Source organism: Tursiops truncatus, chromosome 2, assembly GCF_011762595.2.
Source record: "Tursiops truncatus isolate mTurTru1 chromosome 2, mTurTru1.mat.Y, whole genome shotgun sequence".
NCBI classification, from domain to species: Eukaryota; Metazoa; Chordata; class Mammalia; order Artiodactyla; family Delphinidae; genus Tursiops; species Tursiops truncatus.
The window spans coordinates 64,421,575-64,493,663 of NC_047035.1; the positions used below are offsets into that span (position 1 = coordinate 64,421,575).

A 72,089-nucleotide genomic window follows, 5' to 3' on the forward strand; every position below is an offset into this window, starting at 1 on the left:
TGCAAAACCTAGCGAGTGGGAGCATTGGAAAACTGCCCTGGCTTAAAGGGAGGTGGTAGAGTGTGATGATTAGAGCTGGGATTCAGGAGTCTAGCTACCTGGATTCAAGTTCTGGCTCTGCCTCTTGCTAGCTGTATAACCTTCTTCAGCTTCTCTATGATTCTGTTTTCTCATCAGTAAAATGGGGGTGCTAGGACATACTACGTGCAGCTTTTATGAAGGCTCAGTGAGCTCTTAGCACATACTGGAGGAAACCACAGGGTGAAGTGGTTTAAGAGCACCAGCTCTGAAGCCAGATGGCCAGGGTTGGATCCTGACTCCACCACTGGCAATATGCATGATGCAGATTATGTAATTTCTCTGTCTCAGTGTCCTCTTTTATGGGGGATTAGCTGTACCTCCTTCATTTGGTTGTCACGAGGACTAATGAGGTAATCTGTATGAAGGGTTTAGAGTGGGCGGCAGCTCTCCTGTAGCTGCAATGAGCACGATACCTGCTCCATCCTGCGTGTTTGGCACATAGTGACCTCGCAATAGTATTTTCTTTCTGCTGGAAGCACGGGTTAGAGGGAGAAACCCACACGCTCAGTTCAGATTCAACAGGAGCTCCCCGGACTGCCCTGCCTCCGGGGTGATGGCTCTGAGTGTAGTTGAATGGTCTGTTCCCACAGATGTGGTCACACTGGGTTTTGTTTTGTTCTGTTTGTTTTTCTTGCTCTGCTCCAGTCACATCTTAGCTTCTGGGCTGCCCACCAAGGACATTTTCCCGCTGCCCCGTGGTGCTCTCAGACCCAGCCGGGCAGAACGGGGCTGCCACCACCAGTGTGGGGTGACTGATGGCTCATCGGGAGCTGGGCTTCCCTTGTGCCCTGGGGCCTGGTTTTGAAGGAAAGCAAATGAAAAATGGTGGCAATAAAGAAGGCTGCTCCTGGTAGACAGCACCTCTTTGTTTCCAGGTAAATGATAGGGCTTGGGCCTAAGATTGCAGAATCTGGAATCGGAGCCACCTGGTTCTCTTGCCAGCTTCCGGAACCCACTTGTGACACGGCACTTCCCTGTGCCTCAAAGTGTGCCCTTCCTTAAGATCTTGCTCTTCAGAGGTCTCGCCACGGTTTGCTGGTTGAGAGTGGTTTGCTCTGATAGAGTGCGGGGCGGAGGTGACTGAGACCACGGGCTGCAGGTAAATATCAAAGCATCATAACCCGGCGGGTGAGAAAACTCCAGGCTTGGCCTGCGCTGGCAGGCTGGGTGACGTCACATTTGTCCTTAACCTCGTGGGGCCTCTTTTTGCAAAATGAAGGCAACCTGAGCTGACTTTGGGGACTCTCCTGAGACTAATAAAATCCTTGGAGAAGAACGAGCTAAGGAAAATGAGGTGCGGGCATTTATCGTGTTGACAGAACAGTTATGCTCGTCAGGTCCCCTGACTTGAGGGCCTGGGGCGTCATCCTCAGGTGGAGAGTTTTCCTTCCTGCCTCTCTTCCTCCACGCTCCCTCCCGTCCCTGCCCTTGCCCACAGACCAGGACGATTCTCAGGAATGGCTGCCCCTAGCACCAGCGGAGGAGCGGGAACTCTGGGAAGAATGCTGTTCAAGCCTGGCCTGCTCCGGGAATGCAGTGGCTTCTCCTTCAGGGCTGAGTCCTCTGAGAGCCCAAGGAAGTGCTCCCTTCATCCTCCCCACCCAGGCTGATCTGGAAAAGCTGCCCCCACAAGGAGGCCTTGTGTCTTAGCTCTGCCCTTTCTATAAGGTGCCAGTCCTTCAGAGAGGGCAGAGCCACGGTTCCAGCCATGTATCGTGTGATGAAAGAGGTGGTACAAAGTACAGTGCATAAACTCACAATGTCCACCATCCAGCCACAGAGCCTGACTGCCAAATAAAGCCTTCCCAGTTCAACTATAATTTTTGCAGGTAAAATTTTCGGTCAGCCACCAGAGGGTGCCCACAGAGCTCTCTGAAAATGACCCAAACCTGCAGAATTAGAAAAAGAAAATTTCCAGTGCATATAAGCCCAAGACCAGCTACAGCTCCCTCACACATGAATGGGACCGATGCACAGGCCAGCTAAGGAGCTGCGAGTTTGCAGGGGAAGAAGGGCCAGAGTAGGAGTGACAGAAATTACCTGAATTTTAGCTAAACAAGTTGCATCTTGATTTTAAGTTGGCAATTGCAATAGCACTTTGAGGATGGGCCCAGGGTGCATTTTCATTCCCTGGCAAAACTCCCTTCCCCACCCTTTCTTTCCCCTTCCGTGTGTACAAAGGAATTGCAAATACATGTAAATATTAACCAAAGCCACAGGCTTCTCGGAAGGCAAGGCTGGTGCTGCTATTTAAAAAAAAAATCCTATAATGCAAGTGACAAGACAGAGATTTTCTGAGCTGCTGCTCCTGCACGAGGGTGAGGCCTCAGGAGGAAGAAATGGAGAAGCCGTGGTTCTCTGAAGAGCTGGCCTGGTGTGGAGCGTGCCCCGAATGAGAGGAACAGAGGGACGGCTCCCTCCCTGTCCCCAGCAGGGCTGAGAAGCAGGCTGTGTCTGGCCTCCCTGTCTCTCCAGGGCCTGGCACATTGACTGACACACAGTGGGTGCCTGTTAACATTTGCTGAATGAGTGAGTGAATGGGAAGTGAGCTAGGGTGGGTGGGACACTGCCTGTGAGCTTTCACCAGGGTGAGGGGAGAATTGGGAAAGGGGTGGGTGTGGTGGAAGGGTAATTTTCCAGTGAGAAGAGATCCCAGGTTCAGTGTTGGCTGCCTCTGGCTAGACCATTTCTGTGGATGTACAAGACTCCAGATGAGGTGCTTTGTCTTTGTCTTAATGCTGGTCAAACTGCCCAGTGGCCCCATTTGTTCATAAGGTCCACTCATTCACAGTTATTGGGTACCTGATGGGGACCCTGGCAGTTGTTCCCACGCCGGGGACACCAGCGTCCCTCAGCTTTGACTTTCTGGAAATCCAGTCGCCATGGAATTGGGTGCTGGTTGCAGGGTAATTGGGCCATTCATCTCTCTGGACAGCTGCAAGCATTTTGTGTGTGTGTGTGTGTGAATATGTGAGCATGAGTATGAGTGCCATATGCCTTGCGTGTGTGGGGTCTACCATGTACACATCCTTTTTTTTTTTTTTTTTTTTTTTTGTGGTACGCTGGCCTCTCACTGTTGTGGCCTCTCCCGTTGCGGAGCACAGGCTCCGGACACGCAGGCCCAGCGGCCATGGCTCACAGGCCCAGCTGCTCCGCGGCATGTAGGATCTTCCCGGACCGGGGCACGAACCCGTGTCCCCTGCATCGGCAGGCGGACTCTCAACCACTGCACCACCAGGGAAGCCCCTACACAGCCTTTTAAAAAAAAATTTTAATTTATTTATTTTTTATAGGGCAGGTTCTTATTAGTTATCTATTTTATACATATTAGTGTATATATGTCAATCCCAATCTCACAATTCATCCCACCACCTCTATCCCCCTGCCCCCCGCTTTCCCCCCTTGGTGTCCATTCGTTTGTTCTCTACATCTGTCTCTCTATTTCTGCCTTGCACACCGGTTCATCTGTACCATTTTTCTAGATTGCACATATATGCGTTAATATATGATATTTGTTTTTCTCTTTCTGACTTAACTTCACTCTGTGTGACAGTCTCTAGGTCCATCCACGGCTCTACAAATGACCCAATTTTGTTCCTTTTTATGGCTGAGTAATATTCCATTGTATATATGTACCACATCTTCTTTATCCATTCGTCTGTTGATGGGCATTTAGGTTGCTTCTGTGACCTTGCTATTGTAAATAGTGCTGCAATGAACATTGGGGTGCATGTGTCATTTTGAATTATGGTTTTCTCTGGGTATCTGCCCAGTAGTGGGATTGCTGGGTCATATGGTAATTCTATTTTCAGTTTTTTAAGGAATCTTCATACTGTTCTCCACAGTGGCTGTATCAATTTACATTCCCACCAACAGTGCAAAAGGGTTCCCTCTGTTTATAGATTTTCTGATGATGTCCATTCTAACTGGTGTGAGGTAATACCTCATTGTAGTTTTGATTTACATTTCTCTAATAATTAGTGATCTTGAGCAGCTTTTCATGTGCCTCTTGGCCATCTGCATGTCTTCTTTGGAGAAATGTCTATTTAGGTCTTCCACCCATTTTTTGATTGAGTTGTTTGTTTTTTTGCTGTTGAGTTGCATGAGCTGTTTATATATTTTGGAGATTAATCCTTTGTCTGTTGATTCGTTTGCAAATATTTTCTTCCATTCTGAGGGTTGTCTTTTCGTCTTGTTTATAGTTTCCTTTGCTGTGCAAAAGCTTTTAAGTTTCATTGAGTCCCATTTGTTTATTTTTGTTTTTATTTCTGTTACTCTAGTAGGTGGGTCAAAAAAGATCGTGCTGTGATTTATGTCAAAGAGTGTTCTTCCTATATTTTCCTCTGAGAGTTTTATAGTGTCTGTCTGGTCTTACATTTAGGTCTCTAATCCATTTTGAGTTTATTTTTGGTATGGTGTTAGGCAGTGTTCTAATTTCATTTTTTTACATGTAGCTGTCCAGTTTTCCCAGCACCGCTTATTGAAGAGACTGTCTTTTCTCCATTGTATATCCTTGCCTCCCTTGTCATAGATTAGTTGACTATAGGTGCCTGGGTTTATCTGTGGGCTTTCTATCCTGTTCCACTGATCTATATTTCTGTTTATGTGCCAGTACCATATTGTCTTGATTACTGAAGCTTTGTAGTATAGTCTGAAGTCAGGGAGTCTGATTCCTCCAGCTCCATTTTTTCCCCTCAAGATTGCTTTGGCTATTCGGGGTCTTTTGTGTCTCCGTACAAATTTTAAGATTTTTTGCTCTAGTTTTGTAAAAAATGCCATTGGTAATTTGATAGGGGTTGCATTGAATCTGTATCTTGCTTTGGGTAGTATAGTCATTTTCACAATAGTGATTCTTCCAATCCAAGAACATGGTATATCTCTCCATCTGTTTGGGTCATCTTTGATTTCTTTCATCGATGTCTTATAGTTTTCTGAGTATAGGTGTATTACCTCCTTAGATAGGTTTATTCCTAGGTATTTTATTCTTTCTGTTGCAGTGGTGAATGGGATTGTTTCCTTAATTTCTCTTTCTGATCTTTCGTTGTTAGTGTATAGGAATGCAAGAGGTTTCTGTGCATTAATTTTGTATCCTGCAACTTTACCAAATTCATCGATTAGCTCTAGTAGTTTTCTGGTGGCATCTTTAGGATCATATATGCATAGTATCATGTCATCTGCAAACAGTGACAGCTTTAGTTCTTCTTTTCCAATTTGGATTCTTTTTATTTCTTTTTCTTCTCTGATTGCCGTGGCTAGGACTGCCAAACCTATGTTGAATAATAGTGTCGAGAGTAGACATCCCTGTCTTGTTCCTGATCTTAGTGGAAATGCTTTCAGTTTTTCACTGTTGAGAATGATGTTTGCTGTGGGTTTGTTGTATATGGCCTTTATTATTTTGAGGTAGGTTCCCTCTATGCCCACTTTCTAGAGAGTTTTTATCATAAATGGGTGTTGAATTTTGTCAAAAGCTTTTTCTGACACGCGAGCCCGTGGCAAATGCGGCAAGGGCTGCGTGACTCAGCCCGGCTCCCCGCCCGCCTGCCCGAGCCCCTGCGACCCCGGCTGGGATCCCGCCTGCCAGCTGGCTGGCCCCCTCACAGGGCTCGTGCTGCTGACCCGCGCCTGCCACCAGGAGGATGTGCAGCCATGGGCTGCCTGGCCGGGAGTGTGGCTGCGCTGCTGCTTGGGCTGCCCGTGGACTGCACAGAGGCCCAAAAGCATTGCTGGTATTTTGAAGGACTCTATCCAACATATTATATGTCTTTGATCATCCGGTTACAGGGCCTCCCCAGAAGGAAACCACTGTAATTCTGCCCACAGGATGTGTAGCAAACAGATGCCGCCCTCACGAGGACTGCTGTGGCTCCAGGTGCTGTGTGCAGGCCCTCTCCATACAGAGGCTGTGGTGCTTTGGGTTCCTCCTGATGATGGGCGTGCTCTTCTGCTGTGGTGCCGGCTTCTTCATCCGGAGGTGCATGTACCCCGCGCCGCTGATCGAGGAGCTGGCATTCAACGTGTCTTACACCAGGCAGCCCCCGAACCCCACTCCAGGAGCCCAGAAGCTGGGGCTGCCGTTTTACACTGACCCTGGAGGGCCAGGGATGAATCCTGCTGGGAACCCTGTGGCGATGGCTTTCCAGGTCCAGCCCAACTCACCCCAGGGAAGCACAGCCTACCCACCGCCCCCTTCCTACTTCGACACGCCCTGCCCGCATATGAACAGGTGGTGAAGGCCAAGTGGCCGGGAGCTGCCTGGCACCTGCCTGTGCAACTGGCCGGGGAGGCCGGAGAGGCTGTCACTCGCCCTCCCTGGCCCCATCACTGTTCACTTCCAGGAATGGTCTTATGAGCCACTAAAGGGCAAATTCCTTTTTGACATCTTCAAAGCAAGCACAGCTTCCTTTCAGGTTTCCCTTGGAGGACCAGGATTTGAATTCACCCCGTGTCTCCTCTGTTGCTTCTGTTTCCAATGTAATCTGTGCTCTGGCTGAGTGGAGAGTCCCAAGGGTTGACCCCCTAGGGTGGTGTGCCCAGACCCTCAGGGGAGAGACCCCGGCGGAAGGTGAGGCAGGGCACGTGCAGGTGAGTACGCGTGAACGCGAGGAGGGGCCTGCGCCACCCGGAAGGCCACCACATGGCAGGTGGCCCATCGGAAGCAAGGCCCCACAGGGCCAGCTGTGTGAGCCCCATGCTGGACAGTCTTCCTCTTCAAAAAGCTGTCAGAGAAACAGGCGTTGGTGGCACATCCTCTGAGCCCTCTCTTCTCCATCCCCTTCCTGAAGACCAGAGCTGCCCTCTGCACAGCCAGGGCTGGGAGAGCCCTGGGTATGGCTTGCACCTCAAGGAGATGGGGATCCGGAATGAGGCTACATTGATGTCTATAGTTATCTGAAAATCACTAAAGAAAGTTATTTAAATTCATGGGAAATTGCCCCCTGCCTCAAACTGGACATTGCATTTGATGAGCACTTGGTCTGACTTGGGGAAAAAAATGTTCGAGCCCTTTTTATTGTGTCCTGTGGAAGGTGCTGTGGAGTCCTGTCCTGAGGTCAGACTCAGAGTCCTTCCTGGACGTCAGCAGCTCTCTGGCCTGTGATCACGGCCAGGCACCTCTGCGCCCTCCCCTGAGGTAGCTCTGATGGTGGGTTGTGATGGACACTTTCAAAGCAGAGAGGCACATCCGGCTGGGAAGCCACATCAGCCCCTGGAGAGAGGTGTCCCAGCAGGGCGCAGTCCGTGGCTTAAGCCTGGGTTGGGCAGGCCTGGGCCCTGGCTGACTGATCTCAGCAGGTGTACACCAGGCTCTGAAGAGGAAGAGCTTGCTAAGAAAAAGACGGGAACGCAAAACCCCAGGACTGCAGAGAGATCTCTTCAAAAAGGACTGAATAGATTTCACTGAGGAGTTAATCAAAATTAGAATAAGGAAGATCTGGTTGGAAATGCAAACCCTGGCTCAGAAACCTCTCTGGCCCTGGGATCACAGGTAGTCCTGGAGTTGTTAGGGGGCCTGAGTCCTGCTCTTCTGCATAGTGAGTAATGCCCACGATCATGTATTTAAACCCAGATTGAGACCTGACAGGTCATGTATAGGAAGGGCAAAGCCACGTAGCCAAGACATGTAGGTCCCTGTATGCGTAGTGGTGGGGGGTGGGGGTAGGGTGCTTATTTTTGAAATGAACTAAACAGAGCCTCTTGAGAAGTTGTCACTCATTGAACTTGAGCATCAGGGCACCTCACTGGAGTGGATACTGAGGGTTTTCATTCCCTAGCCCTAGTCACCCTGTCCCTGCTCTACTGGGACATGTCTATGGAGTAGGAGTGAGGAATCAGGATGGGGCCACGGTGACTTACCTTTTCTAAGGATGGAAAGTCTGGAGGCCTCCCCAGGAATTCCACGGGATGCTCTCGGAGCCAGACGAACACCATGGAAACAGTCTGTGAACACGGGTGCTGCTGCTGGTGTCTTTGACCACCGAGTGTGACCTCTGAACTCCTGTCCCCAACTTCAGTACCTCCCGCACTCAAGTCCTTGATTCGAATGAGATAACAAACTGCAACATTTGCTGTTTACAACCCAGGACAACTACATGGGTCCAAAAGTTCCTCTTCCTCCAGGTCATTCGTTTTGCATTTTCAGGCCCAGTTTCTCCCTTTACTGTTCTGATGAGGAAGCACCCGAGAGCTGCCCCTGGAGTTGGATTGGGTGCAGCTGAGTAGACACCCAAATGTCCATGATGAAATTTTGTTTATCTTTTTGATAGCAAATGATCTTGAGACTGAATGATTTAGGTAGCACTCAAAGATTTTATATTCATGTCTGTGTGAGATGAATTTTGTTTTCCCTTGAACCTGAGTGAGAATCCACTACTGTGGGCAGTGACACTGTGTGTGGAAATTCCACTCTCAGTGACATTTCCTGCCCACTCTGTTTCCCGCCGTGCTGTCAGTGGACAGTGCCCACCGCTTGGAGCCAGTCCAGCTCCTGGTGTGTGAAGTTCCATAGAGTTCCGTTGAGTGTGTGGCTAGGAGTGAACTGGGAGCAGATTGGTGCATGCTTTTCCTCTTGTAACACTTGGCTCATTTCTCTTTTTTGGTCTTTTCATAGGGTCATGTTTCCTATGTATGCAAAATAAAAATAAATTTGGGTGTGAAAAAAAGAGAAGCTTTTTCTGCATCTATTGAGACGGTCATATAGTTTTTATTCTTCAATTTATTGATATGGTGTATCTCTTTGATTGATTTGCGTATATTGAAGAATCCTTGCATCCCCGGGATAAATCCCACTTGATCATGGTGTATGATCCTTTTAATGTGTTCTTGGATTCTGTTTGCTAGTATTTTGTTGAGGATTTTTGCATCTATACTCTTCAGTGATATTGGTCTGTAATTTTCTTTTTTTGTAGTATCCTTTTCTGGTTATGGTATCTGGGTGATGGTGGCCTTGTAGAATGAGTATGGGAGTGTTCCTTCCTCTGCAATTTTTTGGAAGAGTTTGAGAAGGATGGATATTAGCTCTTCTTTAAATGTTTGATAGAATTCACCTGTGAAGCTATCTGGTCCTGGACTTTTGTTTCTTGGAAGATTTTTAATCACAGTTTCAATTTCATTACTTGTGATTGGTCTGTTCATATATTCTATTTCTTCCTGGTTCAGTCTTGGAAGGTTATACCTTTCTAAGAATTTGTTCATTTCTTCCAGGTTGTCCATTTTATTGGCATAGAGTTGCTTGTAGTAGTCTCTTAGGATGGTTTGTATTTCTGCGGTGTCCGTTGTAACTTCTTCTTTTTCATGTCTAATTTTATTGATTTGAGTCCTATGCCTTTTTTTCTTGATGAGTCTGGCTAAAGGTTTATCAATTTTGTTTATCTTCTCAAAGAACCAGCTTTTAGTTTTATTGATCTTTGCTATTGTGTTCTTTGTTTCTATTTCATTTATTTCTGCTCTGATCTTTATGATCTCTTTCCTTCTACTAACTTTGGGTTTTGTTTGTTCTTCTTTCTCTAGTTCCTTTAGGTATAAGGTTAGATTGTTTATTTGAAATTTTTCTTGTTTCTTGAGGTAGGATTGTATTGCTATAAACTTCCCTCTTAGAACTGCTTTTGCTGCATCCCACAGGTTTCGGGTCGTTGTTGTTTCATTGTCATTTGTCTCTAGGTATTGTTTGATTTCCTCTTTGATTTCTTCTGTGATCGCTTGGTTATTTAGTAACGTATTGTTTAGCCTCATTGTGTTTGTGTTTTTTACGTTTTTTTCCCTGTAATTGATTTCTAAGCTCATAGTGTTGTGGTCAGAAAAGATGCTTGATATGATTTCAGTTTTCTTAAATTTAATGAGGCTTGATTTGTGACCCAAGATGTGATCTCTCCTGGAGAATGTTCCATGTGCACTTGAGAAGACAGTGTAATCTGCTGTTTTGGGGTGGAATGTCCTATAAATATCAATTAAATCTATCTGATCTTTTGTGTCATTTAAAGCTTGTGTTTCCTTATTAATTTTCTGTCTGGATGATCTGTCCATTGGTGTAAGTGAGGTGTTAAAGTTCCCCACTATCATTGTGTTACTGTCGATTTCCTCTTTTATAGCTGTTAGCATTTGCCTTATGTATTGAGATGCTCCTAAGTTGGGTGCATATATATTTAAAATTGTTATATCTTCTTCTTGGATTGATCCCTTGATCATTATGCATTGTCATTCCTTGTCTCGTAACATTCTTTATTTTAAAATCTAGTTTATCTAATATGAGTATTGCTACTCCAGCTTTCTTTTGATTTCCATTTGCATAGAATATCTTTTTCCATCCCCTCACTTTCAGTCTGTATGTGTCCCTAGGTCTGAAGTGGGTCTCTTGTAGACAGCATATATACAGATCTTGTTTTTGTATCCATTCAGTGAGCCTGTGTCTTTTGGTTGGAGCATTTAATCCATTCACAATTAAGGTAATTATTGATATGTATGTTCCTATTACGATTTTCTTAATTGGTTTGGGTTTGTTTTTGTAGGTCCTTTTCTTCTCTTGTGTTTCCCACTTAGAGAAGTTCCTGTAGCATTTGTTGTAGAGCTGGCTTAGTGGTACTGAATTCTCTTAGCTTTTGCTTGTCTGTAAAGCTTTTGATTTCTCTATCAAATCTGATTGAGATCCTTGCTGGGTAGAGTAATCTTGATTGTAGGTTCTTCCCTTTCATCACTTTAAATATATCATGCCACTCCCTTCTGGCCTGTAGAGTTTCTGCTGAGAAATCAGCTGTTAACCTTATGGGAGTTCCCTTGTATGTTATTTGTTGTTTTTCCCTTGTTGCTTTTAATAATTTTTCTTTGTCTTTAATTCTTGTCAGTTTGATTACTATGTGTCTCAGCCTGTTTCTCCTTGGGTTTATCCTGCCTGGGACTCTCTGTGCTCCTGGACTTGGGTGGCTATTTTCTTTCCCATGTTAGGGAAGTTTTTGACTGTAATCTCTTCAGATATCTTCTCTGGTCCTTTCTCTCTCTTTTCTCCTTCTGGGACCCCTATAATGCGAATGTTGGTGTGTTTAATGTTGTCCCAGAGGTCTCTTAGGCTGTCTTCATTTCTTTTCATTCTTTTTTCTTTATTCTGTTCCGCAACAGTGAATTCCACCATTCTGCCTTCCAGGTCACTTATCCGTTCTGCCTCAGTTATTCTGCTATTGATCCCTTCTAGTGTATTTTTCATTTCAGTTATTGTATTGTTCATCTCTGTTTGTTTGTTCTTTAATTCTTCTAGGTCTTTGTTAAACATTTCTTGCATCTTCTTGATCTTTGCCTCCATTCTTTTTCCAAGGTCCTGGATCATTTTCACTATCATTATTCTAAATTCCTTTTCTGGTAGGTTGCATATCTCCACTTTGTTCAGTTTCTTTTTCTGGGGTTTTATCTTGTTCCTTCATTTGCTACATAGTCCTCTGCCTTTCCATTTTGTCTGTCTTTCTGCGAATGTGGTTTTCATTCCACAGGCTACAGGATGGTAGTTCTTCTTGCTTCTTCTATGTGCCCTCTGGTGAGTGAGGCAAGAGGCTGTCTAAGAGGCTTGTGCAAGCTTTCTGATGGGAGGGACTGGTGGTGGGTAGAGCTGGGTGTTGCTCTGGTGGGCAGAGCTCAGTAAAACTTTAATCTGCTTGTCTGCTGATGGATGGGGCTGAGTTCATCCCTTTTGGTTGTTTGGCCTGAGGCAACCCAGCACTGGAGCCTACAGGCCCTTTGGTGGGGCTAATGGACTCTGGGAGGGCTCACACCAAGGAGTACTTCCCAGAACCTCTGCTGCCAGTGTACTTATCCCGCAAGTGAGCCACAGCCACCCCCCACCTCTGCAGGAGACCCTCCAACACTAGCAGGTAGGTCTGATTTAGTCTCCTATGGGGTCACTGCTCCTTCCCCCGGGTCCTGATGCACACACTACTTTGTGTGTGCCCTCCAAGAGTGGAGTCTCTGTTTCCCCTAGACCTGTTGAAGTCCTACAGTCAAAATCCTGCTAGCCTTCAAAGTCTGATTCTCTGGGAATTCCTCCTCCTGTTGCCAGACCCCCAGGTTGGGAAACCTGACATGGAGTTCAGAACCTTCATTCCAGTGGGTGGACTTTTGTGGTATAATTGTTTTCTAGCTTGTGAGTCACCCACCCAGTGGTTGTGGTTAGTTGTGATTCTGGTGCTCTCGCAAGAGGGAGTGAGCGCATGTCCTTCTACTTTGCCATGTTGAACCAATCTCTGCGCAGTCTTTTGACAGCACCCATGGCTGCCTCTTGCTGGTACATACATGGAAGAGAAGAGATGATTGACATTTAAATTTAGAAACGGCTCCAGTTTGGGAACAAAATATTTTACTTAGTTTTCTGTACTTCTGATTCATCACAGAAGGAATCATGATGTCAATGCCTTGCAGGGTTTTAAAAGGTCCCTACATATGCTCCCTTTCCAATATTTCTCCTTTGGGGCAGCTTTAATGACAATTTGGGGGGCCTTCAGTTGAGCCAGGAGGGCTGCTGGACTTGGAAGAAAGAGAATGGTTGCAGGAATTATCCCCTTTCTCTCCTTCCCTGCCTCAGCTAAACCTGTCCATCTGATTAGCACAAGAATGATCAGCTTTTCCCCACCTGACTGAGAAGTATGGGTTCCAGGATGATGATCCTTTTGGTTTGCAAATCTCATGCAGATGACGCCCCTGAGGATTCCTGCGCCCTCTCTGGATTGGCCCAGCTGGGTGCCCCATGCTTTGCGAGATCTGCAGTGACTGAGGTTATGTCTTCTTCTGGTCCTTTTTTATTTCTGATCTCCACCAGACCCTGGCCCAGCACTGTGTACTTGGGGAAGTTTAGACCCGAGGGAGAGGCTATTAGCAAAAGGGTCTCAACAAACTAGCTGTAGCTAAAGCAAAGGAAGAGTTTCTAGAAACTAAGCAGTCTCTTGAAAGAATGTTACACCAGATTGTGTTGTCAAAATAAGATCTCTCTGTCTCTCTGTCTCTTTGTCTCTCTGTCTCTCTCTGTCTGTCTGTCTCTCTCTCTCTCTCTCTCTCTCTATATATATATATATATTTTTTTTTGCTGACTCACTTTGCTGTAAACTTCAAACGAATACAACATTGTAAATCACTATACTTAAATTTTTAAAAATTTGGGAAAAAAGATCTCTGTGGGGAAAAATCCATTTTTTTAAAAGGGAAGAAAAGAAAAGGAAAAACAGGCAAAGGATGGCTCAAACAACCTCTTTCCCTGAGCTCTCTGTCAAGAAGGATCATAGCACCAGCCAAAAGATTAGGGAGTTTGGACACCAATGGAGAGAGAGAAAGAGGTGAGGGAACTGTTGACCTTAGATCCGCTGATCAGGGACCGCAGTGAGGTTGTGTGGCTTTGTGAGTGCCCTTTTATCAAATATCCAGAGATAGTCTCTTTGCTATTTCTGAGAATGAGGTAAGGAAAGGAAGTCAGCTTTAAAATGACCACTTTGTCAAGAAAGAACAGAGAAAGCGATATAAACATTTACCTTTTTCTTGCAGTTCTACAAAGCTCAACTAATTCCTTTGCATTTAACCGACTCCCCTTGAAAATCTACCATGTCCCAGGCACTGCGACCTCTATTCTTGCCCTCTAGGGGTTCATAGTCTAGCGAGGGAGGGAGAAAAATGACCAGATTGCACCAGAGGGGCCAAGTTTTGCCTGCACCACTGTGACCTCTGCAGTGGGAGTTCTGCCCAAAGGCTGGAAGGCACAGCACGCATGCCACGGGGCTCCACCTCTCATGTGCTATAACTGGGCCAGCGATGGGCACCGGATGGCTCGTCGGGGGTCTAGCCCTTAGGTAAGTCTAAGTTGAGCCAACCCAGTTTCTCACATGACAAAATCAGTTAGATGTGGGGAACAAACTTGAAATTTACAGAGACTGGGGCTGAAGTCACCTGGAAGAGCCACACGCACCCAGAGAGTGATGAAGCAAAGGAAGACAGCCAGGGGTCAGCATGGGATGACTCCCAGAGGGAGCAATACGAGAGAGTTTATTAGATGACTTTGAGTGATGGACAGTCACTTTCCTTCCCCGCCCTGGTTCCCAGCTCCAAAAGCAGGAGGCTTAGTTTCTCATCTCTGTGTCCTGTGAGATTGCAGTTCTTTAAAATAAATTCCTCTCTTCCTGAGTTTCTTATAATCAAAAGTTACCTGATTTTAATTCAGATTGTTACGGAGTAATGTATTAGTTGCCTAGGACTGCCGTAACAAATTACTACAACTGAGTGACTTAAAGCAACATACATTTATTCTCTCACAGTTCTGGAGGCCAGGAGTCTCAGATCAAGGTGTCAGCATGGTTGGTTCCTTCTGGAGGCTCTGAGGGAGAATCTGTTCCATGTTTCTCTCCTAGCTTTGGGGGTTTCAGTAATTCTTGGCATTCCTTGGCTGGTAGATGCATTGCTCCAGTCTCTGTCTTCATCTTCATGTGGTGTTCTCCCCACATGTCTCTGTGATTCTCTGTTTCTTTCTCTTAAATCCAAATCATTGGATTTACGGCCCACCCTAATCCAGGATCATCTGTCTAGAGATCTGCACCTTAATTACATCTGCAAAGGCCCTTATTCCAAATAAGGTCACATTCTGAGGTTCTGGGTGAATATATCTTTTGGGGGGGACGTCATTTAACCTACTACAAACAAGGTATGAATATCTTTATTGCTGGATTACTCAGCTGGTGGGCATATGCTTAAATAAGCAACAAAGCAGGGGTCCAGAGAAAGATTTTTTTTGAAAGAATATGATTTATTTAAAAAAATGAAGCCCTTATGGAAAAAATTATGATTTAGGATTGCTTTTAATTTTATACTGCAGTGGGAGAAAGAATTCATACTTTCAGTGCCCGGGGTCTCTAAATGTATTAACCAGTGTAATTTGTGAATTATAAATAGTTCATGTGATTGGAAGGGTTTATTGTTGTTGTTGTTGTTGGTTTTATTCTATTTTGTGTCTCACAGTTTATTGAGGCCTCTGGTGACCTTAGCAGGAACAGCCATCATATTGCTAACCTCAGTGGGTTGAGGTTAAGGAATGAATGGAGGTGAGAAGAATGCTAGTATGGATATCGTTTGCAAGAAGCTTGATTGTGAAGTGAAAGAAAGATTTAGGGGTCTCTGAGAGGTGGTCTGTCCCCTCAGAAAGTTGATTAATAATCTGCTCTTTGTGTTTGAATGCTGCAATTAGCTTTAACCTCTCTCAGAACTTCTTAGGGATGGTATCCACTGATGATGTCTCTTAAACAGTAAAAACCAAAGTTGCAAACCAGGCCTCTAAACTCCCCCCAGGCACCTTCATTCTTTGGGTAAAACGGTGCCTCACTGCCATGTTCACTTAGTAGCTTGACATAAAGACACATATAGTAACCTGAGCATGCCAGGCCCATGCCTTCTTGGTCCTTGGTACTAGCTAATTTCCCTGCCTGAATGTTCTTCTTCCTTGATTACCTGCTTCTCTTTCAAAGCTCAGCTGGAATATTCCATTTGTTTTACCATGAAGTTCCCCGTGAAGTTACTCATTCTTTAGAACTCCCATAGCACCCTTACGTTATGTATCAATACGTAGCACCTATCACTGTACTAAGGAATTAAGGAATTCCTTACTTTTCTGCCTCTCCCATGACATCATTGAGATCAGAATCCCTGTCTTTCCTTCTTCTAGTCCTCAGCTCCTCACACATTTTGGGCGTATAGTATGAGTTCAATGAGTGTTTATTGAATTCTTCAGTTTGCAGTTAATACATGACCAAACACTAAGTGTGTGTGAAGGGGGACATTGTTGGATGTCTTGCAAAGGAAACCAGTCAGGAGAGAGAAAGAGAGAGAGGGATGAGGCAGACTCATTATCAGCAACCATTACCCACTTCCATTACTATGAGAATCCAGATGTTCACCCTCTTCAAGCAGCCATGTGCCTTGGAGGGAACTCACCCTTGGCCAGCCCAGGGGTGGGTCTAATTGGCCTTAAGCTAATCACATTCCTGTTGTCAGTGATTGATTTGGGAATGGGAATGTCACCCAATTCTGACCAATCACACATGGGAGACTTCAGGGAAATGTTCCCTTGCTCCTAAGAAAGAGAACAAAACGAGCTGCTGTCTCTTTCTCAGGGTGTTTTCATGTCTGGAGAGGATACCTGGAAATGCCAAAGCCATCTTGCCATCGGCCTGAGAATGGACCCAATGACTGAGGATGGAGGAACACAAAATGGTAAGAGGCTGGATCTGTAATGACATGGCCAGGCTACTGACACTGCCTGTCCAACCCCCTACTCCTTGAGAACTAGTTACCGCAGTTCATGCATTTCCTTATTGTGAAAGGCTGTTTGAATCTGTTTCTATGACTTGAAGCCAAAAGCATCCTCACCGAAGCAACTTGCCTTATAGTAAATATTCATTAAGTATACAACTTTATTTTAAAGCGATGACCACAGGAATAAAAGAGCCTGTTCCTTGTGACCCTGTTATGCACCAGGATTTGGAAAAGTAAAATATGCTATTCCTATGGTCATCTCATAAGCCCAAGGTTATGCCATTCATTTGACTATGCCACTCAGATGGTAGAGGCTAAATTTCATTTCCTGGAAGATTAAGAAAAATCTAGTCCTGAGCTATCTGAGGGAAAGTAAACAATGTTGTAAGACACGGACAGGAAACCTTGTTTCCATGGATCACTGACCCAAAGGAAGAGTTACTTTAAGGAGATACATAAAGTTTAAGAAATTGAAGTACAATTCCTTTTAGTTACGTTCTTAAAAATCAAACTGGGATGCCACTGGTACGTGAATAGAGAGATAAAACAGAATAGAAAATCAAGAAGTAGACCCCAAAACAAATAGGGATTTAGCATATGCTAAAGGTCTCATTACAAATCACTGGGAACACTGGATTTTTATCAATGATGTTTGGACAACAGGGTAGTTAGCTGTAACAATAAATACATAATTAAAATGGGAGCCGTACCTCAAATTTTACCAAATAAATTCCAGATGGGTTACAGATTTTAAATAGAAAAATATAAAACCATGAAAATAGGAAAAAAACATAAAAGATTTTCTTGTTGTAATTTATGACTGAAGAAAACCTTTAAATATATGACACAAATTATAGCACTCATAAAAGAAAAGATTGAAAAACTCAATCATGATTTTAAAAATGTATCCATGCAAAAACAATCATAGCTGAGTCAAAAGTCAATGGACAAATTAGGAAACATAGTTGAAGTCATTGCTACACAATCAATAAGAAAAAACCCAATAATGCAATAGAAAAATGGGCAAAGGATGTTGCATCAGGTGACATGTATTTGCAATTTGGTAATATCTATCAAAATTACAAATACATAATCTTTGATTTAGCAGTTCTATTTACAGGAATTATTTATAATAATTCTGTTAGTAGCAATTCTATTAAATTACAGACATACTCCTATATGTGGAAATCACTTATTGACAGGTTAATCATTACAGCACTGTTTGTAGTATCAAAAAATTGGAAATAATGGAAATGATCATTAATGGGAGAGTGGTTAGACAAATGAAGATACGTTAACATAATGGATTACTATTTATTATAAAAAAGATTGAAGAGGTCTTTGTGTACTGGTGTGGAATGATCTCTAAGATATATTATGTGAGAAAAGCATAGTACAGAACAGAATAGTGAGTTATCATGTGTGTAAATAAAAGGTGGTGAGAGGATGCCTTATACAAATTTGCTTATATATTTCTGCAAGGAGAAGTAGGAAGTTGATGATGCTGGTGCCTCTGAAAGGAGAGCTGTGTGGCTGGAGCATGTAGGTGGGAGGGAGTCTTCACTGTATATTACTGAATGCTTTTTGAATTGTGAACTATGTGAATGTATTACCTATTCCCGTTCCAAAATAAATACATTACACTTAAAAAGATATTTGAAAAGAGAGAGAAATAGAAAACCCTTAATGCTTTAAAAAATGAAAACTAAAAATGAATAACTGTAAATTGGATTCAATAAATGCAGTACACCCACATCCGGCATGAGTAGAGCCTAGCATCTCCGCCACCACCTTCAGCCCTCTACCAACCTCAGGTAGACTGGGCCTTGATTTGCCAACCTCAGCCCCATCTCCACCACTTCCCACTCCTCCCACCCCAGGTCAAGCTGTCTGCCTGGGATTTGCCTCTAGGCTTCTGTCTTCTTCGCACCCAGGGCAGAGCACTAAGCCGAGGGCATCCTGCATTTCTCTGATGGGAGACCACTGATGGGAGCAGTTGTTTGTCTGAAGGGTGGAAGAGTAGTTGAGACTCTTAAATTTGGCAAATTAGACTAAGGCAGAAGAAAACAAAGCAAGGGAGGAGGTTTTCACCTGTAGAGTAGTCTAATAGGGTGGGTGAGAGGAAATGGTAATAAATAAATCACAGGAAGGAGGAGAACCACGTACTTGTCACACTTCAGCTGAATTTTTCTCTTCCCAGAGCTCCATAGTTGATGCCTTATTAACATCAGAGGGGATTTGATGTCTTGTCATAGTCAGTCCTGACTACTGAAATGAAAAGGAGAGAAAATGAAAAATATGGAAAATGAAAACCAATTGCATTCTTTAATTTTAGTCATCCCATTCCTGGAGCATATTGAATACTACTTTGGGTTCTTTCATTGTTCATGTCATAAATAACAAAGAGTGGAAGTATTTCACATTCCTAAAGAGTCTTTCATCTCAAAGGAACTAAGGTAATTCACTAATTCAGTTACCTGAACTACATTTGGTAATTATTTGAGGATCACTTCACCCAGGGGTGAATATCAACGAGTTGTGTGACACAGCCAACAGTCACTTCATTCTCCAGTCAGTGAGGAAGAAAAATGAATAGCTAATGGGGATGTCCTCCTGAAGGATTTGCCCAGTGAAAACTTCAGGGAGATGGATGCTAAAAGAATGTAATTAACTGCCCGAAATTAATACCTCCAACCTTACTCAAGGTTTCCTGACCTCTTTACTAGAGTCAGGGTGGAGAGCTCTCTAGTAGCTGAGAGACCTGTGAATAGCAGTCACTCCATTGCTGTATTTTTTGAGTGATAATAAATGGTTTTGTGTTTTTAATTTGTTCCCGTGTATTCACTGTTAGGATATAGAAATACAATTAATTTTTCCATTGTTGCAATTGATTTTTTATGTTGATCTTGTTATCAGTGAACTTGCTGAATGCACTTATTAGTTCAAGGAATTTTTTTTTAAGATTCCTTGGGATTTCTATGCAGACCATAATGGCATCTGCAAATACAGGCAGTTTTAGTTCTTCCTTTTGTATCTGTGTGCCTTTTATTTCTTTTTCTTGCCTTATTGAGTTGGCTAGATCATGGCTGAATAGTAGTGGAGGGAGCAGACATCTTTGCAGACATCCTTACCTTGGACCTGAGCTTAGGAGGAAAGCATTCAGTCCTTTACAATTAAATATAATGTTAGCTGTAAGTTTTTTGTAAATGTTCTTTATCAAATTGAGAAAGTTTACTGCTATCTTACTTTTCTGGGAGTTTTTATCATGAATGGGCATTGAATTTTGATCAAATGCTTTTTCTATATCAGTTGATACAAACAGATGACTTTTCCTCTCGAGTTTATTAGTATGATGGGTTACATTGATTGATTTGCGAACAGCAGTCATTCTAATACAATCTCATTTTAAAGTTTATTTATAAGAAATAGTGTCTCAATCATGTGACCCTATTTTTGGGGGGAGAAAATGTGGGGGTAAGAAGCTGGAGCTCTTCCAGCCAAGGGCGTGCAACTCAGTCCACCTCACTGAATGCAGTGCCTTTCTTCTCTCTTCTGTCTACTCTCTCCTATCACCCAGAGGTCAGGAAAATGCTGCCAGCATGACAGCTGCCCAATACCCATTAGGTTGGTCATCAGACAGTGTAATGTGGAGGGTGGCCACTGCAAAAGCTTGTGTTTGTGGGAGCATGCTCACCGGTCACCACTGCCCAGAGAGAATGACCCTACTTCTTTTCTGCACATGAGTGCATTTTATCAGCAGAAGCTAAATCTCATCTAGAACCCTAGCAGAAAGGGAATTGGGAAAATAGGGTTTTATGCCTTTCCAGTCCCTGTGATCCAGGGGGGAGCATAGAAAAAGGTGGAAGTAGAAGCTGAGGACCAAGGGGCAGTATCTAGCCCTCCTCTCTGCCTCACTGAATCTGATAGAAGCCAGAGACCTTCCATCGTCTCTTCACAATTACTCACTCTCAATTTCTCTTAATTTTTTTTTTTTTTTTTGCGGTACGCAGGCCTCTCACTGTTGTGGCCTCTCCCGTTGCGGAGCACAGGCTCCGGACGCACAGGCTCAGCAGCCATGGCTCACAGGCCCAGCCGCTCCACGGCATGTGGCATCTTCCCGGACCGGGGCACGAACCCGTGTCCCCTGCATCAGCAGGCGGACTCTCAACCACTGCGCCACCAGGGAAGCCCTGCTCTTGCCCTATTGATCGTGTGATTCGTGTCTGGCTGTTCGTAGGAAAACCAGACAAAATCAAAATTGTCATAGGGTAAAGAACTTTTCCAAAGGAAAATACAGGATCCAGATTGCTCATTGTCTATTTGTGAGTTCACTAATTAGCTCATCCATTCAATCAAAAAACCTGGGGGCCTGTTATGTGCAAGTCACCTCATGGAAGAAGTGGGCTCCCACGCTGACCTGATCTATGTGGCCAATAAAAGTGCCCCCATGTGCTAGGCCCTGTCCCATATGCATCATATTCTTGTCTGATCTTCACAACAACCATATGGTGTAGGCATTTATCATGCGATTCTAATGCTTTCGTCTGCCCCCTCTTTTGACTGAAGAGGTTGCACAATACGCCCTCCCCAATCATTTATTTACCTAATTTGGGGGACACCTATTATGTGCTAGGCCCTAGGGTTATGGCCAAACAAAACAGAAAGGATTTATCTGACAGACCCGTCAATCTATTAATCATAGTGCCCTGCTTACTCCCAAGCACATGACCTAAGCCTGGCCCATCGAGAAACTTCGTGTCTTTTTTGACAGTGATTGGGCTGGAGGGTTGGGAGCATGACCCAAGTAGGGCCAATTAGCATCATTCTATGCCACGTGATCCAATTCTGGTTGCTGAAAAAGAGAGAGCTTCTCTTTATTCATCTGAGCTTTAGATTCAGATGTGTGTGCTACCTATTCCACTGTTATAGTTGCCAGCTGCATAAGCCAATAAAATCGTTTTTAGCTTAAGCTGTTAGTTTGAACCACAATAAAATTGCCATTTTTGCAGATTGGATGTCAACAGTTTCATCTGGTTTAATTTAATGACTTGATTTTCTGCTGCCTGCAATTGAAGGAGTCCTGACAAATATGGTGGTATTGTTACCTCCAACTTAGATGATGAAAGTGAGGCTTGGGGTATTCATTAGCCCAAGGTCATTCAGCTACTCAGGTTAGTGAGAACTGAAACCCAGTAGCTTCAAAGTCTGTGTTCTTTTTTAAAAGCTTTTTTAAAAAAATTAATTTGATTTTATTTTATTTATTTTTGGCTGTGTTGGGTCTTTGTTGCTGTGTGCAGGCTTTCTCTAGTTGCGGCAAGCGGGGCTACTCTTTGCTGTGGTGCGCAGGCTTCTCATTGCAGTAGCTTCTCATGTTGCAGAGCACAGGCTCTAGGCGCACGGGCTTCAGTAGTTGTGGCTTGTAGGCTCAGTAGTTGTGGCTCACGGGCTCTAGAACGCAGGCTCAGTAGTTGTATCGCATGGGCTTAGTTGCTTCATGGCATGTGGGATCTTCCTGGGCCAGGGCTCAAACCCATGTCCCCTGCATTGGCAGGTGGATTCTTAACCACTGCACCACCAGGGAAGCCCAAAGTCTATGTTCTTGATTGCTCTGGTATGAGTCCCATAAAGTCAGGCAAGGGCTGACGAGAAGAGACTGCTATTCAAGGGTGGTCCACAAATTGTTCACTACTGGTCCATGAGGAGGTGAGACATGCTGCACCAGGACATAACCCAGCTTTGTCACTAGCACACTGTTTAGTTCAGCTGATGATTTTTTGATAGCAAGATTTTCTCAATCAAGTAAGCAATGTGTTGATTTCGATTCTGGGGCCTGCTCCTTGTACAGTACCCTCCTGGGTTGACCAGCACTTTGGGGACCAGCACATGGAGGAGCACTGGTATAGAGGACCCTTTGGTTTGCTGCCCATTTGACAACTATCCTCCAAGTCTCTGGGGACTTGCACAGAAGCCATGTCTATGCCATGTGACCCTGACCCCCCCTCTTTGTTAGTCATAACTGATTTGTTCAGGTCATTTGTTTGAGCGCAGCTGGACCAACCAGATTTTCTTGTCTAAGGACACGGAATCTTAAAAAAGAAACAAAGGAACCAGGAGATGTTAGTCTCAGAGCTACAAAAATAGCAGAATAAGCCCAGAAGCTCTTGTTTTCACGTCTCCGGAATTGCTGTTGTTCTTGCGCTTCTGAGGCACAGCTATTCAAGTCATCCTTGCCTTTTATAAATTTGCTAATATCCTTTCAAGTAAATTCCCTTTTGTCTTAAGCTAGTCCAGAATTGGTTTCAAGAGAACCTTAAGTAATACTGTTGAAAAATATAGGGAAGACCACATGTTCATGACTCAGGGTTCTGTTTATAATATCAATTATTTGCTAGATTATATGAGAGTGTCCCTAACAATTCTAGGTCTCAGTATTAGCTGAAAACGTTGGTACCTGAGTTGGGGCCCACTGTGACGTGGAGACAAAGATGTATATCGTCAATTACCCCTGGTAACTAAAGACTCTGATGCAGACTGAACATCTAAATTAAAGCACATAAATAATCAACCTTTGTTGGTTTAACTGTAGATGAATAGAACTCAGATGAATGAATCGACTCATTGCTAACATTAGAAACATTACTACTCTAGGGCTACAGCACTGTCTGCCATCTAGTTGGCTTTAAAAGAAGAAAGACCATTTGCTCTGGGAAAACAAGCATCATCTCAACCAGCTAAATTCAAACAACAGGTTCTTGAATTCAACTTGGTTTCAGGGAAAAAAGTATGATGGAGACACAAGCTGAATCCTCTTATGACTTGGCCGTAACTTTTTAGATATAGTATTTGATTTTTTAAAAGAAATAATGTTTGGTTGTCTTCTGAGACCATCTCACTATTTGAAATTGCAAGTCCTGATAGAGGCAGCTCCTTCAAGCTTGGTGAAGGAAGCAGTGAAAATGCAAGTTTGAAGATGCATCTTTAGAAGCTGGAAGAGGTCTGCCTGGAGTGATGGCAGAAGGAGAAAGGGAGCAGGCACAACACGCCTGCTGCTTTTACCTCAGTTGAGGAAAACCAGTGCTGGATGCTGTTGGGAGAGGCTTCACAAGCTTGATACTTCCGGTATTTTTTTCGGCATCCAGACAGCTGTCTGCTACATGTTTACCTAGACCCTCTGTGATCTCGGTTCTGAATGGCTTAATCTATTTTTAAAGGGTATCCAAATGTGATGAAGATAATTCTTGCATTCTTTTGCTCTTTCTATTTAAAAATTAAAGTGCTTATAGTAATAGATATCTCTGCCCGTATAGCCAAGAGGATCATCTACAAATGCTTTCTGAATAGAAAAAAAACTTGAACCTGAGATTCAAATATCTAATTCTTCAGATTTAAAACCTCTTCTTAGACAGTCTCTGTTTAAAATCTAGTGATTTATGTGCAGAGTTCTTTTTTCTTAATTGTATTGCTGTACATATATTAGATATAATCTGTAAGACTCTCAACATGATATCATATATCCAGTATTTTTTATTGTACTAAATTTCAGGGCTAATTTAAGTCTAAACTCTTTATTTTAGAAAAGCAGTAACAGCAACTAATTAGCACATCTCATTCTGGATGTATTTGCCAACCAATTTCAGAGACTCATTTGCCTGTTAAGGGATTTTATTGAACACCAGCACCACAGACTCTCCTTTTTTTGTCGTAAACAGCTCATGCTTATTATCTTATTACAGGAATGCCACTGGTTAAATCAAGCTCTGAATATAAATAGCCATATTACTGCCATCAGGCATCAATGTTTATTTAGTGCCTGTGAGTCATGCATACCTCTTTGATCGGGTTTGGAATGAGCCGTTGCAGTTTTTGTTCAAAGAGGTTATTTGCAAAGGCTACAGAAGTATCAGTTAGATTAAACATGAAATTAATCAGGGTGGAATTTTATCAGCCATTTCTGCCACCAAACACCAGGTGTCAAGAGCATGTGCAAATGAGGGCTGAACATAATGAAGCTGGGGGACAGCTTGGTAGGGAGATCAGAAAGGATTCCAAGACGTCTACCATGCTCAGGGAGGAAAGATGGAGGGAGGCTGGAAGGAAGGAAGGAAGGAAGGGAGGGAGGGAACATCGAAGGCTTAGTGTATCACCTGGAACTCCTTGGTAGTTTCGCATGGCATATCATATATCCCAGTATATGGAATGCAAGTCAGGTGACCTGAGTTAGCCTGAGCTCTGCCCTGCCCTTCCTAGTGATCTTTGGAAAACCACTGAATGCATACATGCATTACACAGCAAACATGCATTACAAAGCATACATATATAACATATAACAAACTTGCACAAAAGCAGAGGAAAGCGCATTTTCCATCTCAACATGTCTTTAGACTAAAAATATCAGAGAGAGATAGACCCAAGATAGCTTTCTAATGGCTTTAGTTGATGAAACTCTGTTGGTGGAGGAGATGTGGCCCTTCAGTTGGAGGGCTCACTTAAACTGGGTCCATTCATTTATTCAACATTTAGTGGATACGCCAGGTTGTCAGGCACATGTGCTGAGAGAGGCCTGTGAATAATTATAACATACCATGTTTAGTACTATGATGATTGCCACTATAAATTCCTGGTGACTGCATTCTCAACCTGGACTTCATCACTGCTCAACAATTCTATGGCATTCCACTGGGTGGTTCTCCCAGCCACTGTCCCCACTGCCTATTTCTAACATTCCCCACTGTCTTCAAGCTTCTGACTCTCAGCTTCCAGTTCCTCTTACTCTCAGTAGATGATCTAACCTTCCCTACAGTGAAAATAAATTTTACCTACATTCACACTCATTCTCTCCTTCTCCCTCATTCTCATCACAGGGAATGTCTTTCCTCTTATAACAGACAATTGTTCTACCTGTGATTTGGATTCCATTTCTTCTCAAGGTCTTTTTATCATCCAGAATCTTCCATTCTTCCCTCTCAACTAGCTCTTTCTCATCAGCATATAAAAATGCTTAGTCTTTCCAAATTTAGAAAATCTTCCTTTGAAGAACTACAGAATCAATTGGAAAACAAGGTGAGGGGACTGAAAGTGAGGGGATGGAAAAAGATATTTCACACAAATGGAAACAACAAGAAAGTGGAGGTAGCAATACTCATATAATAAAATAGGCTTTAAAACAAAGGCCATAAAGAAAGATAATGAAAACCATAATTCAAAAAGAGTCATGTACCACAATGTTAATTGCAGCTCTATTTACAATAGCCAGGACATGGAAGCAACCTAAGTGTCCACTGACAGATGAATAGATAAAGAAGATGTGGCACATATATACAGTGGAATATTACTCAGCCATAAAAAGCAACAAAATTGAGTTATTTGTAGTGAGGTGGATGGACCTAGAGACAGTCATACAGAGTGAAGTAAGTCAGAAAGAAAAACAAATACTGTATGCTAACACATATATATGGAACCTAAAAAAAATTAAAAATAAAGAAATAAAAATGGTTCTGAAGAACCTAGTGGCAGGACAGGAATAAAGATGCAGATGTAGAGAATGGACTTGAGGACATGGGGAGGGGGAAGGGTAAGCTGGGAAGAAGTGAGAGAGTGGCATGGACTTATGTATACTAACCAATGTAAAGTAGATAGTTATTGGGAAGCAGCCGCATAGCACAGGGAGATCAGCTCGGTGCTTTGTGACCACCTAGAGGGATGGGAGGGAGATGCAAGAGGAAGGAGATATGGGGACATATGTATATGTATAGCTGATTCAATTTGTTATAAAGCAGAAACTAAAACAGCATTGTAAAGCAATTATACTTCAATAAAGATGTTAAAAAGAAAAAATATAATGAAGGACAGGTTATAAGGTAAAGAAAGACAGTATATAATGATAAATGGGTCAATACAAGAAGAGGATATTAGACTTGTTAACATCTATGCACCCAATATAGGAGCACCTACATATATAAAACAAATACTAACAGACATAAAGGGACAAATTGATAGGAATACAATAATAGTGGGAGCCTTTAACGCCTCACTGACATCAATGGACAGATCTTCCAGACAGAAAATCAATAAGGCAAAAGAGCTTCTAAATGACACAATAGAACAGACTTAATTGATATCTACAAGACACTACATCCAAAAAAACTCAGAATACACATTCTTTTCAAGTGTGCATGGAATGTTCTCTAGGATAGACCACATATTAGGTTACAAAACAAGTCTCAACAAATTTAAGAGGATAGAAATTATTTCAAGCATCTTTTCTGACCACAATGGTATGAAACTAGAAATCAACCACAGAAAGAAAAACGGGAAAAGAACAAACACATGAAGACTAAGCCACATGCTACTAAAAATCCAATGGGTCAACAATAAAATAAAAGAAGAAATCAGAGAATACCTTGAGCGAAATGAAAACACAACCTTACAAAATCTGTGGGATGAGGTTCGGTGAGCAAATGCAGACCCGTTGAAGTAATACTGCATGGTACCCATTCCATGGGTCCCAACTCTCCAGCAAAAGAAGTTCTAAGAGGGAAGTTCATAGCGATACAGGCCTTCCTCAAGAAACAAGAAAAACATCAAGTAAACTGCCTAACCTACTACCTACAAGAATTAGAAAAATAAGAACAAACAAGACCCAAAGTCAGCAGAAGGAAGAAAATACTGAAGATCAGAGAGGAAAAAAATAAAATAGAGGACCCCCCCTCAATAAAAAGACAATAGGAAAGATCAAGAAAACCAAGAGCTGGTGTTTTGAAAAGTTAAACAAAATTGACAAACCTCTAGCCAGCCTCACCAATAAGAACAGAGAGAGGACCCAAATAAACAAAATAAGAAACAAAAGAGGAGAAATAACAACTGATACTGAAGAAGTACAAAAAATCATAAGAGAACACTATCAACAGTTACATGCCAACAAATTGGACAACCTAGAAGAAATGGACAAGTTCCTGGAAACATAGAACCTGCCAAAACTGAGTCAAGAAGAAACAGATAATTTGAATAGACCAGTCACTAGGAGTGAAATCTGCTGTAATAAAAAACTCCCTGCAGACAAAAGTCTAGGACCGAATGGCTTTACTGGGGAATTTTACCAAACATACAAAGAAGAACTTACACCTATCCTTCTCAAATTCTTCCAAAAAATTGAAGAAGGGGAAACACTCCCAAATTCATTCTATGAAGCCACCACCCCCACCCTGATACCAAAACCAGACAAAGACACTACCAAAAAAGAAGATTATAGGCCAATATCTTTGATGAGTATAGATGCAGAAATCCTCAACAGAATATTAAGAAACCAAGTCCAACAATGCATAAAAAGGATAATACAATATGATCAAGTTGGATTCATTCTAGGATCACAAGGATGGTTCAACATATGCAAATCAGGGACTTCCCTGGTGGTGCAGTGGTTAAGAATCTGCCTGCCAATGCAGGGGACATGGTTTCAATCCCTGCTCTGGGAAAATCCCACATGCCACGGAACAACTAAATCTGTGTGCCACAATTGCTGAGCCCACGTGCTACAACTCCTGAAGCCCACACGTCTAGAGCCTGTGTTCCACAACAAGAGAAGCCATCACAATGAGAAGGCCGTGCACCACAATGAAAAGTAGCCCCCGCTTGCCGCAACTAGAGAAAGCCCACACACACCAGCAAAGACCCAATGCAGCCAAAAATAAATAAATAAATTTATTTAAAAAATACATATGCAAATCAATCAATGTGATACACCACATTAACAAAAGGAAAGACAAAAAACACATGATCCTCTCAATAGATGCAGAAAAAGCATCTGACAAAATTCAACATCCATTCACAATAAAATCTCTCACCAAAAGGGGTATAGAGAGAACATATCTCAACATAATAAAAGTCATTTATGACATACCCACAGCCAACTGAATACTCAACAGTGAAAAGCTGAAAGCCTTCCTGCTAAATTCAGGAACAAGACAAAGATACCCACTCCCACCACTTCTATTCAACAAAGTAATGGACGTCCTAGCCACAGCAATCAGATAAGAAGAAGAAAAGGTATCCAAATTGGAAGAGAAGAGGTAAAACAGTCACTATTTGCAGATGACCTGATACTCTATATAGAGAACCTTAAAGTTTCAACCCAAAAATGATTAGAACTAATTAATGAATTCAGCAAGGTAGCAGGATACAAGATTAATATACAGAAATTGGTTGCATTTCTTTACACTAACGATGAAATATCAGAAAGAGAAAGTAAGAAAAAGCAGGCCCATTTAAAATCACATCAAAAAAAGAAAATATCTAGGAATAAAGGAGGTGACAGACCTATATGCTGAAAACTCTAAAACAGATAAAGGAAATTGAAGATGATTCAAAGAAATGGAAAGATAATCCCATACTCTTTTTAACCATTGTTAAAATGGTTACACTACCCAAAGCAATCTACAGATTTAATGCAATCCCTATCAAAATACCCATGACATTTTTCACAGAACTAGAACAAATAATCCTAAAATTTATATGGAACACAAAAGACCCAGAATTGCCAAAGCTTTCCCAAAGAAAAAGCACAAAGCTGGAAGCATAACCCTTCCAGACCTCAGACTATACCACAAAGCTACAGTAATCAAAATAGCATGGTATTGGCACAAAAACAGACATACAGATCAATGAAACAGAATAAAGAGCTCAGAAATAAACCCACACACTTATGGTCAATTAATCTCTGACAAAGGAGGCAAGAATATACAATAGAGAAAAGATAGTCTCTTCAACAACTGGTGTTGGGAAAGCTGAACAGCTACATGTAAATCAATGAGATTAGAATACTCCCTCACACCATATACAAAAATAAATTCAAATATTATTTACATTACACTCTTCAGCAGGCAGTAAAGGTGAGTGACAAATCAGGAACAACCTTGCAACCATTTTGGAAGGACTATATAACATCTACAAGGCCATAAAAAACATTGACTTGCTTGGCATGAGGTTACAGCTGTCACCATGAATGGGGTTTGGAGGAAACTTTGCCCACAGTTTGTTCATGATTTTCCTGGATTTGGGAAGGTGGATGAGGAGTCCAAGGAGGTCTTCAGCAACTTAGTGACCCTCAGCAAGAAGCTGGAGCTAGATCTGCAAGAGGACGACCTTGTTGAACTCCTTGCTGTGCAACATGAGGAGCTTACTAATGAAGACCTGATGGAATTGGAGGCCCAGAGAAAGGACAAAGAGAGACAAGAGGAAGAAGAAGTAACTGAAGAACCGAAGAGATTCACGATGCAGGAAATGGCAAGGAGATTTTCTTTATTTGAGGAGGCACAGTTAGTTTTTGAGGCACAGGACCTGAACACAGAATGGTACACAAAGGTTACAGCAGCCATTCAGAATGCAATCCAGTGCTCCCGTGTGTCATCTATGACAAGAATAAAAGAGCTACTCCGCAGACATCCCTGGATCGTTTTTTCAAGTGGGTAGATAGAACTGAATCCAGCAAGGAACCAGAACCTGTGCATCAACATCAGGCATGAGTGAGATTGCAGCTTGCCCTCCATCTCCTATTGCTGACAATCCTTCAGCTCTACCATCTCCCACCTCCTCCCACCTCCTCCAGTCAGTAACTCTTCTTGCCTGTTCACTCGGTGCCAAGCCCTGTACGCCATATGTTGTACTGTAGTACTGTACTTTTCAAGGTACTGTACTGTAAGATTAAGAAAGTTTTCTTTATTGTTTGTGTTTGTTTTCCATGTATTATTGGTGTGAAAAATATTATAAGCCTATTACAGTACAGTATTAGATAGCCAATTGTGTTAGTTGGTACCTAGGGTAACTTTGTTGGACTTATGAACAAATTGGACTTAACGAACATGCTCTCAGAATGGAACTCGTTCGTATGTAGGGGACTTACTGTATTAGAGAAAGGCAAATTAAAACCCACAATGAGGTATCACCTCACACTGGTCAGAATAGCTATTGTCAAAAGTCTACAAATAATAAATGCTGGAGAGGGTGTGGAGAAAAGGAAACCCTCCTACACTGTGGTGGGAATGTAAATTGGTGCAGCCACTGTGTAAAACAGCATGGAGTTTCCTTAAAAAACTAAAAATAGAGCTGCCTTATGATCCAGCAATCCCACTCCTGGGTATATATCCAGAGGAGATGAAAACTCTAATTCAAAAAGATACATGCACCCCAATGTTCATAGCAGCACTATTTACAATAGCCAAGATATGGAAACAACCCAAGAGCCCATCAATAGACAATTGGCTTAAGAAAATGTGGTGTATATGTATACATTGTGTGTGTGTGTGTGTGTGTGTGTGTGTGTGTGTGTGTGTGTGTATATATATATATACACACAATGAAATATTACTCAGCCATAAAAATCATTGAAATATTGCCATTTCCAGCAACATGGATAAACCTAGAGAATATTATACTTAGTGAAGTAAGTCAGACAGAAAGACAGATATTATATGATATCACTTATATGTGGAATCTAAAAATTAACACAAATGAAACTATATGCAAAACAGAAACAGACTCACAGACATAGAAAATAAACTTATAGTTACTAAAGGGGAAAGTGGGGGAGGAGGAATAAATTAGGAATATGGGATTAACAGATATAAGCTACCATACATAAAATAGATAAAAAACAAGGATTTACTGTATCACACAGGGAACTATATTCAATATCTTACAATAACCTATAATGGAAAATGATCTTTTATATATATATAACTGATCACTTTCCTGTCAATATTATAAATCAACTATACTTAAAAAGTCCTCCTTTGACAGTACCCTTCTTCAGGAATCTTCCTTCCTTGTCACAGGCAAGCTTCTGAAAGAGTGTCCACGTAGAATTCTCCCTTCCTCAGCTTCCACTCTATGTTGGCTCAGGTTCTCTGGGAGATTCTGAAACAGAGATTTGTATACAGGGGGGCACTATTAGAAACCACCCCGGGAGTGGGATGAAGGAAGCAGGACTGGCAATGTAGATTCAACAGTGGCATCATCCAGTTCTAGGGAACTCTAGAGCTGAGAAGGCCTTGCAGAAATGACCTGAACTGAGGTGAAGAGGACAGGTCTTTGTAACCCCCCATCAACCTGTCATTGCATGCACACGGTAGGTGCATATACTTGGGCAAGGCAGCTTCCTTTGATAAAGGGTCATTCCTGGAGAGGAATTTGGCCGTGGCCACCAGCAGGCAACAGTCCTGGCAGCTGGAGGAATGAGTGCTTCATTCCCAGAGGGGGCTTCTGGGGGGCACAGCCTAGCACACACTGTGTGCTCACTACTCAGTCTTCTCCAACCTGTCTTTCTCTCTCTTGAGCTCCAGACTCTGCCTACATTCAACTGCCTATTGGAGATTTCCATCTGGACATCTCATAAGAGGCAATGAAACATATTCAAAATGGAACTCTCATCACCTCCTACCTCTCCACTCACTCCTTCCTTAGGGTTTTTTTTTTTTTCTTGGTACATAGAAGATAGGAGGTACCTTGTGAGATGAAGTCCCCCTTCTTTCTCTTTCTGTGGATTGCTTCAGGATATGTTTGTTCTTGGCAGCCCTTCTAAGGAGTCCTGTGTGCTGAGAAAACATACTACTGAGTGATCCACTGTCTCTCTTTGTATGTTCTCCTGTCGTGAACCAGGAGCCAGGGTGGCCGTGCAGCACACTGTCACTGCACAGCTGTCCCTGCTTGCTTCCCCTTCTCCTCATCCTCACTTCTTTGGGTTTGCATCTACCAAATCAATTGTTATGACCTTAACTCTGGCCTCAGGCCTTGTATTTTGAGGGCCTGGGAAAAGATACCACCTTTCCCCTAATGTCCTGTTTCCAATTAAGTCGTATCAATTCTAACTTCTAAGTAACTCTTCAATCTATCCTTCCCTCAGCATCTCAATTGCCACGGCCCTAAATCGGGCACCACGAGGTCCACCTCGATCATGGCATCAGCCTCCTAACTGGTCTCCAGGCTTGCTCTCCGAAAAGCTATGCGCCGCTCAGTAGCCTGACACATAGTAAGAAGTTAATAAATGTTGGCTGTAAGAGTGAAAGAATAAATGAACAGGTATATTAGGGTGCTGCATGTGGTAACCGGGCTACCTTAAAGAGCACTGACGGGCTAAGATAAGAATTTTTCCTAGATTGTGGCAACCCACACAGCACTTCCTTTTTTCTTCTACGCTGTTCTTCTAAGGTTTCATGGGGTTTTAGCAGGCTTAAATGAGTAATACATGTGAAGCTCTTTGAGCTGTGCTAGGAACATACTAAGCACAAAATAAGTTTCATTATTATTATCCTTTCATGAATCTTTTTTCTATTTCCTTTCCCCCTTCTTCTGAGGGTTAAAATAGTTTAAAAGTATTTCATTCAAAATTGAATAAATTCCATTTTCTATATCTACTTTGTTTCCCAAAATACGATAGAAATCTAAACGGTCAGCAACCTAAAAATTGGCACTGTGAAAGTGAGTTATTTCGTGTCTGTGTGATGTTTTTCCGGACACAGAATAGAATTTAAACCTTGAGATTTAAAAATTATTATTAAAAAATAAAAAATTTTCCTGAAACTTCCAAGTTCAAATTACAATTCTTATTTTAAAAATAAATATAATAAATCCAGGGGGTTATTTGATTATTGTTTGATTGAGTACCTGAACAGACCAAATTCCCTTAAACAATTTGTCCTGTTTACATCTTATGAAATTCCCTTGAACATCTTAGACTGCATTTATAATTGACTATATCTGATTTTTTAAAGTATTTCTACTGCCTAACCTACCTACCCAAACCTCCCCATTCTAATAAATCTAATTAAATAAATGAATGTGGTCCATCTCAAGTTAATCATATACACTTCAGTCTTGTTTACAAACTTTGCATAATTATCTTTCAACTAAAGAGCTAAGTCTAAAATTACTCACTTATACATTTTATGTTAGAATTAAAGCCCAAATCTATCAAATTTCCTAAAATCTCTTAAAAACACCAAATACTTAAAATATAAAATATACAGAGATCAGGGCTTCCCTGGTGGCGCAGTGGTTGAGAGTCCGCCTGCTGATGCAGGGGACGCGGGTTCGTGCCCCGGTCCGGGAAGATCCCACATGCCGCAGAGCGGCTGGGCCCATGAGCCATGGCCACTGAGCCCGCGCGTCCGGAGCCTGTGCTCCGCAACGGGAGAGGCCACAACAGTGAGAGGCCTGCGTACCGCAAAAAAAATATATACAGAGATCATTCCTAACTCTATGAAAAAACCATGAATAGCAATGGTTTGGTTTATTTCTTCATCTCTATATTTAATTCTAAACATTCCAGAGTTGACAGATAGTTTTTACCATCTCAAGAAAGTTGGGGTTGCTTTTGGCCAAGAGTTTTGGCTGGGATACAGTTGTAAGGTCTGAATGCCAGGATGCCCCATCTGTGCACTGAAAGAGATGCTGAGCACCTTTAAAATAGTCACAGTGATAACAAGGGACTCCGTGTTCATGTCCTACAAACGGGGTTATTTTCACAGCTGACCTTCTGGTTTCAAATTAGACCATCATTTAATTCTTTCTTCTGATTTGAGCCTGCAGCTCTGGCTAGTTTACCTCCTGATTGGAGTTAATTAATCTATTTACCACTGGTTAATCTGAATATTTTCCCATTTACTTCTCATGTTGGAATATTGGCCACAATCCCAAAGTATTTATACTATCAGGCGCGTTCTTGTCATTTGTGGGAAAGGAAAAGAAAAAAAAATACTGAGCATAATTTATTTGCTATACACATGTCAGTATAGATGTATATATATTATTTTATATACTCTTTTTCACAATTGTATGATGTAGGCATAATGGTGTCCATTTGACAGATGAGGAAACTGAGGCTCAGAAAATTAAGTAGGTATTAAGTTTTAGAGCAAGGATACAAGCCTAATCATGGCACTGTAACGCACAGGCCATACTCTCTGGGGAACTTCATGTAAGTCCCCTGAGATTTCTAGCTAGAAAAGAAGCTAATTTTAAAGGTTACTTTCCATTTACAGTTATTACAAAATATTGGCTATGTTCCCTGTGTTGTACAGTACATCCTTAAGCCTATCTTATACCTAACAATTTGTACCTTCCATGCCCTCTACCCCTACATTGACCCCCTCCCTCCCCTCTCCCCACTGATAACCACTAGTTTGTCTCTATATCTGTGAGTCTGTTTCTTTTTTGCTATATTCACTAGTTTGTTGTCATTTGTGGATTCTACATATAAGTGATATCATACAGTATTTTTCTTTCTCTGTCTGACTTCACTTAGCATAATGCCCTCCAAGTCCATCTATGTTACCACAAATGGAGCCATTTCATTCTTTTTTTATGGCTGAGTAGTATTCCATTGCATATATGTACCACATCTTCTTTATCCATTCATCTGTTGATGGACACTTAGGTTGTTTCCATGTCTTGGCAGTTGTAAATAATGCTACTATGAACATTAGGGTGCATGTATCTTTTTGAATTAGTGGGTTGCGTTTTTTTGTCAGATATATGGAGTTGTCTTTAAAAAATTGTTTTTCCTACTTTTTGTAACAAAGCAGTCATGAAAGGTTTGGGGTCGTGGCTGTGAGTTGGGCATTTGACACTTGCTGTTCCCTTCTGTGAGAGATCATATATTAGTGGGCCAACTGGTGACCTCATAGATTGAGGCCTGAGGGCTTCAAGGTCAGAGACTAGAATTCTTTAGGACAGGCTCTTGCCTGAGGTTTCGTTTAGGTCTCAGGGCTTTCCTGTTACCCAACCAGTAATTCTCAGGCTCCACACAAAAGCCCAGAACAATACCTGACAGTTTCGACAGTTGGCTATGGGGATGCCCAGGTGATTTTTTTCTTCCCTCCCTCCCTCCCTCCCTCTCATCTTTCCCTCCCTGCCTCCTTCCTTCCTTTCTCCCTCCCTCCCTCTCTCCCTCTTTCTCTCTTTTCATTCTACCACAGTTCAATTATCAAAGCAGAACATTTTGAAATTGACTTAATGCTCTTATCTAATCTACGGACCTTCCAAACCCCCTTCAGAGACCAGAAAATGATGGGTAGAGGAACCTCTATGTTCTGCAGTGGTTTGCCTCCTCTGTCTACACCCTCAGCTTGAGTCACAGGTCTTGTCTTAGGGAAGGACTGGAGGAAGTGAGGCCATGAGATTCCAGGCCAATTTCAGCAGCAGGGTCTCCTGTGTGTGCATCAGGGGAGAGATGGTTATGCCGTAGAACCAACCAAAGAATCTAAGGCCTGTGGGAGAGCTTACAGATTACCTAGACTAAGAAACAGTCTAAGCTCATTGTATAGGCAGGAAGCAGGCCCACAGAGGTAAGCAACTTGCCCAAAGTCACAGACTTAGTTACCATCAGTCCTATATAATGTGACTTAAATGTAATAAGCCTTTCAAAAGTAATCAGTGTTGAAACACATGCATTGAGATGGGTGTCATCCTGGCCAGCTGTCTACCTAATTCTAGCAAATGTCAATGCTAGAACTTTTCTGAAATTCTCTTATCAAAGGGGAGTTGAAAATCTGCTTTAGCTGGTCTGTGTATTCATTCATTCTTTCCTTTTAAAAATACTGACATATTTTTCTGATTTTATTTTAGACTTGAGTCCTACACATACTCTTTTATCAGCACAGGTTGCTTTTTTTTTTTTTTTAATAAATCTCTGTATAAATAATTAGGCGGGGGACTTCCCTGGTTGCGTAGTGGTTAAGAATCCACCTGCCAAAGCGGGGGACACGGGTTCAAGCCCTGGTCTGGGAAGATCCCACAGGCTGCGGAGCAACTAAGCCCGTGCACCACAACTACTGAGCCTGCTCTCTAGAGCCCGTGAGCCACAACTACTGAGCGTGTGCCACAACTACTGAAGCCCACGTGCCTAGAGCCTGTGCTCTGCAACAAGAGAAGCCACCACAACGAGAAGCCTGTGCACTGCAACGAAAAGTAGCCCCCGCTTTCCGCAACTAGAGAAAGCCCACACACAGCAATGAAGACCTAATGCAGACAAAAATAAATAAATAAGTAAGTAAGTAAGTAAGTAAGTAAGTAAGTAAATAGGCTGGGTTTTCTTTAGTTACATTCTAGTTTGAAGGATACACCCTAGTTAGATTAATTGGACTCCCATGTTTCCTGAGCCTCCTCCAGCACCCATTTCTACCAAGATTAATCCAATCTATTATGTTAGTGTCTCCCAAACTGATAATCACTGAGGGCACTTGTTAGACATACATATTCAAACACACCCCAGCCTCCCAAACCAGACTCTCCACATGACTGGAAATCCAAAATTTTAGCAATTTAACAGGGATGCAAATTTTGGAAAATGATGATTCTCTGTTAGTTTTGGGAGTTTAAATCTCTGCTGGCAGCTTCATCCCAAATCCTCTTACATGTGGATTATCCCTAGGCTGTGAGGGCAATGCCAATACAACCTCTTGGTCTACGGCTGAATCATTGAAATAAATATACAGCTTCCTAACACTGGCAGTTCATCAACATGCGGGTGTCTACTTTGAAAGGGAGAGGGCACCTCAGGATGATTAGGTATGCGTGTGCCAAGTCACAGCACTTTATAGTGACAGCCGTTCTTCAGGAAATACAGGAGGCCATGGGTGGTCGGTTCTCCGTGCCGTCATTTCAGAGTTGGATGACAAAGGCAGTCAGTCCTTCAGTCATCAAGATCTGTTGACCAGAGCACTTGATCAAGCACCAGGGCTGATTCAGTGATACCAACAATTCCAGTGCTGTTCTGAACAAACCGACATCCTGGCCGGGGGCTGCTTATCAACCCAGTTGCCTTCCATTCCTACCATGAGGGCTGTCTGCTTTAGCCTCTCCTGAATTCACTCTTTTGATTTCCATCTCTTGGAACATCTTGCCCTTGCTCCTTTAACACTTAAAATTTAATAAACGTGATTATGAAAGTGAATGATTACTTGGAGCAAGGCACTGTGGTGGAGCAGGATGGAAAGCTACTGAGAAAAATAAATACTTACTCAGCCAAGTTGTCGAGGCTGTAAAAATGCTTAAGCCACAGTTCCTGCTCTAAAGGAACTTAAGTTCACTAGAGGGGTAAAACAAATAAATAACTTTCAAAACTTGGCAAAGAGAAGAGCCAAGGAAAGGCAGGTATAAAGCAAGCATTTTTGCTGCAGTAATTAAAACAGTTTGGTAGTGATTTAGGAATAGATACATTAGTGAAACTGAATAGTGGGCATAGAAAGAGTCCCAAACATTAAAAATAGTCACTATTTGATAATAGCCTCATTTCAAATTGGTGCGGAAAATACGGATTACTCAATAAATTACAGTGGGACACCTGTCAAGACTTCTGGAAAATAAATTAAGCTGAATCCTTACCTCACTCCTTACACCAAATTAATTCCAAATGGATATAAATGTAAAAAATTAAACCGTAAATATATTAGAGAAAACACAGGCAAAAGGCTTCCCAATTTTTAAATATACAGGCTCTTCTAAGCATAAGAAACCCCTAGCAACGTTTTAATTTTTTAATTTTATTTATTTTTTAAACATCGTTATTGGAGTATAATTGCTTTACATTGTTGTGTTAGTTGCTGCCGTATAACAAATCAGCTATACGTATACATATATCCCCATATCCGCTCCCTCTTGCGTCTCCCTCCCACCCTCCCTATCCCACCGCTTCAGGTGGTCACAAAGCACCGAGCTGATCTCCCTGTGCTATGCTGCTGCTTCCCACTAGCTGTCCATTTTACATTTGGTAGTGCATATATGTCCATGCCACTCTCTCACTGTGGCCCAGCTTACCCTCCCCCCCCATGTCAAGTCCATTCTCTATGTCTGCATCTAGATTCTACCTGTCCTGCCTCTAGGTTCTTCAGAACCTTTTTTTTTTTTTTAGATTCCATATATTTGTGTTAGCATATGGTATTTGTTTTTCTCTTTCTGACTTACTTCACTCTGTATGACAGACTCTAGGTCCATCCACCTCACTACAAATAACTCAATTTCATTTCTTTTTATGGCTGAGTAATATTCCATTGTATATATGAGCCACATCTTCTTTATCCATTCATCTGTCGATGGACACTTAGGTTGCTTCCTGGCTATTGTAAATAGTGCTGCAGTGAACATTGTGGTACATGACTGTTTGAATATTATGGTTTTCTTAGGGTATATGCCCAGTAGTAGGATTGCTGGGTCATATGGTAGTTCTATTTTTAGTTTTTTAAGGAACCTCCTTACTGTTCTCCATAGTGGCTGTATCAATTTACATTCCCACCAGCAGTGCAAGAGGGTTCCCTTTTCTCCACACCCTCTACAGCATTTATTATTTGTAGATTTTTTGATGATGGCCATTCTGACCAGTGTGAGGTGATACCTCGCTGTAGTTTTGATTTCCTAGCAACCTTTTTAAAAGGGTGATTTTTCACTTCATAAAAATCTAAAACACACTATAAACAAAGTCAAAGACCAATGACAATGGGTAAAATATTTGGATTACATATGACAAATAAAGGGCTGACATTCATAATATCCAAAGAACTCTTACAAGTCAATAGAAGGGTAAAGAACTCAGTAGAAGGATAAAAAGAGACATGAATTGGGAATTCATAATAGAAGAATTATTGATATAAATGGCCAATAGGCAAATAAAAAATATACTTCAATAATAAAAGAAATGCAAATTAGCACTTTCTTTTTGCCTATTTGGTTGAAAAAAAAATATATATATATATTTATTTTTAGACTTTATTTTTTACATCTTTATTGGAGTATAATTGCTTTACAATAGTATGTTAGTTTCTGCTTTATAACAAAGTGAATCAGTTATACATATACATATGTCTCCATACCTCTTCCCTCTTGCGTCTCCCTCCTGCCCACCCTCCCCATGCCACCTCTCTAGGTGTTCACAAAACACCTAGCTGATCTCGCTGTGCTATGCGGCTGCTTCCCACTAGCTATCTATTTTACGTTTGGTAGTGTATACATGTCCATGCCACTCTCTCACCCCATCACAGCTCACCCCTCCCCCTCCCCATATCCCCAAGTCCATTCCCTAGTAGGTCTGTGTCTTTATTCCCATCTTACCCCTAGGTTATTCATGACATTTTTTTTTTCATAGATTGCATATATATGTGTTAGCATACGGTATTTGTCTTTCTCTTTCTGACTTACTTCACTCTGTATGACAGACTCTAGGTCCATCCACCTCATTACAAATGACTCAATTTTGTTTCTCTTTATGGCTGAGTAATATTCCATTGTATATATGAGCCACATCTTCTTTATCCATTCATCCGATGATGGACACTTAGGTTGTTTCCATGTCCTGGCTATTGTAAATAGTGCTGCAATGCACATTTTGATACATGACTCTTTTTGAATTATGGTTTTCTCAGGGTGTATGCCCAGTAGTGGGATTGCTGGGTCATATGGTAGTTCTACTTGTAGTTTTTTAAGGAACCTCCATACTGTTCTCCATAGTGGCTGTACCAATTCACATTCCCACCAGCAGTGCAAGAGTGTTCCCTTTTCTCCACATCCTCTCCAGCATTTATTGTTTCTAGATTTTTTGATGATGGCCATTCTGACTGGTATGAGATGATATCTCACTGTAGTTTTGATTTGCATTTCTCTAATGATTAATGATGTTGAGCATTCTTTCATGTGTTTGTTGGCAGTCTGTATATCTTCTTTGGAGAAATGTCTATATAGGTCTTCTGCCCATTTTTGGATTGGGTTGTTTGTTTTTTGGTATTGAGCTGCTTATAAATTTTGGAGATTAATCCTTTATCATTTGCTTCATTTGCAAATATTTTCTCACATTCTGAGGGTTGTCTTTTGGTCCTGTTTATGGTTTCCTTTGCTGTGCAAAAGCTTTGAAGTTTCATTAGGTCCCATTTGTTTATTTTTTTTTAATTTTAATTTTATTTATTTATATTTTTTGCGGTACGCGGGCCTCTCACTGCTGTGGCCTCTCCCATTGCCAAGCACAGGCTCCGGATGCACAGGCTCAGCAGCCATGGTTCACGGGCCCAGCTGCTCTGCGGCATGTGGGGTCTTCCCAGACCGGGGCACGAACCGGTGTCCCCTGCATCGGCAGGTGGACTCTCAACCACTGCGCCACGAGGGAAGCCCCCATTTTTTAATTTTTGTTTTTATTTCCATTTCTCTAGGAGGTGGGTCAAAAAGGGTCTTGCTGTGATTTATGTCATAGAGTGTTCTGCCTATGTTTTCCTCTAAAAGTTTGATAGTTTCTGGCCTTACATTTAGGTCTATAATCCATTTTGAGCTTATTTTTGTGTATGGTGTTAGGGAGTATTCTAATCTCATACTTTTACATGTACCTGTCCAGTTTTCCCAGCACCACTTATTGAAGAGGCTGTCCTTTCTCCACAGTACATTCCTGCCTCCTTTATCAAAGATAAGGTAACCATATGTGCGTGGGTTTATCTCTGGGCTTTCTATCCTGTTCCATTGATCTATCTTTCTGTTTTTGTGCCAGTACCATACTGTCTTGATTACTGTAGCTTTGTAGTATAGTCTGAAGTCAGGGAACCTGATTCCTCCAGCTCCGTTCTTCGTTCTCAAGATTGCTTTGGCTATTTGGGGTCTTTTGTGTTTCCATACAAATTGTGAATTTTTTTGTTCTAGTTCTGTGCAAAATGCCATTGGTAGTTTGATAGGGATTGCATTGAATCTGTAGATTGCTTTGGGTGGTAGAGTCATTTTCACAATGTTGATTCTTCCAATCCAAGAACATGGTATATCTCTCCATCTATTTGTATCATCTTTAATTTCTTTCATCAGTGTCTTATAATTTTCTGCATACAGGTCTTTTGTCTCCTTAGGTAGGTTTATTCCTAGATATTTTATTCTTTTTGTTGCAGTGGTAAATGGGAGTGTTTTCTTGGTTTCACTTTCAGATTTTTCATCATTAGTGTATAGGAATGCCAAAGATTTCTGTGCATTAATTTTGTATCATGCTACTTTACCAAATTCATTGATTAGCTCTAGTAGTTTTCTGGTAGCATCTTTAGGATTCTCTGTGTATAGTATCATGTTATCTGCAAACAGTGACAACTTTACTTCTTTTCCAATTTGGATTCCTTTTATTTCCTTTGATTCTCTGATTGCTGTGGCTAAAACTTCCAAAACTATGTTGAATAAGAGTGGTGATAGTGGGCAACCTTGTCTTGTTCCTGATCTTAGTGGAAATGCTTTCAGTTTCTCACCATTGAGGATGATATTGGCTGTGGGTTTGTCATATATGGCCTTTATTATGTTGAGGAAAGTTCCCTCTATGCCTACTTTCTGCAGGGTTTTTATCATAAATGAGTGTTGAATTTTGTCAAAAGCTTTCTGTGCATCTATTGAGATGATCATATGGTTTTTCTCCTTCAATTTGTTAATATGGTGTATCACATTGATTGATTTGCATATATTGAAGAATCCTTGCATTCCTGGAATAAACCCCACTTGATCATGGTGTATGATCCTTTTATTGTGCTGTTGGATTCTGTTTGCTAGTATTTTGTTGAGGATTTTTGCATCTATGTTCATCAGTGATATTGGCCTGTAGTTTTCTTTCTTCGTGATATCCTTTTCTGGTTTTGGTATCAAGGTGATGGGGGCCTCGTAGAATGAGTTTGGGAGTGTTCCTCCCTCTGCTATATTCTGGAAGAGTTTGAGAAGGATAGGTGTTAGCTCTTCTCTAAATGTTTGATAGAATTTGCCTGTGAAGCCATCTGGTCCTGGCCTTTTGTTTGTTGGAAGATTTTTAATCACAGTTTCAATTTCAGTGCTTGTGATTGGTCTGTTCATATTTTCTATTTCTTCCTGATTCAGTCTTGGCAGGTTGTGCATTTCTAAGAATTTGTCCATTTCTTCCAGGTTGTCCATTTTATTGGCATAGAGTTGCTTATAGTAATGTCTTATGATCTTTTGTATTTCTGCAGTGTCAGTTGTTACTTCTCCTTTTTCATTTCTAATTCTATTGATTTGAGTCTTCTCCCTTTTCTTCTTGATGAGTCTGGCTAATGGTTTATCAATTTTGTTTATCTTCTCAAAGAACCAGCTTTTCGTTTTATTGATCTTTGCTATTGTTTCCTTCATTTCTTTTTCATTTATTTCTGATCTGATCTTTATGATTTCTTGCCTTCTGCTAACTTTGGGGTCTTTTGTTCTTCTTTCTCTAATTGCTTTAGGTGCAAAGTTAGGTTGTTTATTCGAGATGTTTCCTGTTTCTTAAGGTAGGATTGTATTGCTATAAACTTCCCTCTTAGAACTGATTTTGCTGCATCCCATAGGTTTTGGGTTATTGTGTCTCCATTGTCATTTGATTCTAGGTATTTTTTGATTTCCTCTTTGATTTCTTCAGTGATCACTTCGTTATTAAGTAGTGTATTGTTTAGCCTTCATGTGTTTCTATTTTTTACAGATCTTTTCCTGTAATTGCTATCTAGTCTCATAGCGTTGTGGTCGGAAAAGTTACTTGATATGATTTCAATTTTCTTAAATTTACCAACGCTTGATTTGTGACCCAGGATATGATCTAGCCTGGAGAATGTTCCATGAGCACTTGAGAAAAATGTGTATTCTGTTGTTTTTGGATGGAATGTCCTATAAATATCAATTAAGTCCATCTTGTTTAATGTATCATTTAAAGGTTGTGTTTCCTTATTTATTTTCATTTTGGATGATCTGTCCATTGGTGAAAGTGGGGTGTTAAAGTCCCCTACTATGATTGTGTTACTGTCGATTTCACCTTTTATGGCTGTTAGTATTTGCCTTATGTATTGATGTGCTCCTATGTTGGGTGCATAAATATTTAAAATTGTTATATCTTCTTCTTGGATCAATCCCTTGATCATTATGTAGTGTCCTTCTTTGTCTGTTGTAATATTCTTTATTTTAAAGTCTATTTTGTCTGATATGAGAATTGCTACTCCAGCTTTCTTTTGATTTCCATTTGCATGGAACATCTTTTTCCATCCCCTCACTTTCAGTCTGTATGTTTCCCTAGGTCTGAAGTGGGTCTCTTGTAGACAGCATATATATGGGTCTTGTTTTTGTATCCATTCAGCCAGTCTGTGTCTTTTGGTGGGAGCATTTAGTCCATTTACATTTAAGGAAATTATCGATATGTAAGTTCCTATTGCCATTTTCTTAATTGTTTTTGGTTTGTTATTGTAGGTCTTTTCCTTCTCTTGTGTTTCTTGCCTAGGGAAGTTCCTTTAGCATTTGTTGTAAAGCTGGTTTGGTGGTGCTGAACTCTCTCAGCTTTTCCTTGTCTGTAAAGGTTTTAATTTCTCCATCAGATCTGAATGAGATCCTTGCTGGGTAGAGTAATCTTGGTTGTAGGTTTTTCTCCTTCATCACTTTAAATATGTTCTGCCACTCCCTTCTGTTTGCAGAGTTTCTGCTGAAAGATCAGCTGTTAACCTTATGGGGATTCCCTTGTGTGTTATTTGTTGTTTTTCCCTTGCTGCTTTTCACATGTTTTCTTTGTATTTAATTTTTGTTAGCTTGATTAATATGTGTCTTGGCATGTTTCTCCTTGGTTTTATCCTGTATGGGACTCTCTGTGCTTCCTGGACTTGATTAACTATTTCTTTTCCCATATTGGGGAAGTTTTCAACTATAATCTCTTCAAATATTTTCTCAGTCCCTTTCTTTTTCTCTTTTTCTTCTGGTACCCCTACAATTCTAACGTTGGTGCCTTTAATGTTGTCCCAGAGGTCTCTGAGACTGTCCTCAGTTCTTTTCATTCTTTTTTCTTTATTCTGCTCTGCAGTAATTATTTCCACTATTTTATCTTCCAGGTCACTTATCCGTTCTTCTGCCTCAGTTGTTCTGCTATTGATCCCTTCTACAGTATTTTTAATTTCATTTATTGTGTTGTTCATCATTGCTTGTTTCCTCTTTAGTTCTTCTAGGTCCTTGTTAAATGTTTCTTGCATTTTCTCTATTCTATTTCCACAATTTTGGTCATCTTTACTATCATTATTCTGAATTCTTTTTCAGGTAGACTGCCTATTTCCTCTTCATTTGTTAGGTATGGTGGATTTTTATCTTGCTCCTTCATCTTCTGTGTGTTTTTCTGTCTTCTCATTTTGCTTATCTTAGTGTGTTTGGGGTCTCCTTTTTGCAGGCTGCAGGTTCGTAGTTCCCGTTGTTTTTGGTGTCTGTCCCCAGTGGCTAAAGTTGCTTCAGTGGGTTGTGTAGGCTTCCTGGTGGAGGGGACTAGTGCCTGTGTTCTGGCGGTTGATGCTGGGTCTTGTCTTTCTGGTGGGTAGGTCCACATCTGGTGGTGTATTTTGGGGTGTCTGTGGCCTTATTATGATTTTAGGCAGCCTCTCTGCTAATGTGTGGGGTTGTGTTCCTGTCTTGCTTGTTGTTTGGCATAGGTTGTCCAGCACTGTAGCTTGCTGGTCATTGAGTGAAGCTGGGTGTTGGTGTTGAGGTGGAGATCTCTGGGAGATTTTCGCCGTGTGATATTACGTGGAGCTGGGAGGTCTCTTGTGGACCAGTGTCCTGAAGTTGGTTGTCCCACGTCTGAGGCACAGCAGTGACTCCTGGCTGCAATAGCAAGCACCTTTCATCCACATGGCTCAGAATAAAAGGGAGAAAAATAAGAAAGAAAGAAAGAAAGGAAGAAAGGAAGAAAGGAGGGAGGGAGGGAGGGAGGGAGGAGAAAGAAAGAAAAAATAAAGTAAGGTAAAATAAAATAAAGTTATTAAAATAAAAAATAATTATTAAGAAAAAAGTGTTTTTAAGTAAAAACAAACTAAAAGAATGGACGGACCGAACCCTAGGACAAATGGTGAAAGCAAAGCTATACAGACAAAATCTCACACAGAAGCATACACATAAACATTCACAAAAAGAGGAAAAGGGTAAAAAATAATATATCTTGCTCTCAAAGCCCACCTCCTCAATTTGGGATGATTCATTATCTATTCAGGTATTTCACAGATGCAGGGTACATCAAGCTGATTGTGGAGATTTAATCCGCTGCTCCTGAGGCTGCTGGGAAAGATTTCCCTTTCCCTTCTTTGTTCGCACAGCTCCCGGGGTTCAGCTTTGGATTTGGCCCCACCTCTGCGTGTAGGTCGCAGGAGGGGGTCTGTTCTTCGCTCAGACAGGACGGGGTTAAAGGAGCAGCTGATTCGGGGGCTCTGCCTCACTCAGGCCGGGGGAGGGATGGTTACGGATGCAGGGCGAGCCTGCGGCGGCAGAGGCCAGCATGACGTTGCACCAGCCTGAGGCGCGCCATGCGTTCTCCCAGGGAAGTTGTCCCTGGATCCCGGGACCCTGGCAGTGGTGGGCTGCACAGGCTCCCGGGAGGAGAGGTGTGGAGAGTGACCTGTGCTCGCACACAGGCTTCTTGGTGGCGGCAGCAACAGCCTTAGCATCTCATGCCCGTCTCTGGGGTCCACGTTGATAGCCGCGGCTCACGCCCGTCCTTGGAGCTCCTTTAAGCAGTGCTCTTAATCCCCTCTCCTCGCGCACCAGGAAAAAAAGAGGGAAAAAAAAAGTCTCTTTCCTCTTCGGCAGGTCCAGACTTTTCCCCGGACTCCCTCCCGGCTAGCCGTGGCACACTAACTCCCTGCAGGCTGTGTTCATGCCGCCAACCCCAGTCCTCTCCCTGTGCTCCGACCGAAGCCCGAGCCTCAGCTCCCAGCCCCGCCTGCCCCGGCGGGTGAGCAGACAAGCCTCTTGGTCTGGTGAGTGCCGGTCAGCCCTGATCCTCTGTGCGGGACTCTCTCCGCTTTGCCCTCCGCACCCTGTGGCTGCACTCTCCTCCACGGCTCCGAAGCTTTCCCCCTCTGCCACCAGCAGTCTCCGCCCCCAAAGGGGCTTCCTAGTGTATGGAAACCTTTCCTCCTCCACAGCTCCCTCCCACTGGTGCAGGTCCCGTCCCTATTCTTTTGTCTCTGTTTATTCTTTTTTCTTTTGCCCTACCCAGGTACGTGGGGAGTTTCTTGCGTTTTGGGAGGTCTGAGGTCTTCTGCCAGCATTCAGTGGGTGTCCTGTAGGAGTTGTTCCACGTGTAGATGTATTTCTGATATATCTGTGGGGAGGAAGGTGATCTTTGCGTCTTACTCTTCCGCCATCTTCCCCCTCTCCCCAGATATTGAATTTTATCTAATGCTTTTTCTGCATCTATTGAAATGATCATGTGGCTTTTGTCTTTTCTTTTGTTGATGTGGTGTATTACATTGATTTGCGTATGTTGAACCATCCTTGTGATCCTGGGATGAATCCAACTTGGTCGTGGTGTATAATCTTTTTTATGAGTTGTTGGATTCAGTTTGCTAATATTTTGTTGAGAATTTTTGCATCTATATTGATTACAGATATTGCCCTGTAATTTTATTTTTTGGTGATGGCTTTGTCTGGTTTTGGTATCAGGGTGGTGGTAGCTTCATAGAATGTCTTTGGGAGTATTCATTCCTCTTCAATCTTTTGGAAGAGTTTGAGAAGGATCAGTGTAAGTTCATCTTTGTATGTTTGGTAGAATTCACCTGTAAAGCCATCAGGCCCTGGACTTTTGTTTGTAGGGATTTTTTTTTTTTTTTTACAGATTCTATTTCACTTCTAGTAATCCATCTGTTCAAGTTATCTACTTCTTCTTGATTCAGTTTTGGTGGGCTGTATGTTTCTAGAAAGTTGTTCATCCTTGTAGGTTGTAGAATTTGTTGGCATATAATTATTTATAGTATTCTCTTATGTTTTTTTGTATTTCTGCAGTATCAGTTGTGATTTCTCCTCTTTCGTTTCTTATTTTGTTTATTTGGGTCTTCTCACTTTTCTTCTTGGTGAGCCTGGCCAGAGGTTTGTCAAGTTTGTTTACCCTTTCAAAGAACCAGCTCTTGGTTTTATTGGTTTTTTTCTATTGTTTTTTAATCTCTATTTTACTTATTTCCTTTCTGATATTTATTATCTCCTTCCTCCTGCTGACTTTAGGTTTTGTTTGTTCTTCTTTTTCTAATTCTTTCAGGTGGTGGGTTAGGTTGTTTGTTTGAGATTTTTTTGTTTCTTAAAGAAGGCCTGTATCACTATAAACTTCCCTTTAAGAACTGCTTTCGCTTCATCCCACAGATTTTGTATGGCTGTGTTTTCATTGTCATTTGCCTCAAGGTATTTTTTAATTTATTATTTGATTTCATCATTGACAGCATGGTTTTAGACTCACAGAAAAACTGCAGATGGTACAGAGAGTTCCCACATACCACCACACCCAGTTTCCCCTATTATTAACATCTTATATTTGTATGGCACATTTGTCAAAATTAATAAGCCAATGTGGATACACTGTTATTAACTACTAAAGACCATACTCTATTTAGGTTTCATTAGGGTTTATATAATGTCCTTTTTCCTGTTCCAGGATCCTATCCAGGATACCACATTACAATTTAGTCATCACATCTCCTTAGTCTCCCTTTGGCTGGGACAGTTTCTCAGACTTCTCTTGGTTTTGATGACCTTAACAGTTTCAAGGAGTGCTGGTTGGATATTTTGTAGAATGTCCCTCAACTTGGATCTGTCTGATGTCTTCCTCACGATTAGACTGGGGTTATAGTTTTGAGGAGGAAGATCACAGAAGTTAACTGTCATTTTCCTTACATCAGATCAAGGGCACATGCTATCAACAGGATTTATCACTGTTGATGTTGACCTTGATCTGGAGCCTCAGCTAGGGTAGCTGGAGAAGGAGGATGGATTTATGAAATGTTACACAGGGAGGGTTTTCAGAACTTGACATTGACTTAGATCTGGGGAGGGTGGTTGGAGTAGAAAGAAAGGGAGAGGGAGGCTCTGATGGTGGTGGCCTGTGCCTCCCTACAGGAGCCTCCCTACATACCCAGCCAGACCCTGGTAAGAGGGCAGGGAGGAGTGTCGGGCCAGGGAGGCCCAGGGAATACATCTGGGCATCTCTGCTCAGGCCTGGGCCGAGGGCGGGGGCTTTTCTGTCTTGCTGTGGGCTGGGTTGCTGGCTTCTTAGACATGGGGCTTATCCAAGGAGATCATTTACACTCCCTGCAGCAGCATCCCCTTCCTGAAAAAACACAGGAGGGCAGCTTGGAAAAGCACGAATGTGATAACTGAAGCCACATTCACCCTGGCTGGGTAAACACTGCCTGGGAGTCAGACATTGTTTTCCCCAGCTTTCTTAGGTGCCAGAACCTGTGGGGAGGTGATTTCTCTCATGACAGCCACACCCCAGGTCATTCTTTATTAGTCACAGCACATGCTTCTCTCTGCTTAGTTATGTTCCCCTGACGTTCTGCACGTCCCACCATCCAGCTGTAAGTGTTTACCCCTCCCTAGGGCTAGCTGGACTGAACAGCATCTCGTGCAACTTATTCTAAAGGAGCAGCTGGGAATCGGGTTTAAATTGTGACTTTTCAGCACAACTGAGTTAAAAGTCCCGTAGACACTTTCGTTTAATGGGTGTCAGGGAGAACAAGCAACCCAGGGAGGAAAAAAGGAATTCTAGGTGTGTTTCACTTAAATCAGAAGTTTCGTCTGCTTCTTCAGAAGTCACTGGTATCTGAGTGATATATATTTTTTTAATGGAAGAGCATCCTGTTTGGAGATGGTGCTTTCAGTGGATCATTTGGGCTCTTAAGGAACAAAACTACAACCGGTTCTTTAAGGGGGGGTGGGAGTGGCGTTCTTAAAACAACTGTCCCTAGGCCTAAAACGCTCTTAGAATGTCACTATCAAGATCAGTGTCACGTGATTGAGGCAAAGGCTTTCATCCTTTCCTACACAGCTATTTAACCCTTTATTAGTGTTAAGGACAGCCATAGGATAAGAAATAATCTGCACTTTCAAACAGGCTCTGTTATCAAAAGGCTTCTCTTCCTGATGCTACACACCCAGGGCTCCCATCCTGTCCTCCCAGCATGGCAGTTATCCCCACTTGATAAAGAGGAAACAGAGGCTCAGGGGAGTTGAGTAACTTGCCCCAAATCGTAGTCCTTGGCAACTTGAGCCTAGGTGTGAGTGACTGCAAAGCCCGTAATCTTGACCACAACATTGAGCTGCTCCCAAAGAGGGCAACACCCGTAAAAGTGGCCTCAGCAGAGGCTGGGGAGAGCAGGCCCTCGCAGATGGGAGTTGGCTTCGTTTTCCATGGCCACCTTTACCATTCACTTGCTGTGTGACATTCAGTAGCTTACTGAAATGTTTGGTATCGTATGTGGCACACTTGTGGAGCACGGGACCCTCTCTCTGGGGTTCTCCGGTCACCTGGTGTTTCCCCAGCAAGCACCAGTATGCCATATTTTAGGGAGGCTAAAGATTGAAAGAGGAACTTGCAAAGCACAGGCCCCAGCAACACCACACTCAGGGAAGCCCCAGCCCAGCCCGCTGGCAGCCCTGGTGTGCCAGAGGCACCCACTCCTGCCATAGGGTGCAGTTAGAATAGAGGGGGCTCAGGAAGCCGGTTCTGTCCTCTGTTGGGACCAAAGGTTCTGGGCAAGCGAGCCTAGCTTTACCCAAGACATGCCCTCCAGGCCCACCCCTTCCATAACTTTCATACCACTTCCGCTGCAAGGTTGTTAACTATTTTATTTTTTTCTTTTTACTACTGTTTATTTTGCTATATTCTCTTTACAAAATTGATATTTTGTGTTCAAATGTTTAATTTCAAAAAAAATTAGAAGACCAAAGCAACTTAGGCTATATAATAACAAAATTGCCTCACACTGGTACAGTTTCATATTTTTCAAAGCACTTTCTCATTATTGAATTTTGTCTCACAACAAATCTAGTTATTATTTCCCTTTTGATATATGAGGGAAACAAGGCACCAAGAGGTTAAGTGACTTCTTTTTAACATCTTTATTGGAGTATAATTGCTTTACAATGGTGTGTTAGTTTCTGCTTTACAACAAAGTGAATCAGCTATACATATACATACATCCCTGTATCTCCTCCCTCTTGCGTCTCCCTCTCACCCTCCCTATCCCACCCCTCTACTATTTTAAATTTGAATATGCAGAAAATACAAATGAAAAAGTAATTATCAAAAGTTATCAAATATATTTTTTGAATCTATTAAAAAAAAGTAATGATCACCCATATTCCTGCAACCCAGAATTAGCCAGTGTTGACATATTTGCTTGTGGTTTTATTTTACATGTCCATAGCTTAAAAAAGCACAAACCTACAGGATATATAAGCACATTGTTCTCTGAGACAATTAGTACAATATGGAATAGAATAAATCCCTAATAACCACCATTTCAAATCCTAATCCCTCTACCTCCATCCAGAGGTACCTTTAAGTTTGTGGGTATTCATCCAGCATTAAAAAAAACACACACATATATAAAATATACAGAATTTTTTGTGTGTCTGCTTTCTTTATATAAATGGCATCATATTGTGTGTATCATTTTGCAACTTACTGTTTTTCATACAGTATATTTTGGAGACATCCAGAGACATCCATTTTGATACACATAAATGTAATTTATTTCTTTTAATGGCTTTAGTATACTCCATTTTATGAATGTACCACATTTTAATCATGAATAAATGCATTTGAATTTTTAATATTTTGCTATTATGAACGATATTAAAATAGACCCTTGTACTTAGGACTACCACGCCACACAGCTCTGGAAAGTTCCATTCACATCTATGTGTATGTGACTTCTGGAGTTGTGCAGTACACATCCTGCCTTGCTGTACTTGGCCCTGCCTGGGTCTCCTTCATTCGTTGTGTTGACAATATTTATCGAGCGCCTAGTGAATGCATAGCATTGTTAAAGGACTTTTCTTGTATTAATGTATTCAGTTCTCTGAAAAGTCCTAAAAAGTACTGTTTTCACCATTCTCATTTTTGCAACGAGGAAAATGAAGTGGGGCAGTGGGGACAGTCAGTAACCTGGGTAAGGTCACATGTAAGCTGTAAGCGGCAGAACTGGCATGGTGACAGCCTGGCTCCTGAGCCTGGGTGCTGAACCATTGCATTAAGTCTCCCTTATGTTTAACTCTCTGCTTAATTGGTGTTCCCCTCTCAACTGTGAACCCTTGACGGCAGGGACCATGGGAGCCACTTTGCATCTCCAGTTCCCAGATGTGCTGACCCCCATTAGGGGCGCAATAATGTTCTGTTAATCACTTCATTCTTCAGTGCTCCTTTCCTAATTAACGTTTCCTCTTCCCTTCCTCATCTATCTCTTTCCCTTCGTGAGCATGCTTCTCCTGTCGCCCTCCCCATAACATGACTACCCCCTTGCACAGGCTTTGAAAAAGTGACACAGTCACGTCCCAGCTGCATGAAGAGGAGAGCTTTATAACGCGCCTTAATTTGGGAAAGGCTCTTTTACCAAAGGGCAAAGAAGGACTTGGAATTTTTTCTGCCCTTAGGGGGCCCAGTCTTGCGACTCTGTAAATCTACAGCGGAACAGGAGGCCCTGCTCTGTTCACACGTTCAGTCGAGAGTACTTCTAATTCCGTCCTTCAGCCGGCAGGCACGTAGGCAGCTTCCTCTTATAAAGTCAGTTGTTGTAACTAAACAGGTGCAGATTTGAGGAAATGCAGGCCGACTCGAGTAAGTTCCCGCTGCATGTGACATTACATTGATAAGGGACTTCTCTCCCTTAATTTATTGGCCTCAGCCTCCCCTGTCTGCCCTGGACTCGACCCCCTGCAGCTGGAGCCCAGAGCCCCCTTCTCCATCTACCTCCTGACCGCTGGGCGAGGGCGAGGGCGAGGGCGAGGGACCACCGGGTCGGGCCAAAGGTGCGGCTCCAAGTGGGAAAGCACACAGGGACAAGGGCAAAGTCGAGTTTCCGTGGAGGACCCGGCCAGGGAAAGGCGAGCCCACTCCCGCATGGCTTTCAAGCCCAGGTGCCCCTCCCGCCTGCCCACACCGGGTGCCCACGGCGAGGAGCGCCGGGCGTCCTGAGCCGGCGGTACGTGCAGGCGGGCGGCGCGGGCCAGGGCACCCACCCGGGTTTGGGCTGCGGTCGAACGCGCTGACTCACGCTCTCACTACGTGAGCGGCGGGCGGGGCTAGGCAGGGTAGTGCGCCAGGCGGGGGCAGCCGCCCGCCCGCGCGGTTATTTATTTATTCGGGGGCAGCTGCGCGCGCAAGCGCCCTGCGCCCCGAGTCAGCCCAGTCGCCGACACTTCATCCCCCGCCCGGCAGCTCGCTGGCGATTTTGAGCATCTTTACGACTTGATGGCTGCTGAGGGGCTGTGATCTTTGATCCCCTGCGATAGCACCGGGGATTTCTGCTAGGCAGGGGCAGCCAGAGTCACGTTAGGTCTGCACTGGCGCACGGGCGCTTCGGGCTAGCCTCTCCTTGTTCCTGGGGGACTCCACGGGACCCCGGTCTCTGGGTTTGCATTTAATAGCATCTTACTTAAGGAAGGAGCCGTCTCTTAGTCCACGTGCTCTCTCGCACCGTTTTTATCTCAATTGACCCCTAAACAACCCTGTGACATGGAAAGGATGGGAAGGGCAGGTGCCCGAAGTCAAAGCTTGTGTTTAGGTATTTTATCTGTTGACAAGAGGACGATTTACCATAACTTTTTTTTTTTTTTTTTTACGGTGTGCGGGCCTCTCACCGTTGTGGCCTTTCCCGTTGCGGAGCACAGGCTCCAGACGCTCAGGCTCAGCGGCCATGGCGCATGGGCCAAGCCGCTCCGCGGCATGTGGGATCTTCCCGGACCGGGGCACGAACCCTTGTCCCCTGCATCGGCAGGCGGACTCTCAACCACTGCGCCACCAGGGAAGCCCTACCATAACTTTTATATATAGAAGTACTTAGCTCTTGGATAATAAATGTTAGTGTTGGTGTAGTCTACTTTAGTGACATCTGCATTCTCCTGTGTTCACTGGAAAGACAAGTTAAAGAGGGAAAAAGGGAAGGAAGAATAGTTTGTATTAATAGGTGTGAAATCTCACTGTCTCTACAGCTATGGTGCCTCTTGGTAGATTTAACTGGACACAGCTGAGCTTACAGTAAGACTAGTGTTGGTGGAATAACTGGCCAGTCCTCCTCGACTCCACCAAGTGGGTCCTTGGATGCCTGCCATGGACCAGGGTCCTGTCAGTGTCATGGACACGACAGGGCCTGGAGCCCCTAGGCCTGCATCTGAGTCCTGATGCCCTGGTTACTGCCAGTGAGAGACTCGGGGCAGGGTCGCTGACATCTCCCAGCTTCTTCTCACGTCTCGGGGTTGCTGTGAGGCTCAAGATAAGAATGTATGTGAAGGAGTCTCCTTAACTACCGTGGCCTGTAGAAATGAGACATGGGATTTTTTTTCCTTGGTCATACAATACCAAGGGTGAGGAGTGATGGACACTGTCTACCTCTGAAAAGTCTGTGTCACTCTTGTTTGCTCCTCTTGGGGTAAACCATGGAGAGAGCAGTTTCTATAGAGTCAGTAGGAGCAAAAATGAGATTAATTCTCATGGAAATTCTGCCTTTAGACACAGAGTCCTAGGTTACAGGATCTTAACTGCAAACACACAGCTAAACCATTTGTAGAGCACTTTTCAGTTTTGCCTAGTTTGGGGGGTTGTTTTTGTTATGGTTTCTTCTTTTTTTGGGAGGGGATCAGGGGCTTGCCAAACTTTCTAGATTATAAAATTAGTACATGCTGTCACAAAAACAAATAAACCAAAATATAAAGGGAAAAAACTTTCATATGAAAATTCATAACATTCATATACCAATAATATTAGCACTTCAGCTATATTTCTGTCTAGGCATTTTAAATATTCATTTAATATAATTGAGACCACAATCTGTGTTATTTCATAATATTTACCTCGCTTAAAGTTATATCATGTTTTCCCATGTTATTAAGCCTTTTATAGTCAATTTTATGAATGTAGTTTTTTCAACTGTTTCCCTATTGTTGGAAGTTTAGGTTGTTTCCATTTTCTTTTTCTTTTTCTTTTTTTTGCTAAGCAATACTCCAGTGAATATCTTTGTGTATAAATATTTGACCATTTTATTTATTATCTCCTTAGCATGGGTTTCCTGAAGTGGAATTTTTAGGTCAAATAACATAAACATTTTGTGACGAGATCACATTGCTAAGTGGCAGTTTCCATGAGTGCAGGGACTTTATCCACCTTCCTTACTATTTCATTAGCGGTGTCCAGCATGGAGTTGGTTCTTACTGCTCACTGTTGAATCAATGAATAGAAAGAAAAATTGTCACTTACAGCAAAACTGCCTAGGAAATATCAAAACTAAAGGTTATGTTTCATCCCGACTTGTTCTAACGTGCTGAGGCTAATAAAGGACCATGAACTTTAAGGGGACCTCCCCACCCCCGCCCCAGACCTGACTGAAGACTTTTCTCACCAGTGAGAAATGGGACTTGTTTAAACCAACTGCCTACTCAGAGTGCTAGTTTTCAGTGCTTAGTTAGAATAACCACCAGGCATTCCTCCTTCCTAGCACCTCAAAACCAAAATATAAAAAAATATAAACCAAAAACACAAACAAATCTACCCCGCCACACACACTTTTTCCCCTTCAGGGAACTACTCTGCTAATTTCTCCATTGGTGTGTATTGGCTTGACTGGTAAATTAGTAGGCTCAGCTGTGATTTAAAACAGACAAATGAACCTCTGGTGATCTTGGTCTTTATTCTTTGACAGATGAGTATTGCCAAATTGAAATACATAGAATGCATAGCAGTCTGCATTCTACCATGGTTCCTAAGTGTGTTTCATTGCTCCTTTGCTAACGTTGCATATTACCATTTTCATAACCTTTGTTATTTAATGGAGTGTGATGTGAGATTCTTTTTGCCTATTAAATGAGCTAGACTGAACTTTTTAATACAGATGTTGTGATTATCGATTTATATTGTTACTTATTTATCATTTCAGATCTTAGTGATTTAAAAAATCAATTTGTATGAACCTTTTATACACCTAAGTATATTACAGAGTAAATTCTTCATAATAGTTTTAAAGTGAAACAATGCCAGAAAGATCCTGATGCAACACATTATTTTTTCCCTTTATTTTTTAAATTGAAGTATAGTTAATTTACAATGTTGTGTTAGTTTCAATTGTACAGCAAAGTGATTCAGTTATACATACGTATATATTCTTGCAGATTTTTTTCCATTATAGATTATGCAAGATATTGAGTATAGTTCCCTGTGCTATACAGCAGGTCCTTCTTGTTTACCTATTTTATAGATAGTAGTGTGTATATGTTAATCCCAAATTCCTAATATCTCTCCCGCCTACCCCCTGCCCCCTGCTATCTCCTTTGGTAAGCATAAGTTTGTTTTCTATGTCTGTGAGTCTATTTCTGTTTCGTAAATAAGTTCATTTGTCTCATTTTTTTTAGATTCTACGTATAATATGGATTTTACACTTAGACATATACTATATATGGACATATGATATTTGTCTTTGTCTGACTTACTTCACTTAATATGATAATCTTTAGGTCCATCCATGTTGCTGCAAATGGCATTATTTCATTCTTTTTTATGGACAACACATTATTTTGATGTATTAAATTTTTGAAGTAATTGTATGTTTAAATCACTTATTGCTGGAGGTGTTCTTAGGTAGATTGGGTGGTTTCCAGCCACTGGAATTATCTAAGTAGCAGCTGTTTGGTCCCTTGGGAGGGACTGAAACATCTAATGAGAGGTTGGACTACTGATCTTTAGGTTCCCTTAAAACCTTGAGATTTTATTATTTCATCCCTTGTCCAAGGATATAAGGCTAACAAGGTTTTGGGGGCTAGTTTTCTTTCTATTACTCTGCAAGATCAACTGGAACCTGTAAGAACCAAAGGATGATTCCCTGAGTCTATTGCCTTTATTTACACTTTTTTGAGAAAAAGCCAGAGTGGTACAAGAGTGTGAATGTGCTTTGCATTGCAACTGTTCCCTGGACTTTTTAGGACTTTAAACATGCATTTCTACAGAAAGTTTTTACATGAAGAACGTTGATTTTGCAACCTTTTTCTAATTCAACTTTTGTTCTCTTCTATGTAAAAAAATCTATAAACATATTTTACATATTTATTCTTTAATAAATATTCTTTATTATTATACATTATTACATGTTTACATATACATAACTATGCATGATTGTGGATAGAAACCATGTGTACTGTATTTGATGGGTAATTTAGGGAATTGTTTTAAAAAGGTGATGCTTATGAGGTCTTCAGTTACGTGCCAACTTTGGAACTACCTCCAACATAAAAATCAGCTTCGCTGGGATGTCTGTGTGGATTTCTATTGTGGTTGTACTTGATTGCTGAGTCCTGACACAGCCTAAATGACATAGATCTCACGTATGCATTTATTATATAATCTGAGAGCCATATGTGTTCTGACAGCTCTTGTATTTCCCTTACTGGAATGCTCATTACCATTGTAACTGCATATTTAGTTGCCAGTCTTCCCTTTAGATTACAGATTTTGGGGGGGAAGGGAACAAATAAGACTTGATCCTGTTACATCCCTAGCACTTAGTTTATAGTCTATGAAATCTATAAAATTTTGGCATTCTATAAAGTCTTTGTTGAATTGCACTTAAATGTAATGAATTACATGTAAAAGCTAGACATGAAAACGTGCAAGAGGTTATGGATTTGGCGTGTGTTGGGAAAGCTGGCTGAGTGCATTTTGGGCACGCGTTGGGCCATAGTTAGGAGGAAGCAAAACGATTTGTGCACCTACTAGGAGCTGGGCACTAAGCTGGCACATCGCCTGCGTTACTTTATTTAATCCTCACAAGTACTCTTCCAGGGTGTTTTGGCTTTTATTTTTTACAGAAGAGGATTCCATGGTTTAGAGAGGTCAATTTACTTTGTCAATGAGTAAATGGCGGAACTGGAATTTGCTCCGAGTTCATGCTGGCTTGAAAATCCAAGCTCTTTTCTGTTGACCAGGCTGACTGCAGTAAGCAGCCCAGCTGCACTGGGGTAGAGTGGGGACGTGCGGGGGAAGGTGTGTTGATTTAGAAAGGACTTGCTTCCAACATCCTAGGTGAATTTTGTCTTAGAACCTCTCCTTTCCACAGGCTTTGTTTCTCCTTCTCCACGCCTTCTACCTCAGCTCTCCTCACTCACTCAAGAGCCCAGTGCTTTCATGATACCCCCCCACCCCCTTCTGACCTTCTCTTGTGAACAAGCCACATCCTCTTTCCTGCCCCCGTCCAGCTCTAGTATTCCCTTTCCATTTAATCTGATAAATTCTTCTGGAAAAAGAATGGGACAATTGTTATAATGCTTCCCCTCCTCCTCATGTGCTCTGTTAAATACAGATGCTAGTTGTAGGGATTTTAAAGTTGGCAGGGAGACATTTGGACAAAAGGATATTTTGTCTCTCCAAATAAAACCATAGGAGGCCGTCACTTACTCTCTGAGCAGGACACAAAGGGCCCTCAGATCTCAGGGACAAGAATAAGAACTAACATTTCATTCGTTCAATAAATCCACTTGAAGGCCTACCTGTACTATTGTTCTCACTGCTACACCTGTATTAACTCTCTTCATCCTCCTAACATCCCAATGAGGTAGGTGCTAATGTTGCCCATACAGTTGGTGAGAGGAGAGTTGAGATTAGAACTCTCCAGATTTCACCCTAGAGCCCCAGGACACTCAGAGCAGTGGGAGGAGGTGGGGAGGCAGGAGGAGAAGGCAAGGGAGACGGGAAGGTGGGAAAGAGGGCAAAAGAAAAAAAGAAGCTGTTTTTTTAAGAGAACATATATTGTTTATAGTATGTTTTTCATTAATTAACTCCTACATTGTGGGCCAGGTTCTGTAAATTTTTTTAATTGAACTATAGTTGATTTACAGTGTTGTGTTAATTTCTGCTGTACATCAAAGTGATTCAGTTATACTTGTATATACTTTCCTTATTAGATTCTTTTCCATTATGGTTTATCCCAGGATATTGAATATAGTTCCGTGCACTATACAGCAGGACCTTGTTGTTTATCCATTCTGTATATAATAGTTTGCATCTGCTAACCCCAAAATCCCACTCCATCCCTCCCCCACCCCCTCTCCCCCTTGGCAACCACAAGTCTGTTCTCTATGTCTGTGAGTTTGTTTCTGTTTCATAGATAGGTTCATTTGTGTCATACTTTTTATATATGTTAATACTTGTTTCTCTTTTTATTTTTTTAATTTTATATTGGAGTACAGTTGATTAACAACCTTGTGTTAGTTTCAGTTGTACAGCAAAGTGATTCAGTTATACATATACATGTATCTATTCTTTTTCAAATACTTTTCCCATTTAGGTTACTACAAAATATTGAGCAGGGTTCCCTGTGCTATACAGTAGGTCCTTGTTGGTTATCTATTTTAAATATAGCAGTGTGCAATGTCAATCCCAAACCCCCAATTTATCCCTCACCCCCAGACTTTCCCCCCTGATAACCATAAGTTCATTCTCTAAGTCTGTGAGTCTGTTTCTGTTTTGTAGACAAGTTCATTTGTATCATTTTCTTTAGATTCCGCATATATGCGATATCATGTGATATCTATCTTTCTCTGTCTGACTTTTCACTTAGTATGATAATCTCCAGGTCCATCCATGTTGCTGTAAATGGCATTATTTCATTCTTTTTAATGGCTGAGTAACATTCCATTCTCTATATATGTACCACATCACATCTTTATCCATTCATCTGTCGATGGACGTTTAGATTGTTTCTGTGTCTTGGCTGTTGTGACTAGTGATGCTGTGAACATAGGGGTGCATGTATCTTTTTGAGTTATAGTTTTGTCTGGATATGTGCCCAGGAGTGGGATTGCTGGATCATATGGCAACTCTATTTTTAGTTTTTTGAGGAACCTTCATACTGTTCTCCATAGTGGCTCCACCAATTTACATTTCCACCAACAGCACAGGAGAGTTCCCTTTTCTCCACACCCTCTCCAGCATTTGTTATTTGTAGACTTTTTAATGATGGCCATTCTGACCAGTGTGAGGTGGTACCTCATTACAGTTTTGATTTGCATTTCTCTAATAATTAGCGATGTTGAGCATCTTTTCATGTGCCTGTTGGCCATTCATATGTCTTCTTTGGAGAAATGTCTATTTAGGTCTTCTGCCCAGTTTTTGATTGGGTTGTTTGTTTTTTTTGTTGTTGAGTTGTATGGGCTGTTTGTATATTTTGGAAATTAAGCGCTTGTTGGTCCATCGTTTGCAAATATTTTCTCCCAGTCTGTAGGTTTTCTTGTAAGTTTTTTCATTGAGGTACAGTTGATTTACAATGTTGTGTTAGTTTCAGGTGTACAGCAAAGTGATTCAGTTAAACATACATATACATATCTATTTGAAAAAAAGAATCTTTTAACAGTGGCTTAGGAATTTGACTGAAGATGGAACAGAAAATAAGATTAGCCCTTGAACTGAACTGTTTTTTTTTAAACATCTTAATTAGAGTATAATTGCTTTACAATGGTGTGTCAGTTTCTGCTTTATAACAAAGTGAATCAGTTATACATATACATATGTCCCCATATCTCTTCCCTCTTGCATCTCTCTCCCTCCCACCCTCCCTATCCTACCCCTCTAGGTGGTCACAAAGCACCGAGCAGATCTCTCTGTGCTATGCAGCTGCTTCCCACTAGCTATCTATTTTAAGTTATATATGTCCATGCCACTCTCTCACTTTGTCCCAGCTTACCCGTCCCCCTCCCCATATCCTCAGTTCCATTCTGTAGTAGGTCTGTGTCTTTATTCCCATCTTGCCCCAGGTTCTTCTGACCATTTTCTTTTTTTTTTTTTTTAGATTCCATATATATGTGTTAGCATACGGTATTTGTTTTTCTCTTTCTGACTTACTTCACTCTGTATCTGAACTGTTTTGAAATCCATTAAAGACGGAGTTTAGAGCAATTAAAGTGGGAAGAATTAACACCTGTGCCAAGGGGCCTCCACCAATTGTTCAGGCAGGGTCTGCTTAAACGTGTTCCCCAAGGAGTGGCAATACCACTGGGCAGAGATCCGCCACTCTGTAGTTGATTACAGTCGGTTTATTGTTGAGTGGAACTCGCTGGAAGCATAGCCAACCAGGAGGGAGCACAGAAGGAGTCTGCTGAGAGGTATTGTGAGGGAAGTTTCCAGGCTGGGAGTGTGAGCCAGAGAGAGGGAGGAAATGAGCTTTTCCTGGTGGGTGGATTCCACCCAGTGGAAATCCAAATATGGGCCTCCAAGAGCCTCATGATCACAGAGGGAGCCTGGTGTGAGTGGGAATCCCCAAGCCAGCATTGTTCCTGGGCTGAGTGCCTGTGGCTGCCTGGGAAGCCTCCTCATCATTACAAAGCATTTATTAAGTTCTGAGTTGTATTAATTTCTCAAAATATGAGTGTTTCTAGAAAAGAGATTTAGAAGGTGTGGGAGAAGCATTTTCCTGTGTAAGTGGCTGAAGACAGGAAGCAAGGCTCCCAGCAGCATTCTGTGCTGGGTGATCAACTGTCCTGGTCTGCCTGGGACTATCCTAATTCTTGCACTGATAATCTAGCCTCCCTTTCAGAGGACTCAGTACTCTGCTCCCATGCCATCTCCCAAGAGGGGCCTTCCCTGACCATTTTCTAAAATAGCATCCCACCCCGTCCCCACTAGTCACATCCTACCCCCTTATCCTGAGGACACTCATTCCCTGAAATGATCTTGCTTATTTGTTTATTATCTCTTCTTCAAAACTAGAATGTTAGCTCCAGGAAGACAGGGACTTTGGCTTGTTTGCTGCTATATTCCCACCATATAGAGTAAGGCTGGGCACAAGCAGGGGCTCATTAAACATTCATGGGATGAATGAGCACTTTTGTTAGTTTCCAGCACTGTGCTCAGCTCTGGATATAGAACAGTGAGTGAAACCAGAAATACTCCTTGCACTCATGATGCATAGAGTTTAGTGGAGAGGAGAGACAGTAATGACATATTTTCACTTAAGTAAAATTACAACTGTTATGAGTGCACAGGTGACTGGGGGCCCAAAGGAGAGGTACTGGTGCTTTGGGAAGGTGTGATGCTGGGCGGAGCCTAGGGCCCAGGGCTAGGGAAGGCTGGCCCAAGGAAGTAAAGACTGAGTTGAATCTGAAAGTTGGAGAAAAAGTGCTGTCCAGGAAGAGGGAACTGCACATGTGAAAGCCCTGTGGTAGAATGGAGTGGGCTTGTTTGGGGAACCACCATAAGGCCCTACGGTTGGAGTGCAGAAAGCAAGGGGACTCATGGTACACAGTGAGGCCAGACTGGAGAGGCAGGAGCAGCCAGGACACTCGGTGCCTTTGGCAGTTGGATACCTGGCTGAGGTATTGGCTATTTTTTTCCCTAAAATGGGAAAGCATTGAAGGACTTTAAGAAGGATGTATGTGTGTGTGTGTGTGCGTGAGAGAGAGAGAGAGAGAGAGAGAGAGACAATTAGTCTTTTGTATTTTTAAGTGAGGATTTGGTAGATTATCAAGGTTCCTCCATCCTAGTGACCAAATGGTTAAAAATAGTAAGGGAGAGAACTATTAAAATATTCATAATTATAAAAGGTAGCTCATAGCCTTAGTGCTTTCCTTCTTCTCTCTGCAGATGAACTAAATTCCTGGGGCCTTAATAAGGGCAGAAAAATGGGGAACACAACTGTGGCCAAATAGTTTTCTGAGGACTCCTTCTAGAATTGGTACTCAAGAAAGAATATAAAACTGAAAAGCCACTGTAGTCGAAGCACTCTTCTAGGCTCTGTAGGAGGAGAAAAAGGAAACAACATGAATGTTCTTCCCCTTTAGGCACCTTCGATGTTTAATGAGGGGTATGCAAATGAAAAAGGCATGGGGCCGACCCAGAAACAAGTTCACCAAGAACTGCTTCCTAGAGATACCCAGGCCCACGTTAATGTACAACCTTCTCAAGAGCAAGGTCCGCATTTGAGTCATTCATGTTCCTCCCACAGAAGTTAGCCAAATGCCTTGCCCAAGAGAATAAATGAATAAAGCCAAATGAATAAAGCTGAGCCTGATCGCCTAAGGAGAGAAGAACCATTAGTCAACACGCACACAAGTCAGGCCTCTAGTGACACTTCCATTAGAAAAAAGGACTTCTAAAAGAATGTAAGCTCCATGAGGACAGAGTTTCATGCCCATTTTTTGGTTGTTCACTGCTGTGTCCCCAGTGCCTAGAATATCATCACTCAATATTTACTGAATAAATGGATTTATTGGCTTTAGTGAGAACCTCTGGAATGATCAGATGACTTAGTGAGGAACTGGGTAAGTAAAGGAATAGTCCCTCTATGTGATGGGATATTATTCAGCATCTACAGAGTATGTCACAGAAGAAGCCTTACTGACTAGTGAGGGTAGTGAAAGCACAGGCTTTGAAGGCCAACTGCTACTCACTAGCTGTGTATCCTTGGGAGGGTTATTTAACCTCTCTGTAATGTAGTTTCCTCAACTGTAAAATGGGTATAGTAACAGTATATACCTCAGAATGCTTATGAGAATGAATGAGTCAATACATAATGAGTTAATATATATAAAGTATGTAGGGCAGTGCTTGATACACAGTAAACACTCGATGAGTATTAGTTTAAGTGCTTTACATGTATTGACTCTTTTAATCCTCACAACAACCCTATGAAGTAGGCACTGTTATGATTCCCACTTTATGGTAAGTGATGTGTAATAGTAATTTTTCTGAATGTGATGGGGAGAAATTGGAAAGTTTTGTGGAGAGGAATGACATGATCTAATTTATATTTTAACAAGATCAAGATGTCAACTGTGTTCAATACAGACCGAGGAGGGTGGAAGAGGGCAAGGTCAGAACCAGGAAGACCACTTAGGAAACTAGAACAAGAATCCAAGTGAGATGTAATGTTAACTTGCATCAGGGTGGTGGCAATGGGGGTGGTAAAAAACCATCTGATTCAGGACAGCTTTTGAAGATAGGACTCAAAGGATTTGCTGATGGAATAGACAGGAGGCATGAAAGAGGCGCGTAATGGATGACTGAACAGTTTTGGATCCAATCAACTGGAAGGATGGAATTGACATCTACTGAACAAGGAAAGACAGCAGGAAAGTAGGGTTGGAATGGATTATTTGAGATGCCTATTTGTCACCCAAGCTGAGATGATAAGAAGGCAGGTGGAAATACAAGTCTGGACATCAAAGGAGAGTTCTAGGCTGCAGGTTGGAGTGTGGGAGTCATCAGCCTACAGATGATATTAAAGGCCATGTGACTGGATAATATCATCAAGTAAATAAGTAGAGATGGAAAGCAGAAGTCCAAGTATTGAACCCAATCAATAGAGGCTGGGGAGATGAAGGGGAACCAGTATAGATACTAAGGCCGGTCAGTGAGGCTGGAGGAAAACCAGGAGCGTGTCAGATCCTGGTACCCAACTAAAGAGAAGACTTCAAGTGTTTTCCGTGCTCCGTAATCTTGGAAACACCCTTATCACTTGCTCCTATGTCCATGTCAGCGATGCCACAGGTGAAGGAACTAACACTCACAGAAGTTGGTCCCGAGATGCAGTTTGTAGGAGAAATCAGAATGGCGACTAAGCCCTCCGACTCTGTGCCCAGTGTTCTTTCACTGCCTTGGTGGGAAGAGGGAGACCTGCCATGTCTATTTTGTTCAGTTATTCCCCTCCCACCAAAACGATCTGTTTTCAACTAGTCATTCAACTTGTCTGCCTCAGTGCAAAAACCTATTTGATATTCAGGTGAGAGTGCTGTAAAAGAAGACCAAAAAGGAAATAGGTTAGGCAGCTCCTTTGTCAATAGCTGAAGGAGATGATAGAATTAATGTAACCTGCTTAGGGGTTCAGTTTGTAAGTGCCTGGCCTCATGGTAGTTGATAGGGGAATGATTTTGAGCCTGAGTTCCAAGCAACAGAGGATCAGTTGTATAGAAGGGTGTGTGTGTGTGTGTGTGTGTGTGTGTGCGCGCGTATGAGAGACAGACAGAGAGAGACAGAGACAGAGAGACAGAGATATGAGCAAAATTACTTGCGGATCTGATTAGCCCTTTGGCTCTGTGAACTGACCTTGGGATGCCTAGACCCTGGTACACCTTCAGGACTCTGCGGGGAGAATTCTGAGGTCAGGCAGATGAGCGGTGAATGAGATGACCCCACTAGGGAAAAAGAGTGCAAGGGCAATGGTACATCCCTGCTTGTTCCCTGATCCTCATAGAGAGGAGGGTGCCATGGGAGAAGCCATTCAGAAGTCTAAATATGCTTTGCCTGCTCCATCTTCTCACCTCACCTTCCTCTACCCATCAATGGCATGAACTTGGAGCCGTGAAACAGAGTTGGACGAGACTGTGAGAAAGTCCATGGCATGGCACTGAAATATCTAAGAGCTGTGGTGCTCAAAGGATGACCAAGAAAAACTTCAGACTGGAGTGGAGCAGAAGATAGATTGGTTGAAACTAACCAAGTAGTGAACTGGGAGAGAAAAGAATCAGGTAAGGAGTGTCCAGAATCTATGGGAGGCAGGCTGTGAGACAAGGCAACACAGAAATAGTCCTCAACACAACAGTCAAATTGAGGCAGGAATCTGTGGTGTTACCACCAGGGGCCTCTCTGGTTATTAACAAACCCAGTCCAGCTGAGATGGTACCCTTGAAATGGCCTGGGAGGGGAATACAAGACTATTTAAGATGGTGTTGTTTCCATAGACAGTAAACATTTTTTAAAAGATTATGACTTTATATTTTTAGAGCAGTATTAGGTTTAGTTTTAGGCAGCAAAACTAAAGAGGTAGGTACAGAGATTTCCCATATACCCCCGTCCCAACACATACCTAGACTCTGCCATTATCAACATCCCCCATCAGAGTGGTACGTTTGTTACAATTGATGAACCTGCTTGGACACATCATAATCACCCAAAGTTCATAGTTTACATTACAATGTCATTATACATTTGTCCAAACCCATAGAATGTACATCATCAAGAGTGAATTGTAATGTAAACTGTGGAATTGGGTAAGTATTTTTAATCCTGTAAGGATTTATAAATACATGTAGAAACGTTTAAGAGAATCATCAGACTCATAATATTTGTGTTAATTTGTACACATTTGGTATTTTAAGTCTTTGCAATAGTTAAGGGAAATTGACCTATTAGAGTAATGATCACCCTTTTGATACCAGTTTAAAATACCCATCAAGAAATTGATTTAGGGACTTCCCTGGAGGTACAGTGGAAGATTCCATGCTTCCACTGCAGGCGACACCAGTTCAATCCCTGTTCGCGGAAGTATGATCCCGCATGCTGTGCGATGTGGCCAAAAAAAAAAAAAAAAAGGATTTAGTATTGTGATTTTAAATTAGAAGACATTCAAGAATTACAACCAATCAATATTGGAATACGGGACTTCTCTGGTGGCTCAGTGGTTAAGAATCTGCCTGCCAATGCAGGGGACATGGTTTTGATCCCTGGTCCGGGAAGATTCCACATGCCACGGAGCAACTAAGCCCGTGCGCTGCAACTACTGAGCCTGTGTGCCATAACTACTGAGCCCACATGCCACAACTACTGAGCCCGTGCATCTTAGAACCCGTGCTCCGCAACAAGAGAAGCCACCGCAATGAGAAGCCAGCGCACCACAATGAAGAGTAGCCCCCGCTTGCCACAACTAGCGAAAGCCCGCGTGCAGCAACAAAGACCCAACACAGCCAAAAATAAATAATTATTTTTTTAAAAATTGGAATACTTGAGAGAATGTAAGATTTGTCACATTTTAAAGTTTAATTTATTGGATCTATAAGAGACGTTTTTTAGTCAGTTGACATACTTTTGAGTGATTAAATATATTAAATATATAAACATGATTTTAAATGTTTGAGTTTCATAAACTAAATTTGTGAATGGACTCAAACATTGATTAAAAGCTCCCTTAAAGGTGATTAACATTTGCTAAATAAAGAGGAATGATCTCTCTACATTGAACTTAAAAGTTTAAGGAAGACCTGGATTTTTATGTTTGTAACTTTAACAGATTGAGGATTAAGTTTTACAACTCAAAGTAGCTTTCTACATAATCATTTTTGTGCAGATATGTCCTTGATATGGCCAGAAAGCCCTGATACTCTATCAAGGGCTGTGGCAGCTCCTAGGCGTCTTGTCCCTCTGTGTGTTCAGTGGCTCCTACTTCCAGGTGGCTTGGAGGACCTTATCCTCTTGGAGGACAGCTCTTGGAGGCCCCCATGGGGGAAGAGGAGATCCTTGATGTCTCGGAGCTAAGGAGGCAAAGGCAGCTGGACTCTCTCTTTGCTCAAAGGCAAGTTGATCGTGTGCCAGGAGATAGGGTAAAGAACTGGGAGGAAGCAAAATGCAAGAATAGAGTAAGAGAAAACTCTGGAAACCAACAGAGGAACCAAAGATGGTGGAAGCTGTGAGCACGCCTTCAGGAGAGGATTGCTACTTTAGCGTGAAACCAGTGTGGTTATTGTCTCATTGTACAGGTGAGGAAACTGAGATGCAAAGAGCTTACATGCCTTGCCAAGATCTCATGGCTAGTCAGGGGTGGAGATGTGACTGGGGATTGGATCTAACAACTCCTGGTTCAGGATTCTTTTTAGAGCATTTCTTTGTATCAAATGCAGGGCAAATGGCTTTGATGGTGAGGATGAAGGCAGAGCATGGCTTGGTGGTTCAGGTTTTATGATTTGGCTGGTGGGGCACTGCCTGACTTCCAAAGCTTCGGATGGAAGTTGATTAACTTTTAAATACTACCCACCTCCTTGCTGCAGACTTTTACATCTCTCCTGGATGCTGGGCTTGAACCCTGGGCCTTTCAGAGCAACCTTCTTCTAAGGGGAATGTCGTCAGGACTAAGTCTCTTATTCTGGTGGAAGTCTTAGGAGGAACACACCTTTGAGGCAAAATCCCAACATGGCAGCATTCAGCTGGCATAGGTCAGGATGGGAGTAGAAGGAAGCGTGGTCGGGGGGCAATTGCAGCTGGGGGAGTGGGCCTAGTGAGAGGATGAGTCAGTGCGTCCTGGAAAATGGAAATTCCCTGAATAAGGGGAATATAAAGATCTGATTTAGCAAGGCTGCCCCTAAAGAAACGAGGAGAGGCACAATGGAGGTGTTCTTGAATTTCAAGCTCCAGCCAGCTCTCACGGTAAGGAGCTTTAGAGAGATTGTCCTGAGGTGGGCTGAAGGAGCTCTGAGTTAGTGGACATCTCTAGGGAAGAAGGGCAGTGATGCCATCAGGGATCGGGTAAAGTACAAGGACTCCCTCATTTTGCACGTTCTTCCCATGGCCCTGACCACACCTTGTGTGTGTAATAGCAGGCTGTACATCTGGGCAGGTTTGTGCAACTATTGCAATAACCTCTCACACTAACTCCTCTAGGGAGACAGAACTGGTAGCAGTATCCCCATCTTATGACTGAGGAATCTAAAGCCCCAAAGGATGAAAACATACCTAATATAAAAAACCTAGGAAGTGGCAGGGCCTGATTTCTGAACTAGGATCCACTTTTCCCCCCTTCTTGTGTTCTTTCTCTTTTCCTTCTCTTTTTACTTTAAAGCCTTTATTTTTAAAAAATTTTTTATGGAGGCAATATATGATCCCTGTTAAATGTTATTAAATATATTAAGATAGAATAAAATACAGATAAATAAAATAAAATTTAAAAATAAGAAAAAGCTTATAATTCAACTACTTAGATTATTACAGTTAACACCTTGATGTATGTCATCTTAGATTCTTTTCTATGCATACAATAGAAATAATTATAAATATGGTCTTTTTTTCTATTTTCTCTTTTGTGTGTTTTTAGTATATGTCTTATTTTTTTCTTTCTTTCTTTCTTTTTTTTTTTTTACAGTAGGTCTTTGTTGGTTATCTATTTTAAATATAGCAGTGTGTACATGTCAATCCCAAACTCCCAATCTATCCCTCCCCCCAACCCTTCCCCCGGTAACCATACGTTCATTCTCTTAGTCTGTGAGTCTGTTTCTGTTTTGCAAATAAGTTGATTTGTGTCATTTTTTTAAGATTCCGCATATAAGTGATATCATATGATATTTGTCTTTCTCTGTCTGACTTACTTCATTTAGTATGATAATCTCCAGGTCTGTCAATGTTGCTGCAAATGGCATTATTTCATTCTTTTAATGGCTGAGTGATATTCCATTGTATATATGTACCACATCATTTTTATTCATTCCTCTGTCAATGGTACTACTCAACTTTTAGAACACGTTTTTCTTTTTCTTTCTTTTTTTCCTCTGATCCAAAGAGGGAAAAAAAAAGGACCCTTTAGACTACATTCTTTCAACTTTTTTTTAAACCAAAGTAATACATGTACATAGTTGAAAAAGTCAGAGTATTGATAGTATACTATAAGTCTTACATCAAGAAATACTTGCCATGCTCAGTGTACCCCACACTTGCTTTCACCCCAAAGAGGCAACCACTTCTAAATATTAAAATTTTCTAAATTACATGCTTATACTGCTATTCATTGATTTTTCAGGTTTAGATATTATGCATTGACTTTCTGCTGTGTAAGATGAGGGTTTAGTTTCTCACGTTTATATTCCCCATGTCTCTCATTCCCTTCCTTCCTCTAAATATGGTTATAACACTGTTCGTGATGTGGATTAAATCAATATTTAGTGATCACATTTCTACAAGCATGTAAATATCATTAAAGCAGAGTGCCAGGATTGTTCTTCCTTTCTTGTTTAACTCTTTACTCCTGGAGTTATTTGATTTATTTTTGTTTTAATTGGCTTCGTTGCTTAGTTTTCTATACAGAGCTCTCTTACAGATCTGTAAATCACATCTTGATCTATACACAAACAATATGGTTGGTTTTTTTCCTGAGAGAGAGCCTCATAGAAGCTCTTGTCCCCCTTCCCCTATCAGGACTGGTGTTTCTCCAGGGCTGCTGCATGTTTTCCTCCTCATCATCCTGGAATTTCCTTCCACCTCTCTCCTGAGTTGGATCCCCCGAATTCTGGCTCTTACGTTTTCTTATATCTTGGTTTACTCTCCTAGTTTTGTTGTACGTATCATCTAGTAGTGGCCTGAGACCACCTATGGGCTTTTTACTCCACTGTGTATAAACCACACCCTTTTAATGGGGGATGAAATAAATGTTGGTTTTGTTTTCAGATCAATATAAACCAAGAAAAAGAATTCATCCCATGTGGGGTCCAACGAGTCTCATTTTGCTTAATAGACCCAGAATGATGGTCAAATTTTTTTTTTTTCTAAATTTGGTAGGCTTTTTACACTTAAAAACTTTATCTGATTTGCACTGACCTTAATCACAGGACAATAGAAAAGAGAAGAAGAAAAAAAACTTTATCTGAAAATTCAAGCTATGACTCTTGAAGAAAACAACAGCCCAAAGTTTGCTCCTTTTAAAGAAGAGGAGAACTTGAACGCAGAATCTTCAGCCCACCCACAGGTGTGCCCTGGAGACACAGGCAGGCGATGTGCAAATTGTCACATGTCCCTGGCTCAGCCTGGCTCCTTCTCAGGCCTCTGCCCTGCGCGTGGCCTGTGGGCTCTCAGATGTGGCTCAGTACTTTGTTTGCTACATTTTCTTCTGTACAAAGTGCAAGCCTTGGACAGGCACATGCTGGGGACTTTGTGGTGGCCTCTGAAGTTGTTTCTAAGAAGGCAGTGACTCATCACAGGAAACCCTGTTTGTTTTCTCTCTGACCTTCCCTCAGCTTCCTGCCTCACCCATCTGTGCGTGAGTTCTCACATTCCTCACCAACAGACAGCAGCTTACCTCTGACTTTAGTCAACAGTGAGAACTGGAGATGGTTCTGGGAGTGACAATGGGACACCTCTTCCTAGAGCGATGCCTATGAGGGCAGCAGGCCTTTACTCAATACCTTGGCGTCTCCCCTCTGAGATGTGTGTCAATTTCTGTTCCATGACTCCTGCAGAATCCTTTTTCCCATGTCCCTAACCAGAATGAATTATCACGTTATACAAGAGGTAGATTTGCTCTCTTAACCTTTGCTCTAATCAGAGACCACTTTGCACAACTCTTTTTCTAGAAAAATACATCACTGTACATTTATTAATAGGTGTTCAGTTGTTTCTGATTGATGTGAGCTAAATTGAAGAGATGTTTGTGGTTGTCCACACACAGTGCTTCAGACATAGAAGGTCTTCCGTGGATAGACGTTGAAATGAATCAGACAATTCAGATTCCTACACGTTTAGAGTTAGAAGGGACCTTAAAGCTTATCCAGTCTTGCTTTTCCATTTACAGACAAGGATCCTGAGGCCCAAAGAAAATACTTTCTCATGGTCACCCAGCCAGGTCCTGGTCCTCTGAAGGCTGTGTATGCCTGGCTCTGCACTGCTCTCCAGCTGGGCTCCAGTCCCCACTTCCATCTGAATCCCTTCATCACTCTCTGCACCTCAGGGTGGAACCCTCAAGCTGGCTAAGCCCCTTTGCAAGGTCTCACCCTTCCTCTGTCACTGGTTTCCCCAGAGTCCCTCCCTGGTTCCAGGCTCCTCTCCAGACTTCAGGCAAATGCAGACCATTGACTTTGGTTTCCTTTGGCTGAGAATCCATGACTTCCCCCAAAGACCGTGTTTCAGAGCAATTCTTCAAAACCTGAATAGCAAAATGCTCACTAAAGGAAATTTGATGAAGACAAAAACAAGTGGTTTTTTCACATTTTTGGTGTTGTCTTTGGACATTTCCCTACTATACTTCCTTTCCAAGGGCTAGGTTGCTTATTTGATTTACTACAGTCATAATCTTACTCATTCAGTTTTGTATCCTGCTGTTTTCCACTTGTGCTCCTTTAATGTAACTTTATGACAGAAGGATTGGGAACAAATACTGGTCTGCTTTTTAAAGAAATCTGTTAGAACACCACGTCACCTAGTTAGAAAAATAGATCGCTCTACTTTTTGGTGGGGCAAACAACAGTGTGCACATCCAGAGCTGGTTTTTGGAGACAGGAGACACGCCACGTCTTCCGCCGCTGCCCCATATGGGGGAGTTGGGTTTGCCTTCCCTGTCCCTGTCAGCGGGGCACTGTGCTTCCTGATAGTCTGTGAACCAGAACCCTGCTTCTACCATCACATCCACATTCAGTCCTGTATTCTAGTCTCCACGATCGTATCAGCTTGGCCCCAACCACCGTGTTGACCTGTGTGCCATCTCTGATCTCTCATTTATTGTGAAGGAGTCTGTCGTAAAACTAGCTAGGCATGAAGCCTGCACACCCTATAACTCTGTGAAAGCAGAAACCAAGTCTTTCTATACGTCTTTGGTGTTTCTCTATAGCCCCAGCATGATGCCCAGCTTACAGATGACACCTTGTACATGTTATGGTAAGCAAGGGAACGAATGAACAAATGCGAATAACTCTAATGGTGGATGCATTTGTGGTTGCCAGAGTAGTCTTCCTTTTTTTTCTTTTTTCAAATTTTTATTGGAGTATAGTTGCTTTACGAATAGTCTTCCTTTGTAGCAGTTCCAAATGCAAAATCGTAACTGTGGTGGGAACATTCTCTTCAGAGCATTTCCCACCCCAAGGGAAGAAACAAACCAAATAGGAAATGGAGAGTCAGGTGGTCTGAGCATTGTCTTGAGTAATGTCCCTGCTCTCTCAGGTCCCTTTCTCCTCACAGCCCCCAGACCTTGGATAGTGCGCAATCCTTTTTGTCATTTAAGAATCTTAAGCGGCTGATGTTTTAGTTCTCTCCTTAATTTTGAGGCAAAAAAGGTTTGCTTTCCAAGATAGTAGTC

At 42.1% G+C, this 72,089-nt stretch overlaps 1 long non-coding RNA gene and 1 pseudogene across 1 annotated transcript; both read left to right on the forward strand.

Annotated features, from left to right (window-relative positions):
- Positions 1-5,727: 5,727 nt before the first annotated feature.
- Positions 5,728-6,924, forward strand: LOC101324782 (WW domain binding protein VOPP1-like; annotated as a pseudogene).
- A 5,725-nt stretch (positions 6,925-12,649) lies between these two features.
- On the forward strand, positions 12,650-46,057 carry LOC141277841 (uncharacterized). The gene is made up of 3 exons (XR_012329700.1): positions 12,650-12,824; positions 16,194-16,293; positions 45,898-46,057. It is a non-coding gene; the product is annotated as an uncharacterized lncRNA (long non-coding RNA).
- Positions 46,058-72,089: the final 26,032 nt, after the last annotated feature.